At 33.9% G+C, this 71545-nt stretch overlaps 7 protein-coding genes across 12 annotated transcripts; 4 read left to right on the top strand and 3 right to left on the bottom strand.

The window, feature by feature from the left end:
* Positions 1 to 25632: 25632 nt before the first annotated feature.
* LOC129909171 (uncharacterized) lies at positions 25633 to 27079 on the bottom strand. The gene is made up of 2 exons (XM_055986176.1): positions 26801 to 27079; positions 25633 to 26735 (listed from the first exon to the last, which is right to left on the bottom strand). The coding sequence occupies exon 2, from the start codon at positions 26719 to 26721 to the stop codon at positions 25702 to 25704; it is 1020 nt and encodes a 339-aa protein (XP_055842151.1). The 5' UTR covers positions 26722 to 26735; positions 26801 to 27079; the 3' UTR covers positions 25633 to 25701.
* Positions 27080 to 27623: 544 nt separating this feature from the next.
* On the top strand, positions 27624 to 41886 carry LOC129909174 (uncharacterized). 5 transcript variants are annotated; one of them, XM_055986183.1, is made up of 3 exons: positions 27624 to 27766; positions 40231 to 40346; positions 40424 to 41884. In XM_055986183.1, exons 2-3 carry the CDS (start codon positions 40326 to 40328, stop codon positions 41240 to 41242), a joined length of 840 nt encoding a protein of 279 aa, XP_055842158.1. In that variant the 5' UTR covers positions 27624 to 27766; positions 40231 to 40325; the 3' UTR covers positions 41243 to 41884. The 5 variants fall into 5 exon arrangements, with proteins under 5 accessions (XP_055842158.1, XP_055842156.1, XP_055842157.1 ...); XM_055986181.1 differs by lacking the exon at positions 27624 to 27766 and adding an exon at positions 28618 to 28909; XM_055986182.1 differs by lacking the exon at positions 27624 to 27766 and adding an exon at positions 36434 to 37080.
* Positions 41887 to 44426: 2540 nt separating this feature from the next.
* Positions 44427 to 47357, bottom strand: LOC129909172 (uncharacterized). The gene has a single exon (XM_055986177.1). It carries the CDS (start codon positions 46189 to 46191, stop codon positions 45247 to 45249), a length of 945 nt encoding a protein of 314 aa, XP_055842152.1. The 5' UTR covers positions 46192 to 47357; the 3' UTR covers positions 44427 to 45246.
* Positions 47358 to 49926: 2569 nt separating this feature from the next.
* Positions 49927 to 51781, bottom strand: LOC129909169 (uncharacterized). Of its 2 annotated transcripts, none has more exons than XM_055986172.1 (2): positions 51161 to 51781; positions 49927 to 51024 (listed from the first exon to the last, which is right to left on the bottom strand). In XM_055986172.1, exons 1-2 carry the CDS (start codon positions 51347 to 51349, stop codon positions 50155 to 50157), a joined length of 1059 nt encoding a protein of 352 aa, XP_055842147.1. In that variant the 5' UTR covers positions 51350 to 51781; the 3' UTR covers positions 49927 to 50154. The 2 variants fall into 2 exon arrangements, with proteins under 2 accessions (XP_055842147.1, XP_055842148.1); XM_055986173.1 differs by having other exon boundaries at positions 49927 to 51021.
* A 5954-nt stretch (positions 51782 to 57735) lies between these two features.
* LOC129909179 (uncharacterized) lies at positions 57736 to 59090 on the top strand. The gene is made up of 2 exons (XM_055986188.1): positions 57736 to 58001; positions 58698 to 59090. The coding sequence occupies exons 1-2, from the start codon at positions 57940 to 57942 to the stop codon at positions 59002 to 59004; spliced, it is 369 nt and encodes a 122-aa protein (XP_055842163.1). The 5' UTR covers positions 57736 to 57939; the 3' UTR covers positions 59005 to 59090.
* A 2450-nt stretch (positions 59091 to 61540) lies between these two features.
* LOC129909178 (uncharacterized) lies at positions 61541 to 62772 on the top strand. Its single transcript, XM_055986187.1, has 2 exons — positions 61541 to 61856; positions 61924 to 62772. The coding sequence occupies exons 1-2, from the start codon at positions 61788 to 61790 to the stop codon at positions 62635 to 62637; spliced, it is 783 nt and encodes a 260-aa protein (XP_055842162.1). The 5' UTR covers positions 61541 to 61787; the 3' UTR covers positions 62638 to 62772.
* Positions 62773 to 64643: 1871 nt separating this feature from the next.
* Positions 64644 to 67994, top strand: LOC129908162 (uncharacterized). The gene is made up of 4 exons (XM_055984491.1): positions 64644 to 64926; positions 65034 to 65189; positions 66751 to 67341; positions 67421 to 67994. Exons 1-4 carry the CDS (start codon positions 64751 to 64753, stop codon positions 67992 to 67994), a joined length of 1497 nt encoding a protein of 498 aa, XP_055840466.1. The 5' UTR covers positions 64644 to 64750.
* The last annotated feature ends 3551 nt before the right edge of the window (positions 67995 to 71545 follow it).

Below are 71545 nucleotides of genomic sequence, written 5' to 3'. Positions count from 1 at the left end.
ACGATTACAACTAAACTTCAACTTTTTGAATCGTTATACCTAAGAAACGGTGGGTCTTAGGAAAAAAAGTGTCATGACACTTTTTATATATAATAATCTGGTCTACAATTCTTGCTTTGAAAATTTTTTGATAAGACTTACCGTTTTGCTGAAAATCGTGAAAAACCAGTTTTTGTGACCTTTTGACCCATATAACTCTTAACGCGGACACGATATCAATGTCGATTTTTCACATCTTCATAACAAAGCCGTCATTAAGCTGTATACCAAAATTCAGCCCAGTAGGAATTTTTCCGCAGATAAAACCTAAAATTACTGGACTATATATAGATAAACAAAAAAACACACCTATTGTTTCTGTTATAAGAGAATTTGTCTTATGTTTTTTCGTTGGTCATTTGGACCTTTTTTAAAAAATTAATTTCTCGGCTCGTGTGGGTCGTAGAGAGCTAAATTTTTTTTTAAATTGTAGATAATTTAAAGGACTACAATAATATTTTATTTTCTTAGCCAATACTCGCACCATTTGCAAAATAATAAGGCAAGAGTTTGCTAAACAAAAAAACGACTTTGACTTAATATTACTTATTTTTTATTTGTTTCAACAAAAAGATTGTGCACTAAATTGATAGAAAATGTTGTAACGAACAATTCATTGCTTTATTTTTTGCCGTAGGACATTCTGAAGTCGAGTTATTCCCAAAAAACGATATTTTTGGGTGTTTTCGCACCGGTTTTGCATGCGTTCATTTATCAATAGCTCGGCTATCTTTGGTGATAAAGAGCTGATTTTTTCTGAAAAATGCAGGACATGAACAGGGCTACAAAATAGGTTGAAAAAATGTCAATCATGATAAAAGCTTTTTTCGAAATAATGACAAAAATGTGTTTTTTAACAACAAGAATTTGACTTTAAATGGTTGCCATTTTATATTTACTCACTCAAATACAATGAAATTACATACAACGATAGAAAATATTATAAGGAAGAGAATGTATGTTTATTTTTTGGTCTACGATAACCTGGAGCAAAGATATTAGCTTAGAAGTAAAATATCCCAAAAAATGCATTTTTGTGAATAACTCCGCTAAAAAGAATGATCAGGTGGTGAGAAATTGGGTTTAAGCCTTTTAAATATACCCCTATCGATCCATGAAATAAAAACAGACAGTGCCTCTCATCGCAAGGTCAAATGACGCTTTGACTGGAGTATCTGTATCGTTATTCGAGCTGCACTAACAAATCCAAAAAAAACCTCTGAACACATTGGCCCACCCAAAATGGAATTCATATAAAATAAAAAAAAAAAAAAAACTCAGTAGGTATGGTGAAGAGAAGAAAATCAAAGTACAATTTTATTAACTTTTATATCGAGAATTCAATCTTATGAATCTTTCCATTCCCCAAGTCAGGTCTCTCTCTCAAAGTGTTTAACATTAAACAAAGATAAAAATCCCACACTCGACTTTGGTTTATCATTTTTGGTTAGAGATGGACTCGAAGAAGAAGCACCGCCATCAACCATTATTACGACTACACCCAGAAGGTATTTTTAAAAGCAGTTTTGATCCACCACGAACGACCGACCGGCCGGCACCACCGATGGTGGTGGTCAAGCCCTGTGTCGGTTGGTCGTCGTCGCCCAAACCAACCAATCCAGCCGCAAATCCGGTGTGATTCTTAAAGAAAATAAATTCAAAACGAATTAGTCTCAATCAATGATGCGAGGATTTTTTATGACTTTGGTCCTTCCATCGCCCACCTGCATCTTAAAAAAAAACTCTTATAAAAAACGTTGGGGTATGGGGATCTATTTGGAAGATTGCTTTGGGGGGATTCTTAAAGTCAGAGATACTTGATATCTCTTGTCGTATCTAACAAATCTGTCAGAACACATCTTACTATTCAATTAAGTAGAAGCCATAAAATTGCGATTTATCCTGTTCGCCATCGCGTTCTCTTGTCTACTATACAATGCACCTAATAAATAGATAAATAATTTTAAAATAAATCAACCGTTAAAACGTACGTTTCTAGATATGAAAAAAATTATTCAAAACAAGACTCATAATATAATATTTTTTGTTGGTTGTATACTTGTGCATGTAGGTGCTAGGTGGCGTTGCCATACGTGTCAGGTACTCTGATCTCCGAATACACGGAAAAAAATTGACTCCATTGAAGAGGTGTTATAATAAAATTCTTCTGAATTTTACGAAAGTGTTATACAATGTTTTGTATAACAGCTAAATTATTCTGTTTTCTCTCTTTCTTTACACACGAAAGCCCCGTTCTTTAGAGGAGATATACTACTTATAAGTAGATGATTAGTAGGTCTAGTACAAAATATACACATGATATTTTTCTCGTAGATGGAAATGTGTGGGTGATGGTAGTAGATTTGCACTCAAGAATAATCTACCACCTCGAATTAACAGGCAGATGAAAACTAAGAATTCTAGTCCTTTTGTACAAGATTGTACTAGATTTATAAATCATCTACTCATGTGTAGTCTACTGCGTTGAAGATAACGCGGCTACTGTTATACGGTGATACATTTAGTGTGTAGGTACGATAGAGATGAGAGACTAAGATCATTTTCTTATCAAATAAAGCTATGAAATACTGGTGGTATACTACTCAGAAGTAGATGATTAGTAGATCTAGTACAACAAACAACACATGATCTTCTGCTCGAGTAGATAGGAATGTTTAGATGTTGTGCCAGATTTCTACCTGTGCCAGATTTCTACCTGCTTGTATTTTTCTACAGAGTCATAAACCACACATTAATTGTACTAGAATTTTTAATTTGTTTCTTTAAAATGCCGTAGAAATAGATTAAAGTGGCAACGCTACTGGAAACTGCTGGATACTTGGTGTTATTCCAAATAGAAGACAGAAGCAACTTGCAAACACCAATTCGCCGCGTACTTACAAATGTAATAATTTAAGTCCGATCTATTATTTTCACCTGTCAGCCCACAGCCGCCAACACCACCACAAGGAGTGTCTGGTGCAACTTGGCGAAGTTAAAGTTGAAGCCGGACTCTTACAACCAATTGGCGTCGTCGATGATGATGACGACGACTACGATCGTCGCAACTACACAACCGTAAACGAACGTTCGATATGTAGATCCAATCGCACAGATACCGCGATATGAATTATGCACGCATCGCTTTTATGCCGCAGCTAGATACGAGTTATAAGACAGTGTGTATTCAGAAGTGGGCACGCTTCTTCGCATTTTCAGAAAGCTATAGCTACTCGATCGCGAGGCGCGATAGGCCAAACAATCTCGCTGCTACATTGAAGTCTCCATCTCATACACTTGGAGCTTGGACTTCTGCGCGAGAAAAAAAATAACGTTTGCAATATTTTGACGCGTGTGGCGATTTATGAAAATTGCCTACCAATCGAGCTAGGCAAATTCAACTCTGCATTCAACTACTGCACACGGATTTTAGCCCGGGAGGAGTGATCTTTGTGCTCAACCTTAACGTGGGTGGATACAATAATTTGTTTTCGGTTATTATTCGTGGCATGGAGGCAAATAAACGCGCTGGTAATTGCTAGCGCATTTTATTTTTATTATATTATACGATCGATGGATTTACCAAACGTTTATAATAGGCGATCGTCGGTCAGACTACAGCAGTCGAGAGAGTGGGTGCACTGTTTGTCTACGAACAAAGCTAAGTGGCGTTAAATTGAACCGAGAAATTGGTAATAAAATTTGACTGCTTTTAGCCTGGGTTTGGTCAAAATGAGTCAGCAGCTGCCATACATGTGAGCAGACTCTATATGAGCAGATGCACTTTTTTGATTGTTGAAGTTTGTCATTATGCATAATTCTTGTTTGTGGGGAATTTGCAGCAGTGTTTAAGAACGAGTATATTGTTGGTTTTTCTTGTGTGGGTGGTTTACCTTTTAGTAAAGCGGATTTGGTAATGAATTTTAAGAATTTATATTTCGATGTCATTGAGGTCGCAGGTGCAGCTTATAACAACTGTTGGAATTTTATTCATAAGCAATAAAGAATTAAATGTTAAGTTTTATGGGATATGTTTATTGGAAATGAAATCCTACACGAAGCTTCTTATTGCACGATAAATGATGCGGGATCTTAAGTAAAGAATATTGGTGTGTAGTTGGAAGTATAGTTGTTTGCACCTTTTGCTACGATGTTTGCTTTTGATAAGAAAAAGAATCGGTGATAGAATGGAACCCTGCGTCACACCAGTAGTTAACTATATCACCTCTATTGAGTTTTTATAAAACTAGTTTTAGGCCCCGTGCGCACATGGGTTTTTTTTGATGCCATTTGATTCTACAGGAATCACACACAAGTGCGGTGACGGTGCGTCCATGTTAATTGACGCAGCTGTTGCATGGTTTATGACATTTAATTTGCGACAAAATCTTTTATAAGCATAAAATACTAATAAATTCCAACCATCTTTGATCTTTTATGTCACACCCAAGTAATTAAATAACCCTTTGATTTGCTCACAGGATTTCGTTTGAAAATCTTGTTGACGAAGTCTGAGCTGTGTCATGGCAATACCCATGACATACCGATGATGGGATCAGGAAGATTAAAAATCCACTCTGCCAATGTGCCAATTATTATTACTCCTCTCCACGTAAAAAGGTCAAGAAACCCTTATTTTTTAGCCGTAATCACGAAATTAAGATCTTAACACTTTATGCATTTAACAGATCTTTGGATTCCAGTTCATCAAAATTCTTATTCGTTTTTATTTTCCTTTTTTTATATTTTTACTTTGCGGCATTTTTGACAACTTTTGCCAAGAAAAAAAAAACAAAAAAAACTCTTCCTCGAACTACTTAAATGAACATTGAATCATCCCATCCCACTGTCAGGATCAGATTACCCACAAAAAAGATTCAACGACCTCTTTAACTGATCGACCGATTAATTAACACGGACATTTCCCAAATGAGCGGAAAATACTCGTCGCATGCATGCTTGAAGGCATTCAACTTTATATTTTTATAATCTGAAACACTTTTTCTACCTGATTTCATGCGTTAAACCATAACAAGACAACAGCCGTTAACACCGATCGCCATTCATTACAGCGATTTGGTAATTGTCCTTCAAAAATAACAAACAGGATTATCATGATCAAAACATCGTTAAGGACGACACAAACAGGGCGGCATTTTGGCTTTAATCTTTGGATTTTTTCTGCTTTTATTTTTTTGAAACCTAAAAAAAGGGATTCTTCATCAGTCAAGATGCTGAAAACTGGCAACTTTGACCTGAGGACATTCAGAGGGATACATTATATTCCAAACACGTATGGTGTGAAGTGAGCTCATCATCACCCCAGGTATAGGGTCACATCATCGCACAGAAACAAATCTTCATTCAATCGAAAATCTGGGAAGTGTTGTGTATGTTGATGGACTTTCTCACTTGCACTGCGCGCAAAGGTACATCCAAATTCAAGCAAAAAAAGGTATCCATTTTGCGTAGGCCCAGTCAGAGTCAGAGTCAACCCATCCATAACACAACACAACTCTAACAAAGTGCTATTGAGATGGCAAACGGAAGATAAATCGCTGCAAATGGATTCACAGTCCTGTAATAGTGCGCGATGGTGATGGTTGGGGCTGGAACTGCCGCCTGCCGCCTCAGGTACATAACGAGCAGTGAGATAAGCGCTCAGGTGAAGCACCAAAGTATAAAAATTCTCAGGTGTTCGTGACGTGAAAAGAGCTCTGTGTGCTGATTCACTGATTTACTCCCGATTGAGATTCCAAAAGCGTTTCCAAAAGGAGAATGTGGGTAAGTAAGTACCCACGTCTCGTTCTGTCCTCTTTGGAATTGAGTTTCGTTTTGGAACCTACTTCTCCTCCTCCATACTCCATTGATCTCCTCTCTCACTCAGATGTCTTTTAACCGTCTTGATGTCGATGGTAAAAGAGTGAATTCCAGGTATTCAAAGATATGATGAAGTGAAAAGATGAGTTCAGTTGATTTCCAAGAAACTCATGAATGCTGGCTGGCCAAGGGATTGTTACCTATACATTTTTTAGGTGATCGTTTTATTACGCCGTTTCTGCTAAACTCTTTGATGATGGTGTTCTGATGGACTGAAACATTTCCTCAATACGTTCAAAGAATAAGAAAATATCAGAGATAAGAGCAGGACGAATGGAAAATTGGCATAATTCGCAGAGAGTTATTAAACAGGCTTGATTGTATCGTAACTCAAATCTGAGGCTCAGTCTGCAACTCAAATCTCTAACTCAAGTCTGCGTTTCAAGTCTGCGACTCGAACTTGTGACCGAAATCTCGACTCAAATATGCGACTCCAATCTGCGACTCAAATCTGAGACTCAAATCTGCGACTCAAGTCTGTGACTAAAATCTGCGACTAAAATCCAGCCGACTTGAGTCACCGGCTTTAGTCACCGACTTGAGTCGCCGACATTAGTCGCCGACATTAGTCGCCGACATTAGTCGCCCACCTAAGTCGCAGACTTAAGTCGCCGACCTAAGTCGCCAACATTAGTCGCCGACATTAGTCGCCGACCTTAGTCGTCGACTTTTGTCGTCGACTTTAGTCGTCGACTTTAGTCGTCGACTTTAGTCGTCGACTTTTGTCGTCGACTTTAGTCGTCGACTTTTGTCGTCGACTTTAGTCGTCGACTTTTGTACTTTTGTCGTCGACTTTTGTCGTCGACTTTTGTCGTCGACTTTTGTCGTCGACATTTGTCGTCGACTTTTGTCAACGACTTTAGTCGTCGACTTTTGTCGTCGACTTTTGTCGTCGACTTTTGTCGTCGACTTTTGTCATTGACTTTTGTCGTCGACTTTTGTCGTCGACTTTTGTCGTCGACTTTTGTCGTCGACTTTTGTCGTTGACTTTTGTCGTCGACTTTTGTCTTCGACTTTTGTCGTCGACTTTTGTCGTCGACTTTTGTAGTCGACTTTAGTCGTCGACTTTTGTCGTCGACTTTTGTCGTCGACTTTTGTCGTCGACTTTTTTCGTCGACTTTTGTCGTCGACTTTAGTCGTCGACTTTTGTCAACGACTTTAGTCGTCGACTTTTGTCAACGACTTTAGTCGTCGACTTTTGTCGTCGACTTTTGTCGTCGACTTTAGTCGTCGACTTTTGTCGTCGACTTTTGTCTTCGACTTTTGTCGTCGACTTTAGTCGTCGACTTTTGTCAACGACTTTAGTCGTCGACTTTTGTCAACCACTTTAGTCGTCGACTTTTGTCGTCGACTTTTGTCGTCGACTTTTGTCGTCGACTTTAGTCGTCGACTTTAGTCGTCGACTTTTGTCGTCGACTTTAGTCGTCGACTTTTGTCGTCGACTTTAGTCGTCGACTTTTGTCGTCGACTTTAGTCGTCGACTTTTGTCGTCGACTTTTGTCGTCGACTTTAGTCGTCGACTTTTGTCGTCGACTTTAGTCGTCGACTTTTGTCGTCGACTTTTGTCGTCGACTTTTGTCGTCGGCTTTTGTCGTCGACTTAAGTCGTCGACTTAAGTCGTCGACTTTTGTCGTCGACTTTAGTCGTCGACTTTAGTCGTCGACTTTTGTCGTCGGCTTTTGTCGTCGACTTTTGTCGTCGACTTTTGTCGTCGACTTAAGTCGTCGACTTTTGTCAACGACTTTAGTCGTCGACTTTAGTCGTCGACTTTAGTCGTCGACTTTTGTCGTCGACTTTTGTCGTCGACTTTTGTCGTCGACTTTTGTCGTCGACTTTTGTCGTCGACTTTAGTCGTCGACTTTTGTCAACGACTTTAGTCGTCGACTTTTGTCGTCGACTTTTGTCGTCGACTTTTGTCGTCGACTTTAGTCGTCGACTTTAGTCGTCGACTTTTGTCGTCGACTTTTGTCGTCGACTGTTGTCGTTGACTTTTGTCGTCGACTTTTGTCGTCGACTTTTGTCGTCGACTTTTGTCTTCGACTTTTGTCGTCGACTTTTGTCGTCGACTTTTGTCGTCGACTTTTGTCAACGACTTTAGTCGTCGACTTTTGTCGTCGACTTTTGTCGTCGACTTTTGTCGTCGACTTTAGTCGTCGACTTTCGTCGTCGACTTTTGTCATCGACTTTTGTCGTCGACTTTTGTCGTCGACTTTTTTCGTCGACTTTTGTCGTCGACTTTTGTCTTCGACTTTTGTCGTCGACTTTTGTCGTCGACTTTTTACGTCGACTTTAGTCGTCGAATTTAGTCGTCGACTTTTGTCGTCGACTTTTGTCGTCGACTTTTGTCGTCGACTTTTGTCGTCGACTTTTGTCGTCGAATTTTGTCGTCGATTTTTGTCGTCGACTTTTGTCGTCGACTTTTGTCGTCGACTTTTGTCGTCGACTTTTGTCGTCGACTGTTGTCGTCGACTTTTGTCGTCGACTGTTGTCGTCGACTTTTGTCTTCGACTTTTGTCGTCGACTTTTGTCGTCGACTATTGTCGTCGACTTTTGTCGTCGACTTTTGTCGTCGACTTTTGTCGTCGACTTTTGTCGTCGACTTTCGTCGTCGACTTTTGTCGTCGACTTTTGTCGTCGACTTAAGTCGTCGACTTTTGTCGTCGACTTTTGTCGTCGACTTTTGTCGTCGACTTTTGTCGTCGACTTTTGTCGTCGACTTTTGTCGTTGACTTTTGTCGTCGACTTTTGTCGTCGACTTTTGTCGTCGACTTTTGTCATTGACTTTTGTCGTCGACTTTTGTCGTCGACTTTTGTCGTCGACTTTTGTCGTCGACTTTTGTCGTCGACTTTTGTCGTCGACTTTTGTCGTCGACTTTTGTCGTCGACTTTTGTCGTCGACTTTTATCGTTGACTTTTGTCGTCGACTTTTGTCTTCGACTTTTGTCGTCGACTTTTGTCGTCGACTTTTGTAGTCGACTTTTGTCGTCGACTTTTGTCGTCGACTTTAGTCGTCGACTTTTGTCGTCGACTTTTGTCAACGACTTTAGTCGTCGACTTTTGTCAACGACTTTAGTCGTCGACTTTTGTCGTCGACTTTTGTCGTCGACTTTTGTCGTCGACTTTTGTCGTCGACTTTAGTCGTCGACTTTTGTCGTCGACTTTTGTCTTCGACTTTTGTCGTCGACTTTTGTCTTCGACTTAAGTCGTCGACTTTTGTCGTCGACTTTAGTCGTCGACTTTTGTCGTCGACTTTTGTCGTCGACTTTTGTCGTCGACTTTTGTCGTCGACTTTTGTCGTCGACTTTTGTCGTCGACTTTTGTCGTCGACTTTTGTCGTCGACTTTTGTCGTCGACTTTTGTCGTCGACTGTTGTCGTCGACTTTTGTCTTCGACTTTTGTCGTCGACTTTTGTCTTCGACTTTTGTCGTCGACTTTTGTCGTCGACTTTTGTCGTCGACTTTTGTCGTCGACTTTTGTCTTCGACTTTTGTCGTCGACTTTTGTCTTCGACTTTTGTCGTCGACTTTTGTCGTCGACTTTTGTCATCGACTTTTGTCGTCGACTTTTGTCGTCGACTTTTGTCGTCGACTTTTGTCGTCGACTTTTGTCGTCGACTTTAGTCGTCGGCTTTTGTCGTCGACTTAAATCGTCGACTTTAGTCGTCGACTTTTGTCGTCGACTTTTGTCGTCGACTTTAGTCGTCGACTTTTGTCGTCGACTTTTGTCGTCGACTTTTGTCGTCGACTTTTGTCGTCGACTTTTGTCGTCGGCTTTTGTCGTCGACTTAAGTCGTCGACTTTAGTCGTCGACTTTTGTCGTCGACTTTTGTCGTCGACTTTAGTCGTCGACTTTAGTCGTCGACTTTTGTCGTCGACTTTTGTCGTCGACTTTTGTCGTCGACTTTTGTCGTCGACTTCTGTCGTCGACTTTTGTCGTCGACTTTTGTCGTCGACTTTTGTCGTCGACTTTTGTCGTCGACTTTTGTCGTCGACTTTTGTCGTCGACTTTTGTCGTCGACTGTTGTCGTCGACTTTTGTCTTCGACTTTTATCGTCGACTTTTGTCTTCGACTTTTGTCGTCGACTTTTGTCGTCGACTTTTGTCGTCGACTTTAGTCGTCGACTTTAGTCGTCGACTTTTGTCGTCGACTTTTGTCGTCAACTTTTGTCTTCGACTTTTGTCGTCGACTTTTGTCGTCGACTTTTGTCATCGACTTTTGTCGTCGACTTTTGTCGTCGACATTTGTCGTCGACTTTTGTCGTCGACTTTTGTCGTCGACTGTTGTCGTTGACTTTTGTCGTCGACTTTTGTCGTCGACTTTTGTCGTCGACTTTTGTCGTCGACTTTTGTCGTCGACTTTTGTCGTCGACTTTTGTCGTCGACTTTTGTCGTCGACTTTTGTCGTCGACTTTTGCCGTCGACTTTTGTCGTCGACTTTTGCCGTCGACTTTTGTCGTCGACTTTTGTCGTCGACTTTTGTCATCGACTTTTGTCGTCGACTTTTGTCGTCGACATTTGTCGTCGACTTTTGTCGTCGACATTTGTCGTCGACTTTTGTCGTCGACTTTTGTCGTCGACTGTTGTCGTTGACTTTTGTCGTCGACTTTTGTCGTCGACTTTTGTCGTCGACTTTTGTCGTCGACTTTTGCCGTCGACTTTTGTCGTCGACTTTTGTCGTCGACTTTTGTCGTCGACTTTTGTCGTCGACTTTAGTCGTCGACTTTTGTCAACGACTTTAGTCGTCGACTTTTGTCGTCGACTTTTGTCGTCGACTTTTGTCGTCGACATTTGTCGTCGACTTTTGTCGTCGACTTTAGTCGTCGACTTTAGTCGTCGACTTTTGTCAACGACTTTAGTCGTCGACTTTTGTCGTCGACTTTTGTCGTCGACTTTTGTCGTCGACTTTTGTCGTCGACTTTAGTCGTCGACTTTCGTCGTCGACTTTTGTCGTCGACTTTGACGTCGACTTTTGTCGTCGACTTTTGTCGTCGACTTTAGTCGTCGACTTTAGTCGTCGACTTTAGTCGTCGACTTTTGTCAACGACTTTTGTCGTCGACTTTTGTCGTCGACTTTTGTCGTCGACTTTTGTCGTCGACTTTAGTCGTCGACTTTCGTCGTCGACTTTTGTCGTCGACTTTTGTCGTCGACTTTTGCCGTCGACTTTTGTCGTCGACTTTTGTCGTCGACTTTAGTCGTCGACTTTTGTCAACGACTTTAGTCGTCGACTTTTGTCGTCGACTTTTGTCGTCGACTTTTGTCGTCGACTTTTGTCGTCGACTTTTGTCGTCGACTTTTGTCGTCGACTTTAGTCGTCGACTTTTGTCGTCGACTTTTGTCGTCGACTTTAGTCGTCGACTTTCGTCGTCGACTTTTGTCGTCGACTTTTGTCGTCGACTTTTGCCGTCGACTTTTGTCGTCGACTTTTGTCGTCGACCTTAGTCGTCGACTTTAGTCGTCGACTTTTGTCAACGACTTTTGTCGTCGACTTTTGTCGTCGACTTTTGTCGTCGACTTTTGTCGTCGACTTTTGTCGTCGACTTTTGTCGTCGACTTTTGTCGTCGACTTTTGTCGTCGACTTTTGTAGTCGACTTTTGCCGTCGACTTTTGTCGTCGACTTTTGTCGTCGACTTTTGTCGCCGACTTTTGTCGTCGACTTTTGTCGTCGACTTTTGTCGTCGACATTTGTCGTCGACTTTTGTCGTCGACTTTAGTCGTCGACTTTAGTCGTCGACTTTAGTCGTCGACTTTAGTCGTCGACTTTTGTCAACGACTTTAGTCGTCGACTTTTGTCGTCGACTTTTGTCGTCGACTTTTGTCGTCGACTTTTGTCGTCGACTTTAGTCGTCGACTTTCGTCGTCGACTTTTGTCGTCGACTTTTGACGTCGACTTTTGTCGTCGACTTTTGTCGTCGACTTTAGTCGTCGACTTTAGTCGTCGACTTTAGTCGTCGACTTTTGTCAACGACTTTTGTCGTCGACTTTTGTCGTCGACTTTTGTCGTCGACTTTAGTCGTCGACTTTCGTCGTCGACTTTTGTCGTCGACTTTTGTCGTCGACTTTTGCCGTCGACTTTTGTCGTCGACTTTTGTCGTCGACTTTAGTCGTCGACTTTTGTCAACGACTTTAGTCGTCGACTTTTGTCGTCGACTTTTGTCGTCGACTTTTGTCGTCGACTTTTGTCGTCGACTTTTGTCGTCGACTTTAGTCGTCGACTTTTGTCGTCGACTTTTGTCGTCGACTTTAGTCGTCGACTTTCGTCGTCGACTTTTGTCGTCGACTTTTGTCGTCGACTTTTGCCGTCGACTTTTGTCGTCGACTTTTGTCGTCGACCTTAGTCGTCGACTTTAGTCGTCGACTTTTGTCAACGACTTTTGTCGTCGACTTTTGTCGTCGACTTTTGTCGTCGACTTTTGTCGTCGACTTTTGTCGTCGACTTTTGTCGTCGACTTTTGTCGTCGACTTTTGTCGTCGACTTTTGTCGTCGACTTTTGTCGTCGACTTTTGTCGTCGACTTTTGTAGTCGACTTTTGCCGTCGACTTTTGTCGTCGACTTTTGTCGTCGACTTTTGTCGCCGACTTTTGTCGTCGACTTTTGTCGTCGACTTTTGCCGTCGACTTTTGTCGTCGACTTTTGTCGTCAACTTTTGTCGTCGACTTTTGTCGTCGACTTTTGTCGTCGACTTTTGTCGTCGACTTTTGTCGTCGACTTTTGTCGTCGACTTTTGTCGTCGACTTTTGTCGTCGGCTTTAGTCGTCGACTTTAGTCGTCGGCTTGAGTCGCAGACTTGAGGCGCAGACCTTAGTCACCGACTTTTGTCGCAGTTGCCGACTTGAGACGCCGACTTGAGTCGCCGACCTGAGTTGCAGATTCGAGTCACAAATTCGAGTCGCAGATTTGAGTCGCAGATGTGAAATATTATACTCTAGTTGAAGACTATAGTCGCAGTTTTTAGTTAAGAATTTTATCTTTTCAAAACAAAGTAAGAACATCCATGAGGAACTTTTAAACTGGACCTATCTGCAGCAGATGTTGCTTCTTTTCGCACCAATCTACGATTAAGCGCCCACAAAATAAATAATTCAACACGATATGAAGCCCACGTCCATCGTGACACACTCCCGCCTTGTGTTTGTTGTGCCTTGATCACTTCTATTTCCATCTTCCACCCACACAACTCAGACAAACAACACAGAACTTCTGACCAGTTTCTAATTGCAGACAATAAGACCTAGAAGGGTTCCATCAAGGTGATGCCCCACCAGAGTTATCATGCATCTAACCGTCATCCCAGTCGGTTGTCGTTCGTTGTGGACCAGAAGTTTCAGCAAATGAAGCTCACCAAGATGCCATATGCCGATGATATTCATTAATAATTCAATCTCGACGGGCGAGCACAAAGCTCAAGTCGCCTTTGTCTTCGTTGTTGTTTGTCGTTTTATTTTCTGGGCGACCGACGACTACGACGACCACAAAGAGTTTACAGCGAACAAAAGTCGAAGGAAGCGGAGCCACACAGAGGAGCCCCATCTCTTCTGACAAACATTAATAATAGTTAGCTTAGGTGGCTGCATGGCGGACAAGAGCTCAAAATTGGAATGCCGTCTGGCGCCATTGAGTCTGGAGAACACCTGCACGCTTCAGCGGTGTAGTTTGTTCTAGCAACAGCCTCCGCACATGCGATAATTTCTGTGTCATGTTCTATGTGGTTACAGATCGAGTGGAGTGGAGTTCTTGTTGTTTGCTCCTTCGTGCTGCGTTGCGTCGTTGTCTGTTCCTTTATAGTGAGCGTGGAACATTGGAACCGAGTGTTGCATTTGAGACCAACTGCACCGCACTTGGACATATCCTTTGCAAACGACGATGACTACAACGACGACGCGACACCGGCCCTTTGCCTGTTTCCCCCTGCATTGTACTTCTTAGTTTGTTCTGCCCACACATGGCACAATTATTTTAATCGCGATTCTTGCTCGTCGTAGGACGCGTCTGTGTGGAACCACAAGCATACCGCCCGCATGCTGATACGGCACCAGAATCCGCAACATCAAACGTATGTAGGTGTTGTTGCGAATGCTTCATCGTATACTTGGGATAATCCGATTTTGCCATCTACAGACGCCTGCTGACCATATAAAGCACCAATAAGGCTTACCAGCCTGCTGTGCATTTGTTGAACAGTCTCCAAGCTTTGCAACGAGTAGGCACTCTCTACCATCGCGTCGTCGTAGCAGTCAACTGCTCAACTCATGTCCGAAGAAGCAAATGAAAACACCTGCACAACAAGGATGATGGCGACCAAGAGCTGCCCCAGCCGCCATCATCATCTCCACTTTGAAAACAGTAATCTTGTCGAGCGATTCTAGAAGCTATCCCAGCCAATTTAAGGAGGCATATAGGCGGGTATACTCCTCCAGTCAGCAGCAGCAAAAATACCTAATGGACCGAACACGTCTGTATAGTTTTCGACGGTTTTTTCCACTTTTATCACCGACATGGAAATGTAATTACGCGCATTCAGATCCTTTATTGAGAGTGCCGCGTGGCAGGAGGAGAAATTGTTGATCATGTAGCTCCGCTCCAACATTGCTAGAGCGCGAGTATGGATATGGTTTTGTATTTTTTGTTTCATCTTTCTGTGTGCCTTTAGCTTTAACTATTTCACATCGCGTAACATGATTACTGAGTACACACAGTAATGCGGAAGATAATAATTGCTGGGGAAGGCTTTAAACTTTTTGTACTTTGATTGGAAGTTGAGTATACCCGATACATTTTGTACCCTACCTTAATGTCTATAAATTATTTCTACCGTGTTAGATTGCAGAGTGATTTATGAATTTTGTTGCCTTTTCGATTAAATTGCTGCCACTGATCAACAACATTGTGGTGAGTTTAAACACGAAAATTATTGCTTGATGTCTGCTTATTGGATGAATTTGTTAACTCAAATTGCTTTGGTTGCACTCGTCCATAGCCATATAGTTTTAAGATTTCAGTAATATGAGTTACATCTCTAGTCAAGAAGTCTTAGACCAGTTTATACCAATTGACATTTTTCACCTCAGCTTATTACAGACAATTGTCATATCTGACAACATTTTCCGATCTGTCAGCGGATAATATGTATTTGTCTATGAAAGATGTTTTTCTGTAAGAAGTAATTCTGCTAACAAATATGTAAACAAATGTCAGTTTCATCAAAACGCAGTCCAAAAAAGCAAATTATAATTTACCTACAAAATAATAACTGCTAGGCTGTGTGTCAATTGCGTTAAAATTTGGGTTGAAACTTTCACTTTGGTTAAATTTTAACACTTGTGTCGTTAATAAAATAGTATAAATTTTATCCTACTGTATAGCAGGTTGAAAATGGTTACCCCAAATTTTAACCCCTTCATTCAATTTAACACTTTTCCACTAACAACTTTGCTTTCTATAAAGCTTTAGAAATGATAATGTAGCTCCTGTAAAGATTTATGCAAGCCAAATTTGTAGTTGAGTTGGAATTTTACGACTTAAGGCGTGTTTCCGTGAGACTTCGAAATTAAGTTAGCCAAAATAAATACTGGAAATAAATAAATAAATTCATGGAAAAGCCCCGAAGCTTCAAGGCTAATTTATTAGTATGGATCCACAATTTTAAAATTATCCAAAGCATTTATTCCAACTCATTTTTACTGAAAAAAAAAGAAAGTCGAAGTAATTCCTAGTAAGCATTCTTGTTCGACCCAACAACACAGTTGTCTGGCCTATTGGTTTTTAAACAAGGGAGGCCGTCTCACTGAAAGCTGAAACACAATCACGCTTTGCCAGACGCGTCATCACGTTACGTTGAGAAATCCTCAAAGCGCGCTTCTGTCACTTTGATTTCGAACAGCTGACTGAAACATAAAATCTGCTGTCAAATAAAAAAAACACAGTCACTTACAAAATTATTGGTCCAAGTCTTTATCTTGATTTAAATGTGGAAAAATGAAGAAGGATATTATTGTGTTTAAAAAATGCATAGAAATTAGATTATTCTTTAATCCTATAGTAATAAAAACAAAACCAATCAAAATAAATTGTTTTTTAAACAGAACAAACAATAAAACTCAGTCTACAACATCATTAAATTATTGTTGTTTTTAATACGTAAATTGTTTTTATTTAAAATATCTCGATGTCGTTTTTTTGTGCAAAATCTATATGGAGAAACAAAAAAACACACCTAGTTTTGTAATAATTTATTTTTTTTTATTCACATTTGGCCCAATAATTATGGGGGTGACTGTAACTATGTCTGATAAATGTCAGAAAGCGAGCAAAAGTTCAGTCTGGTTGAACTTTTGCTCGCTTTCTTACGTTTCCTTACGTTTGTCAAAAAAAGCGTACGTAGAAAAAACGTCATTGTGTGAGGTTACACAGGTTTCGTATGGTTGAACTTTTGGCAGTTGTCAAAATCGACGGCAAAGCGTGATTGTGTTTCTGCTTTGAATGACTCACTACTAACTCTAGCATCTTCAGGTGCCCAATGGCGCTCAATGTCGAATTTATTTGTTAGTTTTTGTTATTAGACCTTAAAACATAATGGACTAATTTGCTTGTATTTGTCAACAAGGGAGGCAATCTCGCTGAAGGGCTCACTGGTAACTCGAGCATCTTCAGAGGCAAAATGGCGCCCAATGTCGAATATATTTGTAAACGAAATGAGGCTAATTTGCTGAAGGACTCACTGTTAACTATATCATCCTTGGGAGCACAATGGCGCCCAACGTCGAATTCATTTGTACGTTTTTGTTTTAGGCCTTGCAACTTAATGGTCTTTGTTTATTTATCTAATTTATTGTGCTGAGTAGTGAATAATTCCTTTTCATTTGGGTAATCAAAGATTGAATACAAATATATACCTACTTTTCGAGACACGATGTCATTTTTTCACTAGCAAATATTTGTCGTGCACCTGAAACGCTTAGTCACCAGTGTTTGCCCTAAACGAATCCATATTTGCCATACAGTCCCGGTGATTTACAAAGGTTAAAACAGGGGCTTACTATCAAAATTTTGACCTAAGGAGTAGATAGGCACCTTTTTGTGTCAAATTACACAATTGCTGCAAAAATGATTTGATGAAAACCAGACTAAGAAAAGCCTCAAGAAAGTCAGAATATTTGTGGAAATTTTGCCTTTTGGCACTTCCTGTAGCTTCAATTTAGTCTTCATTGCAATAAGATTCGCACAACCAATATTCTCATTATTGCGATTCTCAAGCTTTGAAGGGTTCACAGAATAGTGGCAAACTTTCTTTTCCAATTACAATTGATGTTGACTTTTGAACTTTCATCACGTAGCCTGTATTTTCCCCTGTAAAATCCAAAATCCACAACAACTCTGTAACCTCTTGGTGATCTCATTCAACAAACCTATCCCAAGCATAATGAAATGAAATGAAATTCTGTTGCAATCCACAATGGCAACAGTGATGGTGATGGTGGCGTTTCCAACAAGTATAAAGAGCAGAGCAACCCAAGCTCTAACAATAGAAATATTTTCGTGCAGTGGAAAGCCCATTTAATGCCTCCTCGTGATGTTGGCATCATAACCGCACAATGATGGTGGTGATCTTTTTGACCGATCTTTCCTGCTACTCCACTCCTTACTACAATCCAATCCAAAGCGAACACTCCTGTCTGGTACCAAAGTCAAGACAAGCCAAGTGAATTCCGACGTTTCCACAACAAAGCGCGATCGTAGGTGGCCAGCTCTCTCAGCCATCATAACCATCATAAACAGGAGATTGAGAAGAGAAAAAAAAAAATATATAAATAAATAAGGTCAATTCATTTATTTGAAATAACTCTTTTATGCTGGGTGAAATTAAATGGCGGACCAGTTAATGGGAACCCATTAAATCTATATAAAAACGCTACATGCTCTTTCTTATAAAACACTAAACAGTCTATAATAAAATCACTGACCACTTGGAATGAATGAAATTTTGATTGATTCCATATTTGGGATATCATAATAATTACGAAAACGAAAGAGCATCGAGTTCAGAGAGGCATAGCAATCAAGTGGTCTTGTTCCCAGTCTCACACTTTTAAGTTTGAAGTTTTGTGGGAATCCAAACCAAAAGTGGCCGTGAGAATAAACAATTCAATTGAAATCCAGCTCAGAATCAGAATTCCTCATCAAGGGCCTCTCATACAATCGTTCTTATAGTTCTCACACAGTTTAAGAGTGGAATATAAGTTGAACAAATTGGACCTATATGGGCACACATAATTGCACCCTCATTATAAAAGAATGACGGTTCACACGTTTGGAATGTTTTCAACACTGTCATTTCGTCGTTTTGATACTCTTTCATATTCGTTAAAAAGTTTACTATAGGCTTGCTGATGGCAAAGGAAAACGAGCAGTTTATTTGGCTAGTTAATCGAAAAAAGGGCGTCTGCCGATTTGTTTACGGAGATTAATGGCGTCGCGTATCTGTAATAGTTAAACCGACATTAACCCCTATCTTTTCCGACAAGGGAAGTGCACTATTCTATCGTTACCATTTTCAGTTCAATATAGAGAATAGAGCCATCATAAATCCTTTTTTCGGGCTATGTTGTTTAAGAGTTATATAGAGAAAGAGGGATGATTTATTTTTCTCATTAGGGTGACCGATTATATGGCTCGTGTCTCTGGGTCACGTGTGCGTGGGAAAAATGAGAACGCTTCCGATTACGATTTACATCAATCAGACAACACAAAGCCCTATACGCAGTGAGCACAACAACTGTGTTGTTGTTATCTAGATATAAAAGCATGCATTGTTTGAAATGTAAAGAAGCGTAAATAGATATTTTTTCATTGCATTGTGGATTGAAGTAGCGGTACACATGTGCGCGATTTCACTTCCCACAGGAACAATGTCAGCTGCAAGTTCCGGTGAGAATTCAGACAAATCAAATCGTTAATGAAGGGAAAAAGGAAAATTGTTGTGAGAACAATGTAATACTGTTGTTGAACTTGGATTTGTACTTTGTAGTTTGAATTGGAGAGTTTGTAGAGTTTGAAGGAGGGGAAATTTGAGAGAAAACTTTGTGACTCTCTTATAGCAGTAGAATTTTGTGGGAAATTCCTCCTGTTAGCAATAGTGAAAGTATTTCTTAAAGATTGAATGTTGCTCAACAAAAATGTAATTGAAAATTGAAAAAAAAAGATATCGTGAGACTGCGAGAAAGCAAGGCTCAGAAAGGCCAAAAAGACGACCGTTCTTGGTGCGTACAATCGTCGTTATTGGTTCAAAACTTCAGTGGATCTTAAAACTAATCTGTGTGGAGCTTTGGGAAAAATGAGAGAAAAATAATTTCGTCATGCTCAGTGATGAATTAGCTCAAGCCAGTACTAAAGCCGTTTTTTTTCAAGAAAAATACAAAGAAAAATGATTGCTGGTCTAAAAAGCTTCTTAATTGAACTCAAAACTTGTGGAACAAGAGACATCGAAGTTTAAGTCACATGTTGGAAATAAGGGATTCTTTCTTAAAGAGGACCAATGGAAAGATGGAGCTCTATTATGCATCTTATGAATCCCCCTCAGAACTGAAGGTGGGTTGGTCTGCGGGTACTTTACTGGAGAAACGAAAGATAAAACAGTCTTCATAGAATCGAAAATCACTGCAGATGTTAAATTACGGGTTCTTTGAAATGTAATAGAGCCCTAGCGTAGGGTTCATTCATGTTAAACCGTATGAAAGGTGTTTGTTTACCGACTCACTCGTATTACATTGGAAAACTAATTCCTTATCTTAATCAAAACTAATAAAAACATGAAAAATCGCTCCTATTAAAATAACTTCTGTTTATTTATTTTTTATTTTTCCAATCATAATGCTCTCCATATACTTATTCCAGTTGATAAATACGCCTTCAAACATGTGTCATAAAATTAACGACATGCAATCGTTATTTATTCCAAGTCGATTTAAAAGAAAAATCACATTTCTAGCGAGCGAACAGATGTTAAGCACCCACTGAACCCAGAAGATTCCTTATACTCAGCGCGATAGGTTATCTCACCGAACCGAATTTGACTTATTGCTAGAGTCAAGTGCTGACTTCACTATCTATAGCATGGAGCTCTGCATTTGCAGCGACTGCATCCGCCAGCCAGCCCAAAGCCAAATCACATGTGTGCATGTGCATGCGACGAACGAGTAACGCGATTCACAAAAGACTATACGAATACCGCCACTTCCCAATGACTAATGACCCCATCGGTTATCACGCACAGATATGTCATATGAGCGAATTGAGTTCCATTACCGTAGAGAGGAAGAGGAACCATCGAGTCGCGTCGTTTTGTGGCCATAATGCGTCCCCATGCAAATCTTCACTTCAATCCTATCGGATCGAATTTTTTTCTGTACTCTAATGCAACTTCGACTTCGCCTCATAATAATCTTTGAATACGTTGGGGCAACAAAAAAGTTTCAAATTAATAAACACAAATAAATCTTGAATTTTGCACGGGGGCTGGGTAGTGTATATAGGAAATGATAAAAGGAAGGTATCTCTGCCCACTCTGGCCGCTCCGATACCTTTCGTCATTGCTGTCAAGGAAATTAATTGCTCGTAATTAATTTCTCTATCGCCAATTGATGCAACCGCACTGCAGCTTCGGCAGCAGACACAGTAGATGCATCTGCGAAGCGTTACAAGATATCTGGTTTGGAAGCTGCATTCATATCATCTCTTGTTGGATGTTAGAGCATCTTGCGTCCTTCCCGGTCTCCTTTGTCTCTTGTGGATAGATGGACGTGGTGTTGTGTCGTGTCGATTTGTGAAAATTGATGATTCCAATTATGGAACAGTCACAACGTGCTTAGCAGTGTGTTATTACTTCTTCTTCCAACTACCGAGTCGAACTAGCGACTTCGTCGTCAACAACGACATGGGATTGGTGACGACGATGATGATGATGATGATGATGATGATTGTAATGATGATGATGGAAGTGTTGATGGTGGGTTCCAAGTCAGCGGGACTTTATTAAAAGTTTATAACAGCCACTCTACCATAAGAAAAAAACAAGAGGCTACTTTAGTAGGTACATGTACACCTGGATCCTGGTCTTGACTTGAGATGTGATCGATATTTTTGCATAGCCAAACAGGATGAGGTGTATGAAGATGTTGCAACTATTAGTTGCTGTCCAATCAAATGGTGTTCACATCACTCATGGCCCCGCTCCGTCGATCCGTGGCATTGATCTTCTAATCAGAAGCAGGTGTGTTGCTACTTGTTTTCATATCCAGCTGTGTGTGATAGATTTTTTCAAGACAAAGAAATTGATTACAATTAATAAGTAATTTCTTTTCATTGGCATACTTGTGGTATGGATAAGTTGCTAAACTGACATTTTTTCTTATTGAAAGATGTGATAGGCAGAAGTAAGCAAAAATTAAAAAAGAAATTCATTTAAATTCTAATGCAAATGGAGAACTTTATAAATAAAATTGATGTATCTACCTATGTAATTTAAAAAATGCACTAATATCTGACTTTGTTATCAATTCATACTTGAATGTTATACTTTTTTAACGCTTTCAGGTTTTTTGATTCAGAAAAACTAAATTATAATCTCATTTTTTAAGAAAGGAGATCTAAACTTAAATTAACAAAATTAAACGGAATAATATCAGTCCGATTTTCAAAAATAAATCTGTTATTAATTAACAAGGATTGAATACAAATTCTCTGCAGCATCTCCCCGGTTACACTGGTTTTGACGAAAATAGAGCTTGAATTAAACCATAGTTTTCTAAAGTTTTCTAACGTCACGTTTACAAACATATGTCAAAAACTCCGTTTTTGGGTAATTTTGCTTTAAACAACTGCTAATGCAATCTCAAAAAGCCATAATTTGTCGTCGGAAATACCTACCTACTCTTTTGACAAAAATGTGTAGCTAATGCATACTTTTTCAATCTTCTGCAAATTGCTCAACATTTTTATTATCTTCTTTACAAAAGTATTTCCTCATTTATAACAACTCACATTGTGCAGCAAATAAACCATTTGCGTCATAATTGAAAAACTTTTAATAAAAAAGTGAGATTTCGAAAATTTACAAAAAATTAAAGCTGACGATTTCGTTGTTTTTTTTTTTGGCTTTGGTTTATTGGTTTTTCAGATGCATCCTTCTCGGGCAAAATCATTTTTTGTTTTTATCTTTATTAACACTCACAATACCAATAATACGAACATTTGAACCATTTTTTTAATTTTTGACAAAAAACAAAATGATATTTTTCTAAGCCTCGTTTCGCAAAAAATGTCCCAAGTTCAAAAATCATCATAAATTAATAAGTTACATAGCACGATGTAGAATATTACAGTATTGCTTGTAATAATTTTATTTTTGAGAGGAATTTCGAAAAAAAATATATGTATTTTAATTATCATATCGTGAGTATCTGGGTACCTAAATTTAATAAACAATCAAGATTGCAGTTATATTATTTAATTTGTAGTATTTTATTTGCCATTAAAATAGACATCTCATTACCCAAAAAAAAAAACAAATTAAATATTTAAAACATTTCAGAAGTAACAATTACCTACTTGTAATTAACACCTGTGAATATCGTCACTTTCATATTTTTCGATCAAAGGTGTTCGCTTTTATCAATATTCACCCTTAATAGATGATCTTTTCATCTGGCGCCTATAAACATTCAATTCAAGAGCTACCGTGGGGTGCATTATAAAAATAAAAAGTAATAATATTGCGTTTTAACATGCGCACATGGACATTTGCGGCGCGGTTTGCACTCACTCAATTTGACATCTGCCAAAAAAAATATGGGATTCTAATGGAATAGCATATGTGCGGTGTAATTTCGTGTTTATTTCAACTACATTTAAAAAAAAGGGAGAGTAAACATATGAATGAAGGAATGTCCTTTCTCAATTGTATTCTACGCATTCGGTGAAACGCATTTAATGTCAACACCCCATCTGAAAAAATTGGTGCAGCTGATCAACGAAGGTACAAAATACCGTTGCGTTGTATAATTATAAAGGTGAACCTACTTGCATTTAAAACAAACCCATTTGAAAGTAAAAGTTCGGCGCATAATTGCAAATAAACGTCAAAAACTTCCCTTAATACTTGATTGTTTTTTTTGTGCACGTGAAAATGTACTCGCACATAAAAATAGGGGTAAGATTTTCTTTGAGAACTTGCAACGTAGTTGAATTCCTTTTCTTAAGAATCCATTGTTTTGGAAAAAAAAGAAAATCAGTTGAATAGAAAAATTATTTAAATTCACGCGGTATTTTTGTATATTCTAACGAGTTTTTAAGAATCAACAGAGTAAATGGAAAAGTAAGACCCTAACATCTGCAAATTTTCAAAAAATATCGAACAATGTTTAATGTTGACATTTTGCTAGCTGACAAGTTTTGGGTGGTATGTCTACGAGGCATCGTTGGTTTCATAAAAAAATATCGTCTAACCGACCCCCAAACCCCATATAATAATTTTGCTTCTATTAAACCTTTAATAAGCAAAATAAGCTTATGTAGGCTTCATAGAAGCAAAATTGTTATTCGGCTATTTCATTGCGGTGGAGGCTTGTTGTAAATATTAAAGCTTTTTGCCTAAAATCGCAACTTCATTTAATGATTTTATGGAACTATCGCCGTTCTGTTGAATTTTCCATAAATGTCAAAAAAGTATCTCTTAGTCTGTTTCCATCGGTAAGGTCCCTTCATATAAAATTCAGATTTCTAACCGCAGTTCTTTTTGAATTACCGCAACATTGTACCTCAAGATCGTGATATGCGATCCAGGTGTTACAAAAAATTTAATGTTTAAATACAAGAAATTATCAAAATTTATCCAAGTTCAATATCCAGTTTTGATTTTTTGTTTACCAGCAAAACGGCGGCGATGCCAGTTGTTGTCCCGAAGTTCCCTGCATTTTATGATAAAAAAAAACACCACCCCAAGGACAGATATTTATAGTATTCATAAATTCATATCGAATACGACAATCAATTCAATTGTGAATAATTCTTTCAAGTGATCGTTTATTTTGGCCACACAAGAGATCCCTTCTGTTCCCGATCACAATGACACATTCATAGAAATGGTAAGCAACCAAGACCAAAACCCACGGGAACATCAGCAGCACCATCGGGCAACCAGCAGAACTACCAAATCAATTGCAGAACTTGAACTCTGCTCAGCTGCAAGAAAGCAACCACATGAAAAAGAGTAACAACTGAATTTTTGTTTACAAAAAAAAGATGGATGAATCGTCGGACTTTAAGAAGGTCACAGCTGAGCTTGAGTTGTTGTTTACTTCAAATAAAAGACGCAAGGGGCGTGAAATCGAAAGACAAATTGCACAGAGTGTTCTTTAGAGAGTTTTCCTTTAAACACACGGGTGTTCGTGATTTCAAGATGGATAGAAAACATAAACCATGTAAAAAGGCAGGCAAAGACTCTGTGAGGAGTAAGAATATTTTGTGTGAACACGTGTTCGACAAACTATTAATTCTTGGGACTTTTTTTCTAATTTCAAATTGCAGTCTTGTGGGGTTCAAAAGATTAGGGTACTCTGAATAGTTAATTCAATGGGTAAAAATCAGACGTCAGCTAGGTTTCAGTGCATTATTAAAGAGATGTTTATTCGAAGCATCAATCAGTGCGCCATTTTGAAAAACGTGAAAGTCTCAATATCTCTAAAATGACTTTTCGCACAAGGAAATTTAGGACCTTTACATAGTTCACATTCTTTCCCCAGGAAAGTGTTAAATTTAGTCTACCATAAGATTTCTTTATGATGATCAAAATGTATGATCAACAAAGTAGAGAAGATGTGGACGTGTTGATCAATTAGGCTGCTCAACTTTTGTTAACCCAACCCGATTGAAAGGTAAAGTTCATCGACCGTGTCCCGAAAATGTCTCAAAATCATCCCAAATGATTCCCGAACGTGTCCTGCAGAAGTATCCGAAACATATCCCGAACGTGTCCCAAACGTGTCTCGAACGGGTCCCGAACGTGTCCCAAACGTGTCTCGAACGAGTCCCTAATGCGTCTTGAGAAGTTCCGATCGTGTCTCCAAAAGGTCTCGAACGTGTCCCAAATTGGAAATGACACGACAAGTTGAGTCTGATTTTAAACGTTAACCAAGTAAAATTTCACTGTAAAATTTCCAATTAATTCCGATTCATCAAATCAATTCAATATTTTTCTTAAAAAAGTCGCCAATTATTTAGCAAATAAATTCAATCCAAAAATTAAATTAACTTTACAGAAACTAGAATTTCAATATTAAAATAAACATCAAGTTTGCATGGATCTAAGAAAAAATCGTATTAAAAATCAAACTAATTCATAGAACGACAGCACTGTACACTGAAAGAGAATAAAAATATAAACACATTTTCAATGTCGCTGCCGAAGAGAGCATCATAAATCATAATTATTCTCTTCAAAACGTTTTGAGTGTGTATGCAGATGTGCGTACACGTCTACACGATGCAATTTTGGCTGTATAAAACATCCGCCATGAATGTGAATCTGTTGAATTATTTCTACTGAATCAGAACAGTATTGCCATATTATATTATCTTTTTGAATTTATTAAGATATTCACATGACATGGACTTTTTTTATGAAATAACATTATTTCCAAAATTTAAAAACAAACATTGAAAAATAAAATTAAAAAAATATTACATTTATTTATTAAAAATCTTATTTATTGAGTTAACAAAACAGCTACGACTTAAGATTTATTTTTTAAACAGTGTTCTATTTGACTTATCATCGTAACAGCGTGGAGGTTTCTCACAGATAAAAAGTAATCTTCAACAAGCGACAAACAGTCCAGAGCCTCTTTGTAAGAGTGAATAGGATCATCCAGAACATCATCATCATCAATATTTATAACTTCTTGTGCTGTTAGAGATTTTGGAACAGGAACAGATGTTTGTGCAGGTAAAGGTGCTAGAGAAAGTGAAGATGGTGATATAGCTTCACTTACATCTACTGATCTCAGAATAACCTGCTCTTGGTCTGAAGGTTTGGTAGCTGAAACAGCTTTTGCAACTCTTTTCAATGTCTGCAGTTTTTTTGCCTCAGCTTCTTGTTGCCTCTTCAAATTATCAGCCAACTGCTTTTGTGCTTCTTTTACTTTTTCGATTTGCTGTCTTTGTGCTTCTTTGATCAATTCCAAATGCTTTTTCTGCTCTTCCAACATTTTGGACAGTTGAATTTGTTCTATATTTTCAGTTTCTTTATTTTCTGTCAAATCCACAGACACATTTTCATCCAACGGGGTAGTTTCTTTTGTGGCAATATTGCCAAAGAATTTTGGTCTTTCCTCTTTTATGATATCTTTAATTCTAAAGACTTTACTTTTTCCTATGGGGATTTTTTTTCCATCATTTTGCATTTTTTTGACTCTTTTCTGAAATCGCATTAGCCATTCAGCTTCATGAAATATATCAGATGTGTTTAAAATTGATGCTGCTTCTTTAGCTTTTGACTTTAAAATATTATGAGGCATTTCAAGATTTTTGAAACCTAATCTTACACGACCTAACCAAATTAGGACGACATGATCAATAAAATCGTCAATTTTTCTTCTTTTGGTTTCTATGTATGACATTTGGCAACTCTGGTATGGAGATTTTGTTGTATTAGTTTTAGTGGCAGAAGTGGCGGTGGAAACAGCATTTATTGTCTCTTTGTTTTTGTTGTCTTGTGTTTCATCGTCTGAACTCAAATCGATTATTGTTGCCATTTTATTTGATTTTTCTAGAAAAAAAGTACATAAAGATTGAAGAATAGTTTGAAACTAACTAAGAAAAATAAGTACTTACCGAAAGTATTTGTTTTGTTTTGATAAAATGAGAATTTATTAACTTTTTTTTCTCACTAAACTGAGAACGCACACCGACTTGGACTCTAATCTACTTACTCTCATACGGAGGTTAAAATATTGCAATGAAAATAAACGCTCTTTTTTCTGCTTTATCAGTTTTGTTTTTGTGAGCTATGTAAGGATTCTCTTTTCGAATTTACATATGATGGTTGACAAATTGAAAGAGAAATGAGAAATGAAATTCACACACACCATGGCAATATGTAATTAAAGTGCGCAAGTAGACCAGTGCTGTCGTTTAACAAAGCGTACTATCGAATAATTTGTCAATTTAGCAAATAATTTTTATTAATACAAATATAGAAGTAACCTCAATATTTTGAACCAGATATCTACAATCTTTTTCACCAATGTTTAAGAACTGCCTACCTACATAATCTTACGTTTCGTTTTTTATCTTTTCAAAGTGTTCAAATGGGGAACGCATAGTTGTATTGGACATAAAAATAGTACTAAGTAGTACTCACTTCAGAGCTATAACACGGTAACGCTTCGCTCAAGTGCGAGGGAGATGTACATATGATAAATTGTTCTTCCTCGCACTCAACCAATAGCAATAGCTGATTGTACTCTGAGGTAGAGTATTAAAGCTCAGGGCTGCCGACAGTGAAAAAGTAGAAAGTATGTTATGAAAAAATATTTGCAATTTTTTGTCGTTTGAAAAACTTGATTGTGGTTATAGTTTAACCTCGACGTTCATACTTTAAGCAGAACCATAACTATAAACCACAAAAAAAATTAGAAGAGCTACGAGCTACCAATAAAAGATTCGACAAATTTCTTTGAATGGAATTGAAAATATAAAAATATTTCTTAATTTCTCATTGGCTTTGAGTTAAGTTTTCTCAAAAAATCCAAACAACCATAAAAATGGAGGAGAACAAAGGATGGTGGACTTAATACAGTAAGCTTCAACATCAGACCTAGCTTTAAATCTGGTTGTTTTGAATTTTGGCAGAGTTGTTAAATTTTAGTAAAATGTGTCGAACGCATCATTATCAAAAAATAAATTCATTAAAATTTCAAAAAGAAAAACAATTGAATGTCGTTGTTGATTTTAGTTTTAAAGGACTAGTTTTTGACAAAAATAATGTAAGAAAAAAGAAAGAATATTATACGAAGCGTTTATGTAAGGTTAAGAATGTGGCAACCATATTATTAGTGGAAACAAAAATAAAAACACAGAAAATAATATTTTCACTTATTATTTTCAAAATGTATCAATATGTTTTTAGTATGTATTTACTTACTTCGCCCTTATTTTGAAGGCTTAATATTATACATTTTGGTCTAAACATTTTAATTTTTAATATTAATTTTTTAAATTAATACGTTTATAAAAATACTTAAAAATTTCAAAGACAAGTTCTAAAGTGCTAGATCTTAGAAGTTACATTTTACACCAATCTTAAAATTGTACAGATGAATTGCCCAACAAAATATCGAAACCAAAAATTTTAATAGAAAATTTCCGACAGTGCACTAAAATCGACTATGAAAATGAAACCGAATTTGAGAAGAGTTGTCATGGAAATATTGATTTACAGCAGGGCAATGAAATCCTTTTGTGATCCATTTTTGTGACTGAATAATCGTGCGACCAAAACCGCTTGTCTGCTTACCAAGTGCCTTATACTGCTGATCAAGTTTACATTTTACGAAATGGAGACAATTCTGTGCATTGAAGCATTAGTATTTCAAAGGCAAAAACTAAAAAAAATTGGTGTGATGATCTTTTTGTTGAACTGGTACACCCTTTTGGCTTGTATAAGCAAATGCATATAAAAATAAATTAAAGTCCGACCGTGTTTACATTATCAAGTCAAGGCATCTCTAGTCCGACCTTATTCTATCCCCAACATTGGAGTCTCTCATTCATAAGAAAACCTTCTTCTCTGAAAAGTCTTGAGTGGGGCAACCTGTTCTATTCGTTTAGTTTACTTCAAGTTGTTCTGTGCAACAGGTCGTCCCAGCCCCAATAGTTTTGAGATTTTGTTTTACTTTGCTTGAGTGTTTGTTACTTAAAGTTACGGTCTAGCGCTGACAGGTAAGTTGTTATTATATTAGTTTTGTTTGTGTAAATAAAAAAAGGTATATGGTTAAGACTGTGTATAAATCTTTCTTGATAGTAAACTTGTTTTTTTTTAAGGTATTAGTACTTTTTGTTTGTGACAACAGTGAAATATGATAAGAAGTCACTTTTTGTCTGTATACAATTTAGAGGCGTCAATTAATGTATTCAACTAATTAAGGCAGTTTGAACTTGTTTACTCGAATGATCTTATAATAACAGAGTACATAGCTAAGTAATTTAATTCGATTTTGAAGTAAAACAAAAAAATAAGTGCTTCATTCTCTATTAGGTATGATTGGTATTGCGATGCGAGGGAAGCTATTTTAAGAGAACGCATTCTTTTATGAAAGCCAGGTTATAAAATTAAATGAAGAAAAAAGCATTTGTATGTTTTTCTTTCTGATCAAAAAAAAAAAAAAAATCAAGATCAAAAGAATAAGAACTATTAAATACCATTTTCTTTCTAATAAAGTGTGAGTCAGGTACTCATAGAAAAAATATTTTCCAATTGAAGAAATACTTTTTGAATACGATAGCATACAGTAGTGCATGTTCATATGTTTTGTTTGTTTACTTTTAACACATCTCATAATGGGCATAAATTAGTCAAGAAAATCAACAAAAGCTGTTTTTCGATTATTTCGAGGAAATATATATATACATATTTATTCGTTTGTTATTGATTTATGTAAATGAATTTTGTATTCTAATGTTTAGATTTATATTTATTAATAACAAATAAAGTTTGAGCATAAGCAATTTTTAGCCCAGTATAAGGCTTATTATATATAGGTATGGGTTGGTAGAACTTGTGGATTAATTTACTCAGGACTCAAGAAAATAAAGATTTCACTGGCCAACAATTTTCAACTTTTTAAAATTTTCAAAAAGATTTATATCAAATTTTATGGATTTGGGTTCATGTGGCTCTAGTTTTTAAATTTTTTTTTCAACATGTTCGTACTAAGTTTTAAGATTTGCTTATTTTATAAGGTTTGTCCACCTCGAGAAATTGACACAAACAAAAAATCGTCGTTTGTCCACCCTACGTTTACGAAATAATAAAAATAAAAAATTTGCACTGAACAATTTTAAAGTTCTCAAAATTCCCAACAAAAGTTACGCATACACCACAGTGTATGTACTGAAAATCCCCTCTGTATGAGCCCCACAGTCAAATTTTGACTAATTAAAATAAAATAAAAACAAATAACTTTTACTTCTCTGTAATGCATGTATACATACTTTGATATAAGTTTTTGTGTTAAAATTTTTGATAAACAAAAACAGTGACGGAATTTGTTGGAATTACCACCGTAAATTCAAGAAATGCGTAGAAAGGATAATTTGAAAAATTTTATGCGCTTGAGAAAAAATGTGATGTAATTTGTTGGAAGCATATTTAATTTATGAAAAAGTGGAAAAAGGACAAAATTTTATTTTTAAGAGGTTGGTAATTTGAAATAAGTTTTTTTGTCATAATTTCTGAACTAAGGATGGGCTAGCAAAAAAAAGTGATGTAATTTGTTGGAATTCCCAGGTTAGTTCAGAAAGGTCTAAAAAGTTCTTTTCGTGTACTGAAAATGAAATCACTTCATACCATTTTATATTTATTGTTACTTTTGAAAATCTTTTGGATATATTTAACTAAGCATTTAGCTTTTCTAGGTGCTTATATGGCGAACCGAAAAATGATTCTTACACTTGAAAAAATATTTGTGTGTTGTGGTTTTTAAGTTGAAATGTCAACTTAAGCTTCTAAACAGGAATGTCTTATAGACTTTATTCAATCAAGTAAAAATTCTAAGTCAAATAAATAACATTTGAGGCGCAATGCAAACACCAGTGGATTTAATTGTTCTTAATTATAAATTTTAAAAAGGTCACTGTGGTGTATGTGTACTTTTTTTTTGGTGTGGTGAGTAAAAACTAATTTGTCTATAATTTTTAAGGCCGTGTGTGAATTGCGTTAAATAGTTAACACCGTGTAAAATTTTTGGCACTATTGAGGTGAACAAAAAAATTTAAAAAAAAAAAATGTATTCTTTAAAATTTTTGTTTGCCTTTTTTCTGCCATGATACTCCTTTTTAATAAAAAAAAAAACAAAACCATCTGCAAAAAAAATTTAACTCAAATTTAACCAGGTCCCAGAGCCCAATAAATTTTTAACAGCTGAAAATTTTTTATTCACCTCAATAGTGTCAAAAATTTTACACGGTGTTAACTATTTAACGCAATTCACACACGGCCTAAACTAAGCGTAGGACAACGAAAATAAAAGTTGGGCTATCCTAGGCTAACCTTGGAAACCACAGTATAACGATTTTTCATAGGAAAAAAATCACAATTTTTTCGGTTTCTGCTATGAAAAAAAGTTTTTTTTGTTACCTCTATCTTTTGAAAAAATAGTGGAATAAAGAAAATACAAAGGTGGGCTAACGTTGGGCAAACAAACAATTTTTACACTGAATTAAAAAAAAAATATTTTTTGTGATTTTTGAGGTGAAAAAAATAATTCTGAATACAAATAAGCATAAATAAGCAATTTTTTTCCTGACTTTTTTTTATTTGGCTTCAGCATCGCCTTGAGGACTCCAAGTCCCCCTTTCTCGATCCGACAAGGGTCATAAGACATTTTCGAGCAGCTCTGTTGTACTGTATTTATTACGGATTGCTCTGATAAATATCATAGGTTGGCCCGGTGTACGTATCAAACAGATTAATTTATCACAAAGGTTACCTCAGTTGATATTCTAAATTGCTTAAATTTAAAAAGTTAAAAGCTCTCAAACAATTTATGATTTCGTCATTCAAGCTAAGCTTTGATGACCATTTTGGGGCAACACAACAACGTTTAATTCACTTACAAAATTATCGGCATATTCCAGCTGCTAGGAGATTCTATCTCTTCTATATTTGTAGGAACATAGATTCTCATGCGTCAGCTACTGTATATCACATGTTTGGCTCTAAGGAACTGATCCAAAACTCATGGCTTCCAGTTTCTGTCAGCTGTTTCTGATCGTGCATGGCATCGCCCAGTACATAGTATACCAATGCCAATATAATTGTTCATTGTTCACCCCGCTGCTATATGTCAGTTTGTCTACTATATCTTGTCATGCTAAGCTTAGCTGTCAAAAACAAGATCTCTATTATGAAGATCTCTCATGGATAGACTCGCGCATGCAGCAGCAGCATATAAAGAGTTCTGCCAAAACATATGTTCAGTGTTCACCCCATGTTTGTGTCGCTATGATCAATGACATGGCGCAACCAAGACAAGACATATATATTTTTTGATATACTGCTGTTGTTGCGTTCGTTTAAATTTTTGCTTCTAAACTACTATTACTGTACTGCAATAATATGTAGGTAATTGAAAGTTAACACTCGAGTCTTGTTCAAGTGTCCTTTTTTTTCGATGTACTCGCACACATATAGGCTGACACTACTTGAGCACCCCCTGATAAGTTGTTGTATGAATTTTCGGTGAACGACTCATTAACAAAACTGTCGGATTAGACTCTTGAAAATTGTACTTATTCAGAGCAGGAGCTGTAGATATTGTATAGTTGCAGTAGACTGTGACACGACTAGTGTAATGATATCGGCCTATTTATGACCTAACCATGTGTTTGTCATTTTCAATAGTTTCTGTCACCCATGTTTTTTCTAGGAGCTGTGTGTCGTGTGTGTCATGTGGGTGAATGTCATGTGGGATCGAGTTTTAATTGATATTAATTTGATTAGTTGTATAAAAATGTGTGGGTGCGTTGCGAGTCTATATTGTACTTAATTTTGTATTTTGATATTTTTATTAATTAGAACATGTATGTATATGTAATTTTAAAAGATCCCTGTTGAAGGAAAGAAGCCATGGTACGAAATGACAAACGGCTTATTCAAATTGTAATAAATGTAATACTTTTTAGTGTTAAGGGTTTCTTTTTCATAAAATAGGATTTGCAATTCAAAATTTTAGTTTCCACTACTTTCTTTGTCAGTTTGTCTGACTGAAACGCGGATCCCCATGGATGGTTTGAGTTTTTTCTCTTCAAACCTAATGTCTTAATCTAAAACTAAAGCAATCCACAATATGAACAGAGTTAACATTTACATCTGACCAACCTGTGATACTGAGATACATGGTACTGGTTCAATTTTTGACATTCACTAAAGTAATCCATGATAATACACCTGAACAACCTTTGACACTGAAACTGAGAAAAATTGAAACAACCCATTATAATATTGGTAGTAATCAGTGATATTTTCTGTAGTCATACGTGGCAAACAAAGGTGTATTCTGTGATATTTACTAAAGCAATGTTTGTTCCTGTGATTCTAACTGATATATATCCTGGCAGGTCGTGATACTTACCAGAACACTCTGTGTTATTATAGCGAAGCAATTTTTTACTGAAGCAACCTGTGATAGGTATTTACGAATTGATATATACCTGCCCAGTCTGTGATACTTAATGCATGAATCTGTTATATATTTTGTGGCAGCTCATGATATTTCCCAGAACAGACTTTTTCGTTAAATACACGATACACATAAGTGGTCTATGATAATATACCGGAATTATTCGTTATAGTTATGGGAGTCACTCACCCCAAATCGTGAAACATATAGGAGCAATCTGTTTTATATGCAAGGCTTGTGATTAGATAAATTCATATGATACTTAGAAGATGATACTTATCGGACCAATCTTTTATATAAACTGTGTCAGCCCGTCATATAAACCAGAAAATATGCAATATCATATATACTGGCATAATAATAGCAGCAATCAATGATACATACCAGAGTAGTCTATGATATTCTATTGGAACAATCTGTGATAGTGACCGTTCCTATTTGAGATACTCACAGGATAAAATCGGATACTAAGATACTGAGGTAGCCTGTGATAAAAATTGCATATATTCTTGATGCCTACTATAAACTATATGATAGACACCAGATAAGCCTGTGATACTTATCGGATACTGAAGAAATCCTTGATGAAGAAATCCTTGTTGCTTATCGAGTGATACCTATCGAACCGTGTTATGATATTTAATTTATCAATCTGTTATATGATCTGTTGTAGCCCATGATATTTATCACAACTATTTGTGATACTGATGCTTGCAGGAAGATTCTGTGATATAAACTCGGACAGTACTTTCTACCTTAGAAAAGTTTTTAAATATATCCTTGATATCCTAAAAACTTAACGATAACTCAAGAATCATTCAAAACTTACACTTTTATATTTAAACTATAGAAGAGAAACTTCCTTTATTTCAGCACAATGACACGAGAAATAGAAAACATAAGATAATTCTAGACTTTTTGTTGCAAATCTTTTAATTGCACCATTGTCTGCGCAATACATTGAACATGACAGTGATTAAGGTCTTACCAAGGCAACTTGCTAACAACATCCACTGATTACACACCTTTAGACCTTATACTTATAAAGAAAAGAGTGTGAGCAGTCATTATCCCACCCTTAACTACCTATACGAATGTGCAAATTGGAAGATTCTCTTGTTCAACTAATTCTATATGGATGCGCTATCCTCGGTCCAACCGCATAATGCATTGCAGTCAGTAACTCCGATTATTGTAGAAGTGCAATTGTAGAAAATATATTTTACCTAATCACTCTGTCTTGAGCAAATTGCTTAGCCATTTATCATCACAGGATCAGTGCCAGACAAACATTTGGATGTCTGGTTGCTCGTATATCGTAAATTTATCGACTCATTGTAGAGTCCATACCTTTTTGTAAAATCGCAGCAAGCAACCCACCACAATTGATTATATTATTCGAGCGTCGCATCGCATCATTCGGTCGTTCGCACGATCCTAGTTAACGAAAATCTTTCGTGCGGAGGATCCTCTCTTTTCTATTCGCTCTATACACAAATTCACCTGTGCTGTGAGACGATAGTAAATGAATAACTTCTTGCACCTGCTCATAAAACTAATAACACCAAGTGAGAAAAAAAGGTAAACTTTCAGACAGGATGCGCACTACAGAGACGGCCTCGAAATCGACCGCGACGTTTGTTCGTGGAACGCCACTCTCTACTCCCATCCAGCTTGCGCGCCTTTATCGAGCCTGGCGATTATTTATTCTGGCTTTTCTGCAACTTTGATAATAATGATAATAATTGCCTCGTTGGATGCGCGAACTAGCATTGGGATGGGAATGGGAAGTCGGCTTTCATAGGCAAAGAAAACGACTAACAACGACGACGACGACGGTGACTACTAAGCAGCGACAGCGACACTAGGTGTTCCTAGAGGCAGGTTCGTGTTGTCGGTTTAGCTATATTCACCGGCCGGCCGGGAAGTTGAGACGTTTGATGGCATTCCATTCTAGACAGATGTTCCGTATTTAGTTTCACCCTTTATAGGCTGGCTAAATCACAAATAATCTAGTAGTGATGGGAGAGAGACCATAACACTCTCAATATATGGAGAGGGATAGGAGTCTGGCAATAACTATTTGCAGGTGCATTAAGTTATTTTAGCTTATGGAGTGGATTGTCAGACGATTAAATGTCGATGTGATGAACCCAACTCTTCTAGGATGCTATTGCTCTTATATGGAATTGAGAGGCAGAGGCATAATCAAAGAAATGCGGTTCGCATATAGCCATTGGAATCACGATCTGGCTTTGTCTGCGAGGGAACTCTGTAAACACCACGCATACCAATTGGCAATGTATGCTACAAGCAGATGATATTGAGCTCAGGTTCCAGGTGGTGGGAGCAATTACCATTTAAGGACATAAGGTCATAATAGTAGTTCTATTGAAATAAAAAGAACGAAATCAAAAAAATTCTTCTTCTAGGGTTAAGAGCTGAAAGGGTTTATGTATTCTGTCTTCGTGACTATAGAAGGGGTTCCAAGTGGGGTGTTATGTAATCTTTGCAGACAGAACCTATAAAGTTATATTCTTCCAAGCCATTTTCGCTGTAGATCACTGTTAACTGTTAGATCCTTTAGAAAAATATCTTCGTTCAATATAGCTTCTGAAACCCGCTGTGAGACAGTCCTTATTACCCGCTGATGTCATTCTTTGAACTTTCGCTTCCAAATCAACTTAGATCTGGATCACTATTAGATATCTGCTAATTTGTATACAAAACTGAAAGATCAATATAGCTTCCAAAACCGGCTGTGTGGGTGGTCCTTATTTCCCTCTGGTGCCATTCTTTGAACTTTGGTTATTGTTTTAAGAATAGTAACTTTATCCCAAATTTGTTTCTAGAATTTAGAGTAGTTTCATTTTGTGCAATTTACAGTAGTGACACTTGTTCTACTTTATTTTAATTTTCAAAAAACTTTTTCCAGTCAAAACAATTTCGTATAGAAAAACTTAAGGTCACTCAAAAAAAAAAAAAAACTTCACTCAAAAAAGCTTCAAAAGCAAAATTAAAAACGATCCATCATAAAAAATATTGACGATTGATGTATCTATCTAATTTGCTTACATTTGATCATTTTTGAAATATCTAAACAAATATATCATTGCAATGATTCGATACCTGCTGATCACAAAATCATCAATAAATTAATTTGATCTTTTGATGGTCAAATTTGTATCTCCTATAATAAGAGATTTGTAAAAACGCTTTAAATGTACAGCCTCAATGTATCCATGTATTTCAATATACTATAAACAACTGCACCAAGATAAGTCTTTATATTTCGAATAGCTGACTGGGTCGTATAAAGAAAAAATAAATTGCAGTAATAGGCTGCCACCATCATCATCACAATCATCAGCATAATAATAATAATTTGTCTTTGGAAATGCTATTCCTATATGTGGGGTTGCTTTTTATAGCTTTTCATCATGAAATGGTTGTATGAATGTATGTTTGTGCCCCTACACTATACAATGAACATCTTTCATAGCTTGGATTATTTTCCCTTGGCCGACCATTTCTACTCAATTTATTAATTAAAAAAAAAAATTGAGAACAACCGTTTGGATTCAGTAAAATTTTGTATATGAAGTAATTCAGTTCAACGTTAACTTTTATGATTTGTGGACGGGCAAGTTTTGAAAAAAAATACGTATAGTTACAAAAAACGAAGTTTTGAAGACGGTAACGAAGATTTGGGTAAGTGATTTTTTGTTTTAATTTAGTAAAAAGATCTTATATTGCATAGATATTTACTGAAAACCTTTACATTATAAAAAGAGGAGAGGGGGCACCTTAGGACACTTGTTCCAAAATCTTTCTGGAACGCTCAAATAACCAAATATTTTTTTTTGAATATCTTTGATCTTTGGATATTTTTACTTGTAAATAGATGTATTTTCGGGTAATACATTTTATTTCTTAAAATTCAGTAAATGGTGTCAATTAAACACCCCTGGTGCAGTTTTTGACATGGAAACTATTTTCAATCAAAACCCAATAAATTATGTTCGTACGCTTTACATGAACCTAAATTTGGTAAAAAAAAAGTTCAAAATCAAAATTAGAGACCAAAATACGAAAAATCACAATTTTTATAAACAAATTGTTAAAAAACAATATTTACTGTAAATATTATATTAAACTCTTACACCGAAAAAAAAAACCAATATCAATTTAACATTTTTTAAATATCAAATTAACATTTTTTAAATATCAGCCAAAAATGCTCTATAAAATGTGTTTTATGATATTTAAAATGTTAAAACAACATTTTTATTATCAGGATGATATTTAAATGTCACATTTTGGAAATTTTTTTTTTTTTTTGATATTTTACTATCATTTTTTCATATAAATTTCTCATTCCAAATTATTGAATATTAAATAAAAACTTCTTAATGTGTACTAATTTAAAGGCGCTTTGTGTTTTTTCGAAGTTAAATGTATGATTTACTGAGAAAATTTGATCGGCACTAAGATTTTACTTCACATAGTTTGGGATAAAATAACAAAACAATTAGGGTAGAGTTGCCTATTTTCGGCCGTCTCCAGTTTCCGGCCACCTTTCAGAAAATTGTTATAACTATGAATTTCATTGGGTTTATTCCAAAATTTTACTCTTATGCTGTTCTCTTATTTGTTAGAACAGCATACGAGCGAAAATTTGGAATAAACCCCTTCGAAATCACTAGTTATAAGGATTTTTCGAAAGGTGGCCGGAAACTGGAGACGGCCGAAAATAGGCAACTCTACCCTATATCACCTATAATAGAAAAAATAATATCACCAGTATTTTGTAAAGAATATTCCCTTTCAGTAATGTTTCGAAAAAAGAAAGAAAATTCTTAAAATAATAAAAATAATATAAAATGAAAAGGAAAGAAATAGGTTTCATTATAATAAACTAAAACGTAAAACAACATTGATATTTTTATTGACAAAGTGAAATTTTTACTACCCACTTAAACTTAAAAAAATGTCAAAATGATATTTTAATTGTCAAAGTGAAATTTTCACTATCCCACCTGAAATTAAAAAAATGTCAAAATGATATGATAAAATATCAAAATTGATATTTTAATTGTTGGACGACTTTTGTCACTGAAAAATGTTAATTTGATAGCTGTTATTATCAAATTTTTTTTTCGGTGTAGGTTTATGCAATGGCCAATGAGTTAACGAGTTCATAATTTGCACTAAATTTTCAACGCGTTTCGAGAAAAATGAGTTTAAAGTTATCGCGTCTAATTTTGTGAAGAAATGTTATATTTTTCTATCTCACGGAATTCTTAATATTAAGAGGAACAGTGTTTGTTTTACCCCTGTTCAAAAATATTCATTGAATAATTCAGCATTATAAAATACTTTAAAATAATACGCCAGATTGCTTGAACCCTAATATTTTAGCATGAACCTAAAAAATAGTACGTATACACCACAGTGTATATGAGCAATTTGCAAATAAAGTAATTTACAATTATAGCCAATAAAAACATTTCTTGACCATATTTAACGGTACTTGCCAAATGACAAAAAGGGAAAATATTGTTGGATTTTAAAAAATAAATAGAGTGGCACTTTTGATATAAATTTTTTTTTTAACCTTCAATAAGGTACTGTTTTGTTAATTTCTCACGACTTCGAAAATTTTTGTACAAACGTTAATATGTATTCAGAAAAATGTTCAGTTCAACTTTTCTCGAAAATGGACTGACGAATATTTTTGAAGTTTTGTTTTTATAGGTCGATTTTTATTTCCTTTATAATTCCAAACTTTGTTCAACTAAAATTCGTAAAATATCGTTTCAATGGTTCCAGACTTTCAAAAAAAAAAAAAGTTTAAGTTTTTCTGAAAAGCTTGGCTGGTATTATAATCTCCTTAATCCTCTTAATCTTAATTTGTGTGTATGTAACCATTTAACTTTTTCGTCAATACTTTCCACAAAAAAAAATATCCACACATTTAGGTTTATCAAAGAATACTACTACTCCTTCTTTATTAACTATAGCTTAATGTCATATACCGCCTCTCGATATATCGATTTATTTATGGCCGCAAGTCATGAAGAAAAAGGAAAAACAAAAAAACCACTATACCAAGTTTTTCAAAGGCCTCTGCTTTGCCACTCAAGTCTATAAAGTATCCATATCTAAGATATCTCAAGCATGTAAAGTGCACTCGTTTGTCATATTATTGAGTGACGATACTCTTGAAATGCATAAAAGAAAAATGATTCCTGATTGTTTTCAAAAGATTACAAGACGACGAAAATATTATGGAACTTTATATCTATGTCGATTTTTCTTTTTGGTAAAACATAGAGAATCAATAAACTGGGTGTAAAGTGTAAGTAACTATAGGAATTATGTTACTTTACGGGTTTCTTCCGTATTTTTTTTTGTTTTTTTTTTTTTTTGTTTGTAACTTTATCAGTTTTAAGGGTAAACATAAACATTGGCAGCTGGGTCTGCCTCGTATATTGGAAAAATCAATAATCCTCTCTATGGTTGTGTCTACCCACCTACATTTACTTCTGGCTGGCTGACTTTCGGGGGGTTTGTTTAGAACGCACACGCAAAGAGCACTGGAATCTCTTTTTCTGGGTATAGAATCGCGATATTATATACAAATTATCCACTATCCACCTGGTCGTACTCCAATAACGGAGAGAGTGGTTCAAGGGTTGTCCTTCTTGGCAGTCGAAAGTGTTCGCGGGTTGTTATACGAATATCGGCAGACAACAGAAATAGTTTAACATAAAATGTAATAAAAATCAAATAAAATAATATTTTTGTTTTGAGTTTTTTGAATAAGTTTGTTTAATTTGAAAAATATATGTTTTGCAGAGGGTGCAACCTTTTTTGTGACAAAGAACAAGTCGAATTTTTCTTTGAGGACAACCTGCCTCCCCCTGGAAACAAACCACAACCACTAGACAAAAATGGGGGAAAACATGCAAAGAGTAAGTTCGTATTTTTCTTCAGCAAGTGAATTTGTTTGTAAATTTTGTCTTTTTGTTTTTTAAATTGTGTATTTCAGCAGACTTCTCGAAAACGCAGAGCACTGCTTTTACGAGAACGCGTTACTGTTATCGAAATGTACAGTACCAGACCTCGGCCGAACTATGAAACCTTAGCTAAAATGTTCAACTGTGGTCGTAGCCAAATCAAAAATATTCTCCGCCAAAAGGGGCAAATTCTCCAGGAATACCATAAAGACCCAGAATCGGAGAGAGTACGCCGAAAAGTACCTCCAATCCTTTTGGCCCTTAATCGTATTGTAGATGAATGGCTAAAACGGGCCTTGGGCCATAAAATTCGAGTAAGTGGAGAAATGATTCTACAAAAATCAGTTCAAGTTCAGCGTTTCCTTGACTACGAAGAATTCGAACCTACAAAAGCTTGGCTTCGATCTTTCAGACGTCGACATGGATACTACAGAATTGACCTGCGCTCTCTCGAAGTTCCAGTAGATACTAGTAAATCCCTCAAAATCGCAGACATATTTGAAGATGTAAAAAATATGCTCGATTATAATGTCAAACGTGCCACTGAACTTAAATTGATCCGAGAACAAGGCTGTAATAACATTCCTGAACCGGATGAAGAAATTATCGAGACGAAACCTCTTGTCCCAATTATGCAGGATCAAAGTTGGGATATGTCATCAGAAGAATTTCCATCATCCGAGAATAATGATGAAATGGTTGTTATAAAGGACAACACCGATGCCCTGGATTACTTGAGACCCCTGGAGGAGTTTGCAATGTTAACTGATAATTTTCGTGCAATAGGCCTTATATCACAACTTGAAGCGATATTTCGGGCGAAGATCAGAACTTCCGGAGATGTTTGTTAAAAAAAGAAAAATTACTGATTGAAGTCGTCAAATGTCTCCAACAAAAAAAAGTATGCTTCCATAGTTTGTTTTTGAAATTCTTCCGTTTTAATTCACTTCCATAGAGTTGTTTGTGTGTATAAACCAATAAGTATAATAATGTAGACATAAATTCATTACCATAATTATTTTTTTAAATATACATTTGTGTTATTTTTTTTAGTTGATTAGTAAATATGAATATTAAACTTAATATTTTAGAGAAATGCACTTTTATATGAATACAAAAAAAAAAAATAATTTTGTTTATTTATTTTTTTCAAACAAAAATGGAACAAAAGAGTGATGTTTTGTGTGGATAGATAGCAAAGCAATTTCAAGAAGAGTGAACATTTTTTGCTTTTGTATCAAAAGGGTGTTTTTTCATCAACTTAACTTCGATTTTTGAACTTCAAACTTTTCAATTTTCGAACTATTTTTTAATAAAGAAAAATTTAAGTTAAAGAAAAAACACCTTCGTCAAATAAATAAGCAAATAGATTATCTTCTCACAGCTTATATTAGTAAATCACGTGTTATCTCACAAGTTACATAAACATATAGAATAAATATAGCCATTTTTGATAGAAAATAGTGACAAGAACTACCGAAACCTTTAAGTAGTTTCCCCCTGTTGACGCGGGAATAAAATCATTGAATAATTGAATAATTGAATAATTGAAATCATTAATAACAATTTTGAGTCAATTTTAAACTGGTTTCGAGGTAGTTTCACAAACTAGTTTCAAAAAGGTAACAAACTAGTTTACATTGTGTTGTAAGGTTTTTCTTAGTTCTTTTTTTTTTTAGATCTAGAATCAAGCTCATAATATTCCAATTAATCTTCAAATTTAGCGAATCTTAGACATATCTAAAAGTTTAGTTTTCAGCGTGAAATTGCAGAATTCTTTTTTTTTGTATTGTCCAAAATCATCGTAATGTCGCTTTAAATTTTTAAGGAATATTAAAATTATTTTAAAAAAATCGAATTTAAGGGTTTTGACTGTATTTCAATTTTAACCAAAATTAAGAAGTTACCGTAAAATGTTTGATATAGGTTTAAAGTTGTGGTTTGTTTGCTTGTCTAATAAAAATAAATTCCAGCACAAACGCAAAAGGTTTTGAACGCATACTGTCTTAAAATAGATTTTGAAGTGGTAAGATTGTTTTTGCAAAGAGTGAACTATGCAACACTGCTGTTCTTAGTTATATGGCACAAAATTTATAAAGAGTAAATGTCTTATTATAAAGTCTTTTCAGAATTTACATCGACAGGAGGTGAGAAAGTTCGAATGAAAACAAAAGAGGTTCTAAGGCCAAACATATACTTAAGTGATATACCTCTACGTGCATCGCCTTTAAAGAATTTATAGTTTAAATTTATGAGACTTCAAGCAAACATTTTTTGTTTTGTTTTTGATATAAGGTTATATTAATAAAGAAATTTAAAATAAAAGAAACAACACGGCTTCAAAAATAAAAATGATGATAAGTTTTTTGAAACTTTGATTTTGTATGAAAAAATATGTATGTTACATTAAGTTATATTACTTTACATTACCTTACGTTACGTCACGTTAGAAAAATTCTGCAAAACATCAGGAACAATCATTCGTCACATACTCTATGTGTAAGGAAAATTAAAACATTTTTAGTCGAAACTTTGTACTAAGCTCAAAAATAAACTATTGCGTAATGATACGCCCGATAGTACTTACTTTTACATCGATATAAGGGTCTATACAAGGTGGCTTTAAAAGAATTTGTAGAAATTAAAAAAAAAAATTTGACTAACGGGGTCGTGCAGCATATGAACTTATTTTCTAAAAAAAAAAGTCTACAGTTAAATCACTAACGCCCGATTCCTCGAGGGAGTTCTATAAATTCTTCGAAATTTCAAAAGAAATTCATTTAATCAAGAGTCTTAAGGGTACGGAATGAACCAGTAACCTAATTCTGCGAGCCCTTAAATAGGGTTTTCAACATTTGGACCACTACTTTTGGATTTAACTTATCAGGATTTGAAAAAAAAACCTTTAGAGTAATTTTGTAAAGGAAAAACTCAAAACAATATGGGGCATATAAAATTTATTGATTGCTGAGGACAACCAAGAACAAGTACTTACACACCGTTTCACTTCATTACCCCATTATCATTTTTGTAAACAAAAAAAATTCTAAAACCCTTCGGTATTCTCAAATAAAAAAAATTAAATAGTTAAAAAAAGAGTAGTTAAAAAAAGTTTGGGATCAAGTTGATAGATTTAACATTTTCAAAAAAAAAAATCAATTCTATGCTTTTTTCCATTTGCCACGAATATCTCCATACATTACATACGTACCTACCTGCTACCATATTTTATTATACAAAAAGGTTTTTAATAGTATTGAAATTTGACTAAAAGAAAGTTATTGACTATTACCAGGAATACAAAAAAATACCTCATTATACATTATCAGATAAATTGGAAAAGTCCCCCCAAATTGTTGAGATGCTAACATATTTATTAAGAGCACTGATATGAACAATAAAGGCACAGGAGATGAGATAGTGAAAAGCACAAGGTCAAAAACTACTATGGATTTTCAGGATTGAACTGCAGTCCCTATTTTAATTTTTATTATTTCTCCGGAAAAAAAAATATTCGTCCGGTAAAGTAAAGTACTTTCGAAAATATGTATTGTAATACTTTCATTTTAAAACTACTGGAAAGGTTTTCGGGAAATAATATCTCTTTAAACTCAAATTTACATAGTCAAGCTTATTAAAATACCTACCTCTTAGAATTTAAAAAAAATATCTTTCATTGGGTTGTTGAAAATTGAAAATAATAATTTATTATTCCTAATTACCCGAGCAATAAATACAATGAATCACATCACCTAGATTTACTGGAGGTAATTAAAATTCATTGGATTTTTGATGAAAAGTCGTGATGAAATGTTCTTCGAAAATTAAACTTTTCTCTCTAAAAAAAAAATACTACATTGTATCTATATTCCAAAATTCTTACATACATAATGTATATTAGTCATTATCCAACTTGAAAAAGACCGCCTTAGGAGTTGATTCTTCTCCATTTTAGTAATTAAAGTCCGGTTACTACGAACTTATCATAAAGAGTGTCATAAAACACCAATTGAAAATATTGTCGATACTTCAACAACCTACATACACATACACACACACCCTCGAAGCTGTGAAAAAACTTCAGATTATAATCGAATTGTCCCCTAATAATGACCTGAAATCATAATCCACAAGCAATTCGACAGATAAAACCTTTGGCAATCTGCCTTTTTCCAATGTCATAAAGTTTTCCAAGTATCTATACCTAACCCACACCAATCCACAATGCATTTGGTAATCCCTTATAAAAGGTTATTTCTTTGAACTACCTACTACCTGTCTAAAACTGTTCAAATCTCAAGACTATGTGATGCCATAATAACTTTTTCCTTCGAAATATTGAATTTCTGGAAATCCCAGTTTACGTATACTACATACATTATGTACCTAAATAAAAAAAATTCTAGAAATATCCTGGTAGATTTCTTCTATGAATAGGAATACATACAACGACCCAATGCTCACATAGCACATAGAAACGAAAAAAAAACAACCCCTGGTCGATAAATCTCAAGCTCTACGAACTACGAACATAACACAAATGCCTTGAAAAGTGCTCGAGGAAAGATTCCCACTAAAACTCTGTAGCTGGGAGAGAGCCCCAAATCTATTCTGCGCAAGACCTGAATCGAGGGAAAATCTCTGCCAGAAAAAAATTCGACTCTTGAAAACACATAAAAGGAAATACAAAGACAAGACAATTTCAGATAATATGTTTTCTATAAATAGCTTCTTATTATTTTTTGGTAAAACTTACAAACTATTTTACATTTAAGGACTTAACTTTAAAAAAATTATTTACATAAATGTTTTTTTCTTTGTTATAAACAAAATTATAAGAACAAATATATTTCTTCTACTCTTGTTGCTTAAAAATAGCTTCAAGCTGCGTCAGTAAGCCTATAGCTCTGAAATCTTCTTTTTGCAGGGCGAAATCTTCAAGGGGCTTCAAATATTTCAAGGCTTCTCGGTATGTGGCGATGCTTTTCTTTTTCTCCGAAGCTTCTTCTTCGTCAAGATCCAAAAGTATCGATTGGAGTTTTGGCATTTTCGCCCCAGGTTCATAATAATCGCTGCTTTCTTCGTCAACCGTTACAGAAACCTCAAGCTTTGAAGATAAGTCGGCATAGCTATCACTAAAGTCACCATCATCGTAATCATCGTCATCGCTGATTTCGATTGAATTTTCCGCCGCCAAATGATCCTGTACGGCCTTTTGGTCTTGTTCAAGCTGTCTCAAGTCTCTAATAACGTCGGCCATTTGTAATGATAAACCGCAAGGTGCAACTTTTCCCAGTAGTTTTGAGCCAGGTGCAGCAATTTCTTCGTTGAAATCTTGCAACCAAAGTTTGTTGGGATTAAAGCTTGGAATGTCCAAAAGGTCTGCCGCCTCCTTAGCCTTTGAAAGAAGGACCCTTCCGTAGATATCACGGTAAGGCCGGTTCCGTAAGAGCCATTCTTCCATCACTTTGTTTAAAAACTGCATTTTTTGTTTTTCGCCCTGAATTGTCACGTACTCTTCGGATGGGACAAGCCTCAATTTGGGATAGGCCCTCGGATTAAGTCGACGACCTCCAACATCCCGAGTTTCAAAGTGTAGCGAACAAACAAGAGGCTTCTTTAAAATCCTTATCTGATTGTAAGAATCTTTGCAAGCTGACAGCCATATTTGATAATCCGGAGATTCCGGTAACGGAAAACGAAAGAACTTCAAATCGGGGTTAGTGACCGATGATGAACTGCAGCCATAGATGATGCATCTTCTGTTATTGCGCATCGGCATCTTGTGTCCTTTCTCCATTTTGTTTGTATACAATTTTTCAAAAATTCTCTCTCAAAAACGTTGTCTCCTTACTCACGTGCTGTTCTCGTCTCGTCAATATCAAAACTAACTGAACCAAAAGACTCCAAAACACTGAAAACCGTTCGAAGACGAACCAAAAACCAAAACCGAGTCCGACGCAACGCAAAGTGTTGTTGTTATAATATTCTCCTTGATATATCTCACACAGTTGAAGAGCAGCAGCTGGCTGACAACAACGACGACGACGGGCTTCAGGCTGGCGTGACTCTCGGTCGATGGCGTACTTGAAAATGGTTTCACACAGCCTTTCCTTTTTGCGCTTGTGTTTGGTTTGGTATGGATTCTTTCCTACGTAGTAGAGGTATCGGTGCTGTTGCTGTACTATTGCTATCTGCTACTGCTATGCTATTGTTGTTGCCTCATCCGGTTTTGCTCTCTGTAGAGTCTCTCGTCTCGAATTCGTTTCGAATCTCGATGAAAAGTTATTCTTGGGGTGGTTCTAGAGTAGTTGTTCGTCGTTGTATTTCACAGACCTGAAAATGTTCAACTAACGGCCGTGACTGGATGGTTGTTTCTTCTGCCTGACGACTGATACCGACGAACGACGGGCTGAAGTGACGGCTGCTTGAGTTTTGAGTTGTTGTTGTTCGTTACATGGAATGCTATGTGTAGTAGAGAGGTTATATATGTACGTAGAGAGATGATACCTGGAGTTTTGCTGGAGGATTTCAGTGAGATTTCCGATGAACTGAACTGACACAGTGTCTTGTCCTCTGTCCTCCTGTCATCCATCCCCACACACAGCTGTTTCCAATGGAAAGGGAAGACGGATGGATGATTCAAGATTAGTTTGTTGAATTGGCAAAAGGGAAACACACAAGTAAGGGATAACTTCTTCGTATACTATACAGCTCCTTCATCGGTTCGGAGTATTTAGTTGCCTTGAATTTGTTGAAAATTATGTTCGTTCATTTGTTGGCAGCAGTAGAAGCATATTTTCGTTTCATAGCATCTCTTCAATAATAGAATAGGGGTTGGTCGAATGAATGTCCTGAGGTATTTTAGTATATAATGAACTTTTTTTGCCTTTTGAGAATTACAAAGGATTCATAGAAGAAATGGGGAAGGAAGTATGGTATGATTCTTGAGAGTTAAAAACAAATGTCCATGGGCTATTGCTATTGAGAAAGGAATTTCTTTTGTAGAAAGGATGTTTTTGTGTGCAAGTGAACTTTGATGTCCTGAGTTGTTCTTGTTAGTATTGGTGAGCTTCTTAAAGGAAATCTGGAAGACAACTTGACTGGTTATGCAGGTTGTAGGTATGTGAATAATATGATAATTGTCACTCTTATCTCGAACAAGAAGGAGAAAGGATAACAAAAAGTAAATAAATTGATATCCGATGTCGCTGATTTTTATTCGCAAATCAGATCAATAAATATTGTATTGATGAAAGTAGGTCAAGGTGGTGCCTTCCTTAGCACCTACTTGAGTGAAGTACCTAGGTGCAATTAGGAACAAATTTGAACTTTGTTGAAATGAAAAATAGATTACGGTGAAAAATGAATAATGTTTTGATGTAAAATCAGAAAAAGAGTTGTCATTCATCAAAATTTAAGTCGATTGTTGAAGAAGGGTTGACTCTCAGCATATTTGATTGCTTGTGTCATGTTTGATATTTTGAAAAATACATCATTTACCAGGCTATTTTTCACATATGTGAAAAGTCCTGAAAATGACTGAAAAACAAATTAACTCGTCTTTAGTATTGCATTAAAAACATTATTTTTTAATGGCATATGGTTGAAATTCTGAGAACGTAATAAGTTGCCATCCAATTTTCTGGCATACTTATCTGTTTTAATTAATTGTTACAAAATCAATTTTTCGAAATTTTTCGTTTGAAAATGTATTTTTTAAGAACTTTTAGTTCTTTAGTTCAATTTTGATTAAAATTTTTATGTGTAATAGCATAATAAGTCGGTACAGTTGTCATACAAAAAAATATTTTTTGACTGTTATTAACGGTACGTGCCATAGAACCTATTTTTTCTTTCAAAAACGATTTAGCGAAAATTTGTGTACCGAAGCCTTTGCGTATCCTTAATATTAAGTCTTTACAAAAATAAAAAAAAAAAATCATTTTTGGATTATATTAAAAAAAAGTATAAATTTTTTTTATGAAAACGGTTCGATGATTTTTAAAATTTCGTTTTTAAATGTCCATTAAAATTTTCTTAAAAATGGCATTCCTACGTGTAGTAAAAGACTCTGCTAGTTTCACCATTAATTTAGTGATTAAATTATAAGGAATTTAATAGGGACACTGTGGCGTATGCGTAACCTTTTTTATAGACAAATCTTAATAACAATTGTTCCTATTCTTGATTTAGACGAGATAACATTTTTTTAAATTTTGTGAACTTTCACATGGTTTTATAATTATTGCTCATTTCAAGATTTTCAAATGGGATGAAGAACTAAAGAAAAAGTGAGCTCTGCTTGTTTAATTTACAATTTGTTCGATTACGGTGGGTGGGCTAACTTTAGTTCTTAAAAATAAAAGTATGGTGGTGTCAAATAAAAGATCAATAGCTTCTGAAAAAAAAAAACAAATGTACCTGATTACCCTTTGCAACAAAATTGGTTACGTTTTTATATTTCTTTTTCATAACTTTTTTCAATAAGTAAAAAAAAAATTTTTTAATTTGCTAAATTTTTAAATTAAACTATGGTAGCCCTGTTCAGATGAAAAAAATACAACCGCCTCAAATTTTTAGATAGAAGAGAGTCACCATTTTACTACACATTTGATGTTTTTTTATGTCTTCAACTCTTCTCATACACTTTGGGTGAAAAATATGTATTTTTGTTCGAACAGGGTAACCATGATGCTATAATAATCTATAATTATTACTGTTTTTTTTTTTCTTTATGAAGCACCAATTGCTTCGTTCGCACTCAAGGCTCAAATAGAAAGATGGAAACTCTTAATTTAAGTAAAAAACGAAAATAAATCTATTGTGTCTTATTTTTTAGAATCTACAGTCTAATTTCAAAATATGTAATTTTTGTTAATATGTTTTCATTCTATTTTCCTTACACAGAGAAAACAGACCACATAGAATTAAGCGGATCGCACTTTCATTTAAGCGGATTTCTGTACCTATGGCTTTTTGCTAAGATGACTTTCACCTTAAATTAAGGTGACATCACTTTAAATTAAGGTGACAAGTCACATTAATTTCTTGAATGCGCAAATTAAAAGAAAAAAAAACTTGCAGCCACCGGGGATCGAACCTACAACTGTTGGGTTACTAGGCCAGTGCCTTACCACTGTGCTATCTCACTGTTTAAAATGAGTATGATAAACTGCAAGTAAAGCTAAAGTGTGACTATAATTTTAAAAATTTTATTCTTGGTCGGTTTTTTTTTAAGATGAACATTCACATAGACATAAATAAGATGAATTTCACATTAAATTTAACTGTGTTTAAGTGGAATCACCTTATTTTAAGGTATGAAATTTAATGTGCTCATCATCTTATTTTAAGGTGACACTTTTTTCTCCGTGTATGTATTCGAAATTTTTCAAGTTCTTATTGGTTTTTTTTTTTTTTAATATTTTCTAACCAAAAAAAAAAAAAATTAATTCAAAGTCGATTTTTCTTTTAAATAAAGTTAAAAATATTTTTTATTTCAATAAAATTCTTAAAAATATTTATACATTCATGAAACACACGCATTTGGTTTAAAAAAAATAAATTAAAATTTGAAAAATTAAAAATAAAAGTTAAATAGATCGGTCTTCTTTAAAAATTCATATAACAATATTTTCTCCAAGTTTTGTAAAAGACGATTCTGTTTATAAATTCTAGTGGACAAAAGGTTTTTAAGTAAAAGTTTTAACAATAATTTTGTTTGTACTCATTGACCATTTTCGAGCCAACTATATTATATCTAAGACTCTATCTCTCCCTTATAGATCTTTTCCAACTGTACAATATAGCCAATAGCTCTGAAATCATCCTTCAACATTGAGTATTCTTCCAATTTCTTCAGGCAAGCCAAAGCCTGCTCATTATTAGCTATCGGTTTGTCATCATCCTCTACCACCTTACTTTTGCTAGAATCTTTTCCTCTGGACGAAAATTCGGTCTCACAAAAGTTTTGTGGTGAATAATTTTGTTCATCATCTTCACTATCTTCAATCTCGCAAATATCATTCGAACTGCTCATTGTTTGATCATAGTTCATCATACTCTCATAGCTAACACATTGCCGCTGATCATCCAAACTAGGTAACTCGATCGGTTGATCATCACTTGTATTGAGTTCAATAGTATCCTTTATGTCCTCATAAATATCTCTCAGCTCGAGTGATCTTTCAACTCCATCGAAGAAAGTCGGATCTGGCGAAATCAGTTCATCCGGTTGGATACGGAATCTTTTCTTGAACCGATCCAACCATCTTCGGTTCGGTCTAAATTCGCTGTATTTGAATAAATGCTTGGCTTCGTAAGCCTTCTCCAAGATATCAATATCAGTTAACGGTAATTGAGCACATTTGCATCTATACAGCCATTCGTATATAACTTTGTTGGTAGTCAACGACATCGCAGAAGGCCTCCTCCGAAGCCTGTTCGGGTCGCCATCGTTGGCCCATTCCTTCAAAAGTCGCTCTTTTTGCGACAGAATCGACAGTATCTGCGTTCGACCGCACTCGAATTTCAATGCAAGTTCCCTTGTGTCACGTCGAGTTTCAGCAATTTTTATAACTTCAATTCGTTCTTTCAGCGACAGAACTCGTCTGCTTCGCTTTTTGTTCTGCTGAAAATGAAACAAAGAAAAAAATGATTATCTAATCAAATATTCTAAAAACGGGTAAAAAACTTTTCATTTGAAAAAAACTTTAAATGGAAGCGTCAAACATGAGTAAACAAAGAAACAAAAAATCGAAACTTACTTTTTCCATGTGCTCGTAATCAACTTCAGTACTGCTGTTCATGTTGGTGCTGGGAGTATACTGATAAAAATTCTGCCCGAACTGGTTTAGTGTCTGTAACTGTTGGGGTGACGTCATCTTTGTCGACAGAGCGTCGCCGTCGGACAAGCAATTCTTGTCCGTGAGCTGGGAAATTGTAGACTGATGCATGCGCACTGAAGCGCTCTCTGTCGGTCGGTACAAGTACGTTTACTTGGAACAAAAAAAAAACTTTCGAATATGTGTCTATATCTGAGAAACTTGGCAGCGATGCGACCGGCTATGGCAACGGGAAGGTTGTGTGTCGGACAAAGCCAAATGCCAAACTGCAATATGGTGGCTTTCGGTTTGCGGTCGAGCAGAGGCGGGTGAGGGTTAGGGTGCGGATGCGGGTAGGCAGGTTTGTCCGCTACCTAAACCGACTTGAACGTTATTCACAAAAGTATGGTGGTTATAGATAGCTTAAAGCTACACAGACACTTTTTGTGTATAGTTAACCAAACCAACGGTATCTATATAGAAATGGTAGATATATACCTACATTTGTATTGTAGTTGGCTTCGTGCTGAAAAAGAAAATAATATTTGATATCGGTATAGAAGCACAACGTGCCAGATAAGTAAACATATATTTTTTGTATATGAAGATTGCAGGGGGGTTGTTTGGGTTTTTATCGAAATGTGCATGCAATGTTCCGAGTATTTTTTAGCTGATGATGCTTTATAGTAATCACTTTTTTTTTGTATAGAAGATACATTTTTTCTGAGAGAGAAATATTCGAGTTTTAGTTTTTTTTTTTTTGTGAAAATGTTTCAACTTAAAATGTTTGTAAGTTTGAAAAAACTTTAAGGGTGAATGTTATAGGAAAGTAGGTTTACAAGAAGTATGGGGCTGATGGATAGTTTCCTAGACGACGACGTCTTGATGGGGTTTCTTTAACTTCTTAACATCTTGTACTTTTTTTGTGTTGGTTTTTAAGCTTTAAATGGAAATAAATTTGGGGAGTGGTCAGAAGGTGTTTATCAATAGCAGTTTTTTTTTACACAACAGTTTTGTAACTTAGTAGAATTAATTAATTTACATAACAAATGTAGGTTTTTAATAAGATTCATAATAGCAGTCATCAAGATCATGATTTATAATGAGAAGTGTAATGGTAATTTTTTATCGAATGTTAGAGGTTGTTAGATTTTTTTTGGACAACTTGTGTCTGGAAATGTAAGGGTATCGGTATGGGTAACTATGTACTATGTGATTAAAAAAAAAATTTAACTTTTTTTTTTAAATAGAATTTTTTTTTTTTATTTTAATACCTATGTAAGTATATCTTTTCACAAAATGTTTGGCTGCTATCGGTCGTGTCATTTACGAGAAAGTCAGACATCAAGAAACCAATTCGGTGACAAATAATAACAAAATTTTATAGTTTGAATTCTAAGAGCAAGTACGTGCTACCCAATCATGCATTTTATTTTCAAAGACTTTACGACATTTATGGATCTAGTTATAAATGTTTGACTAAAAATTGGTTACAATATTGACTCAATGAATATTAAATAATTATAATACATAAAAATTAATAATTATAATAATAACACTAGTCAACAAAATTGATATTTTTTTTTTGCCACAAGAACCAAGATATACTTTTCTAGAGGTTTTTGATGTGCTGATTCTGAAGTCAGAAAAATTAGATTGGCCTTCGTTTTTGAGATATTACCGTTATAAAATGCTAAAAAACGTCATTTTGGCTGTTTTCGAGCTTCTGTTTTTATGTGGGTTAATTCATTATAAAAAAAATTTGTAACGGTGATTAAGAACTTTCCAAAACTATTTAAATTTTCCTGATATCTCTTTTTTGGTAGAATAAAACCAGAACTTATAGATACCGTTACAAATTTATTCATAATAAATTACGCCACATAAAAACATAAACTCGAAAACAGCCAAAATGACGTTTTTTGGCATTTTCTAACGGTAATATTTCAAAAACGGAGGCCAATACAAATTTTCTGACTTCGGATTCGAGTTCATCACATCTAAAACCTATAGAAAAGTATATTTTGATTTTTGTGGCGAAAACCTTGTTGACCAGTGTAATTAATTTTTTGTTATTTGTTATTATTATAATTAAATTATTCAATGATTGAATATTAAAATAAACACAAAAACGTAAACACGTTTTGAGTTTTGAAAACAATTTTAAAAACTGTTTATCTTTACAATTTGATTTAGGGCCAATTTTTCAATAGTCAGTTAAACATTCAGTTAGTACTTACTCCTCAGATAGAGAAAAAATCAATTTTTCAACAGGCAGATATAGCTTTTTCATAGGAATAAAACTATCTGCTTCTTTCAGAGACGAATAAAAATTATTCTAAGGAATAACTTCAACAAAAATATTCTGTCATTGTCAAAGCTGCTTTGAAAGAATTTTGACAAAAAATACAGGGGAACACAATAAAACCAAAACAATTATGAATAAAAATGACGTTTAATTTTGAATATTTTTGAATTTGATAATTTTTTTTTTGTTATTCTGTAGAATAAATTATTCTTAAATGAAAAATTCAATGTTGTTATCTGATTGTTTATGAGTTTAATAACTTTATTCATCGAACAGTTAACTGACTGTTTATTAGAAGATTGAAAAATCGGCTCTTATTAATAAATAATAAATTATTTAAGGATTGTATTTTTATTTCTATACAAAATGCCCAGGACAGTATTTTTTGTATTCTTATTTCTCGACCCAATCTAAATCCACTATAGCTAGATACTAACGAAACATAGTTTAGAAAACTAATCCACCATCAATTCAATGAGAACACCAGTAACACCAGCATTCCATCAAAACTATCACGTACCAGACGACAGAGAAAATGTAGTGTTATGTGAAAATGTACATAATTATTTGGAACGAAATAGATCCATCCAACGACATCACTGTTTTTTCTCTCTCTCTGAATTCGATTCAGAATCAGCTGAAGTTCTCTTGAAATAAAAATTCTCTTTAAGTACCTACACAAAAAAAAACAACAAATGCTGCTTCACAACAACTGCATGCATTTGTTTACTGTCAAACTGTGCGGCGGGTGTCGGAAACGAAAGTAGAGTAGTGAATACAGTGAAACGCGAAAAAAAAAATAAACAAACCGAGTGTTTATTTCTGTTGAAAGTGATGCCACTCATTTATCTGCTACTTAAGAATTAAGTTTAATAGATTAAAACATTGCAATAATTAAAACAATACTAAACTCGTCCAGTTAACACCAAATATTCAATACAAAATTCATGGTACATACTATAAAAAAAACTACCCACACAGACACACATACACATGCACGCATCTTGAACATAACTACAATTTTATAAAATGTCTACAACAACAAAAAAACGAGTATGCTGTGTACGGGGTTGTTCTGCGATACTTGACAACGTACGCGAGGCCTTGTTCGTATTTCCATCCAACAAAGATGCGCGTGGTAGAAGATGGTTGGAAATGTTTCCTCATAGCTTCATCAGGCATCCAACTGCAGAAAATTACATATGCGGTCGTCACTTTACCGCCGAATGTTTCAACAAAGACGGCGCACTCTATCATAGAGCAGATCCAACCGTGAACATTGACACAAGCTATGCTCAAGATCCGATGAAGAAAACGTTCCTTTTTAAAGTTATTTACGAATTGGCACTAAGAAATTCAATTGATTTCGACTCTGGCACAAATTTACTCCTTAAAAAAGCTACGGCAGCTAAAAGTTATCTTGGCATACCCAATCTTACTATAGGTTTCGCTTGGTATGCCAAGTTTATGACATTTAAAGATGATCTGCAATATAAAGGGACTCGTTTTGGGTGTGGTCAGAAGGGGCCCAAACAAATGTTGGGCATCATTAAAGATATTCGTTCTCAAATGCCGAGTAACATATCACTGCCTGCCGATTATATGGAAACAACTATCGAAGATGATCCTCTCAAAATTAAAGAAGAAGATAAAGAGGATTCGATATCAGGCCCCACAGGAATTCCACTTAACTCGATTTTTGAAAATGAAGAATCAGTAGATGAACCGATTCAAAGTAAAGATGTTGTACCACTTAAAAGCCTGGACACTTATCAAGAGGCCCTCGATTTGTTGCAACCTTTGAGAGATTATATCAGGCGTACGGGAAATGATAGTGCTTCATCACGATTACGTGAAATCGAAACTGTTGTCAAACAGGCCATTAAAAATGAAACAAAACCAAGAAGAGCTCCCAAGAGAAGACGATAAAATTGTAGACAAAAATTTAACTTATAGTATTTTAATAAAAAAAATTAAAACTAGTCAAAAAAAGTTTCGAATTTTGTTTTATTTATTAAAGGAAACAATGATTGGTAATGGTAAGGATTTTCTGTTCTCATCGATGAAGTTTCTTTTTTTTTGTTATTTTTATCATAAAACAACATATTTCTAAATTTTCTCTTAGATAAAAAAAAAGTTGGCAAAATCTAAAATACAAAAACAAAAAATTTAGAAAGTTATAAAAAAGTTCGAATGATTGTTTTTTTTAATTAATTGAAAGTGAAATAAAGATCAGGCGCATTTCGAGTTAGAGACGCCATTGTACTGTTCCAACGTCTATTAATTTTTCTCTTTTCTTAAATTACTACTACTAAATAAAGTACTAAGCACGGCTGTCGGAGGGATTGTACCTAAGTAGTACCTTACTGCTAAAGAAAATGAAATAAAAAGCAGAAAATTTAACATTTGGGCTCAAGAATTTTGATATGAAATTGAATGTTTAAGTCTAGTATACAGATTTAGAAAAGTTTTAGCCGAAATCCAACTTAAAAGTAACATTTTTGTATTGTTTTCTTTTTTTTTAACTTTTCATTAAATAATACAGTCAAATAAGGTGAAATAAGGGGTAAACCTCGGAATGAATGCTAATAGAATTTTTTTGCTCAATACCTTCGTTTTGGCATTCTGTAACATACCTCAGAAGTCTACAAAAATCTCATGTCCGCGAAATGGAGATTTTCAAAATTAGCATAAATAGACGGACTTGCGGACATGAGATTTTTTAGATTTTTGACATAAGTTATAGAATATTCAATCAAAGATAGAAACAAAAAAATTAGCCTATTAGCACTAATTCCAAGATTGTACCAGGATGTTTTTTAGTGCAGTTTGCAACTGTTATAATAATATGGGGCGACAGATGAAAAACAGGTATAACTTCTTTCAGAGACGTCAGATTGCCTTGAGTTTAGATTTGGAACCAGCATAAAAAAATACCTTGAAATCATGTGTAATAATACCATCGTCTATTTTTGCTAATTTTGAAAATCTCATTTCGCGCTTGGACCTTGAAAATCGCGACTTGCGGTCATGAGATTTTTGTAGACTTCTGAGGTATGTTATAGAATGCCAAAACGAGATATTGAGCAAAAAAAATTCTATTAGCATTCATTCCGAGGTTAAAACCTTATTTGACTGGATTAAAAATTTGTAAAGCAATTTGTAGAAATTTTAAATCAACGCCTAAAAACAAATGATTTTTGATTTTTCAAAAAAAAAACAACAAAATAAATAAATATGTATTTTTTTTTTTTTTTGAAAATTTGATTTTTGTTTTTTTTTATTACTACGTTAGTATTTTTGTTCTTAACCCTCTGTAGGCACGCCTCTTTTTTGCGAATTTGGTTTATACTATTTTATTTCGCTATAACTTTTTTCGATCTCACTATTTTATAGAGAATCATATATGAAATTCATGTAGAATTTTCCGAGGAATTCGAATATTGTACTCACAATTCCAAAAAAAATATATTTTCACCCTTATATAGGCACTTTTTTGTGACCACTTTTTATTTTTGTGCTGCCAAATTCGCACCCGTGTGCCGACAGAGGGTTAAAAAACGTTGAAATTAGACCTTTTTTAGAAAAAATTAAAGTTTGACGAATTGAGTTTCGTTCGAGGCACCGCTTTTTCCTCGCGTGAGTGACAGCACTTACTTAGAAGCAGAAATAATGTATAATTTTTTTCACTTTTGAGTTGTAAATGGTGGTTCATGAATATCATTTCTCTTTCTTGGATTGTTGCACTGTTTATCGTTTTTCCTTTTTTCTAGAATTTTATAAAATATTGTCGGTAGAGTTACAACTTAAAAATTGGTAGATGGTAAGATTGGTAAACTTTTGCAAAAAAGCATACAATAATAATGTGTAAACTCGCGATTTTGCTTTGTTATCCCCTAAAATTAAATCTAAACTACAATAATTCAATTTTAAGTTTTAACCCCCAATTTGTCCTTATCATTCTTTACATTAATTACTATTTTTTCTAAAAGGTATCTTTGAACTGAAGTATACTCTTCCGACGGTAACACTGCTAAAAACTAAAGAGAACCCAAGATGAAATGAACAAAACCTTCTTGCTTGCTCATACTCTTTGCTCATACACTCATGCTTAGCTCAGCACGATTAAATAGAATGATATACATAAGAGTAAACCACGAGTAATGTTTTTTTTCCCGCATATCAAAACAGAGAACAAAGTATGGTAGTGTAATTTGTAATTTTTGCGTTGTTTCTTCTATTTTGTATTACCTATTGAAAAGTGATAATTTTTCATTGTTTCACACTTCTAGTTGAGTAAATACCTAACATCATTTTTTGACTTTGAAATAACAAAGTTTTAGATTGTCTTATAAAGGATTGTGTTTATAATTTAATAAATTCAAATTAATAATATATATATATAAGCTCTAGAATGTCGAAAGTTACCCGCCAAAAACAGAACCCAAATAAACGTCTAAAAAGAGATAACAACAAGTAAGATACAAACCCAAAACAAAGGCAACTGCAAATTATTAGACTATTGTGGTAGATCAGAAAATTAGTTAATCAATAGCTACATGAATTGTTTTTGTTTGATAAATTAATAAAACAAAAAAAAAACACTGCTATTTGTGTGAACATGATCATCAATTCAAAGTCTATGAAGAGCGGTTGCTCTTACGCATGATAGTGAAGTGATTTAATGTACAGGGTGATTCCACATTAATTCCTTATTTTCAAATAAATTTTCAACAACTAGGTTAGACATGCATACTTTTTTTTTTAAGTGTCGTTTTAAAAGAAATTAAAGTTAAACATTTTTGAACGTCTCTAAAGTACAATTTCTTCCATAAACTTCTTTCCAATTTGTTATATATTATATATATTTGATTGGGACACCTTTATATGATCTTAAATCAAGTTATTTTAAAAAATAATAAGCTCCCAATAGTTAGTTTGTTACGATGTACTGCTGATTTTGCACATGTCTTTTAGAAAAACCGACTAAATTAGGCTTAACAATTTTAATTTTGTGTATCAATTTTGTTTTTCAAGACTAAAGATTTCAGTTTATAGTTTTATAAGGACATACATATAATATTTTAGTACTGATTTTGATATCTGCCTGTAGTTTCCATATACTACATTTATACTTACAAAACTATTTGCTACTATTTAATATATTTTAAGGGCAATCGAAGATGATTTCCTGAATAAAGAAACCGTTACTAAAGAGAGATCTTCTACAACAGCCTGTCAAAAAGAAAACCTTGAAATGGACACTAAGAAATCAATCGAAAATGAAAATCCTGAGCAGAAAGATGTCATACCACAAAATAGTTTGGAGAATTATCGTGATGCACGTAAACTTCTGCGATCCTTAAGGACATACATTCATCGAATCGGAAATAATGAAGCCTTGTTACGAGTTCACGAAATCGATACTGTTCTTGTTTATGTTATTAAAAATGCAAGAAGATATGGTCGGGAGGTGTAACAGTTTATCGCTATTGTATAATAGAACAAATCTCGTTTTTTTTATAAATTGGATGAAAAATAAAAATATTTTAAAAAATTGTTAAAGCCATTATTTTTATTTTTGAAAATAAACTTGGAAAGTTTCGATATTGAAGCTAATTTTAGTAAATACTTGAAGGCATAGGTATAAAGTGTATGAAGCCACTGAACTTTGAATGACTTTGACATAACTTGGCGATTTAAAGAATTACTTGAATCTATGTAGAATCAAATTTTGTATCGATATGGATAGGATAGATAAGAAATTAAAAACAAAGATGAAAGGCATTTCATAAATGCCTAATGGAAACAGATTTCATATATGTAGAAAGGTGTAAAGTTTTCAAAGTTATTTCAATTTCTTAGCACATTTATCTTCTAATGTCGAATTCCTTTCAATTGAAAAATCGAATTTTCGGCGATCTCGAAGCGAATTTTTTCTGAAAATCATGTTCCATAGAAAAAAAATTCGCCTCAAACGAAGCAGAATTCGAATTTTTTTTAATCCCTCTTTTTTGAGAGATTTACACGGATTTGCACACACACTTGGAACATTTGACATTTCTCAAACGTCAAGCTGAAAGTTTTCTTCGTGTTGTTTGTTTATTTGAGAACTCCAACTTCAAATAAAAAGTAAATTTTAATTGAATATCCTATTTTTATTGCGGAAAAATATGAAATAAATAAAAAAAAACAATGTGCGATCAAAATATATTTTTTCCTGGCATAGTTCTTGTGAAAAAGTTAAATTACTGTGACTTTTCTTCTCGTAATTGTCGTCAGAAAATTTTTTCTCTGTAAAACCACAGCATACGGCCAAAATAATAACCTTCTACTTCATCTTCACTCAGATCTTAATAATAACTGCAATTTCCCTTTGATTCTGATTAAAATAAATCTATATTACCGAAGAAATAAACAAAATTATTGATCAAAGGAATCTCTGGTTTTATTTTGCAGAAATTGTTTTGGTTTCAGCTTGACGTTCGTGTAAAAATTGTTGTCAAATGACACACATACAATCGCAAAAAGAATTCGGTCTGTTTTCATGTTCCTTTTTAAGACCAAAAATTCGATTTTTTTGAGGCGATTCAAAAAATTGAAAGGAATTCGACATAAGTATGCATCAAAAACAAACAAAATTTTGTCTTATGAAGCTACCCGTCCTTTTTATTCCTGAACATTTGATGCAAAATTAGCTGATAATGTTTTTTTTTTTCTAATGACTTATAAGTAACACAGACGCGGAAAATCTTTTTTATGTGTTCGTAATAATTAAAAAGAAAATGGACGATATCAGAATGAGGAAGAAGATGCAGGTTTAACAATGATTTAAAAATATTGCAAACAAAAAATAAATAGCATTAAAAAAAATATCTATCGCAACTGAAAAATATTTTCATGAAAAAAAATTTTGTATTATACCTAAAAAATATTTGAATTGAAAAAAAATTAATTGCAAATAAAAATATTTTGCATTGAAAAAAAAAAATTTTTAATGCAAATAAAAAATTTTTTTGCATTGAAAAATAATATTCAATGTGTGCATTAAATATTTTTTCTTACAATTTTAACTATTTGACCATATATTAGCTTTTTCAACTATATCATTGAACCTAATGTAGATATGGTCAAATATTCAAAATTGTAGGAAATTCGACGAATATTTAAAAAAAGTATTTGCATTCAATTTTTTTTTCAATGCAGAAAATTTTTTATTTGCAATAAAATTTTGTTTTCAATTCAAAATATTTTTATTTGCAATACATTTTTTTTTTCAATGCAATTTTTTTTTCATTTGCGATAAAATTTTTTTTAATTCAAAATATTTTTAGTTGCAATAAATATTTTTTTTTCAATGCAAATATTTTTCAGTTGCAATAAATATTTTAATTTTTCAATGGAAATTTTTTATTTGCAATAATTTTTTTTTTTAATTTGTATATTAATTTGCAAATGCATTAATAATAAAATGATTTTTACAACCCTGGTTTGGATAACTAGTGTACTACTATTTTTTTCAATATAGGTACTTCTAAGTTTTGTCTGCTGTACTCCCCTCTAGAATTTCTTTCCGGCAACACTGATCGCAATTTCGCAATCATACAACAATAAGAATCAAGAAGAGAAAAACTCTTTAGCTAACTTAACCTATATACTACATTTCCAAACGAGTATGTAGTTCAAAACAATATGACAGATTAAGAGTAAGTATGCTTTGATTAGTTATCCATTTTATAAGCTGCCAATAACTGCTTTGCTCCTGATTGCAGGTGAAAGTTTGTCAAAAAAATAAAAACAAATAATTTAGCATAATTCTCTTAAAACTACCCCCCCCCCCCCCACACGCAGCTAACAAAGATCAATCAATGCATGTACATTCTCATAACAATACTTAAACATTTACTACTACAGTTGCTCGTCTTCTCTTTTTTCTGAACTCAAAACAAAACAATGAAATTTTACATTCTCAATTTCTCATCACATCATTCTTTCTCATCTACAGTTATAACTTGTTGAGTGTTGTTATTGTTTTAACTGCATGAATATGTATAAATGTACATATGTACCTACCTACATACTTGTCTCTCAAAATCGTCATCTTTCATTTCATAAAACCAGTTCTCCGGCTTAACAAAAGAGAACACTTTCTTAAAATAATATGAGAAAGAGCAGAGATCGCACTCATCGAGACGATCTCACAATATCAGTTTCTCAATCGGAGTCCAAATAGGCCACACGTAACACGTATAACAATTTTCAATGCAGATCTCTTGTGTCGTCATGGAGAACAATAAGAATAACCCATTTACAGTTCATCGACAAAAACAGGTATAATAATTTTTGATTACAAATTTAATTTTAAACAAACTAAAATTTTTATAAAAATTTCATTCAGCTTACCAAAAAAACAAAATGTTGTATCAAAGGCTGCCCATCAATGACAAGTAATTTTTTTCGTTTCCCACCAAGACACACCAAAGAGTATGATACCTGGCTAAGCTCATGCGAAGAGTCTAAAGCAAATATTATTTCTATAGAAAATCCAATGGTATGTGTGCTGCACTTTCGCAATAATCTTCCACCGCCAAAAAGATATTTGACAGCAAAGGATATTGAAGTATTAAAAGAAGATCTCGATCGTGTTAACCACTGTGTTGCAGAGTGGGTTCTTCATGCACGTAAACACATGCTAGATATAGATATAAATGACGAAGATGTGTATCTAAAAGCGGTAGAAATTGGAAAAGTCTATCAACTGCCACACTTTGAATTTGATGTTGATTTTGGGTGGTTAGATATTTTTGAGAATTATCTTCAAAAAAGAGGAATTGAAAGTTGGAACAGACCATTGATTAAAGATGAAACAGATGTAGTAAATGATGATCATAACGGATGTAAAAGTGAAGAAGAAGAAGGAGAGTTAGCGGGGTCTACGGGATCTACGACGGATGGAGGAGAAATTGTTGAAGATTCAATTAGAACTTATGAGGATGCACTGAAAAGAGTGGAAATTTTGAAAAAATATTGTAAGAGAGCGAAAAACAAGAGAGCTTTAGAAATAGTTAAGCGACTCAATGAAGTTTTAAATAAAAGGGTGTGTACTGTGTAGTTAAGTTACTATTTTCATTAATTTTTAAGATACTTTAATAAATTTGTTTGTTCAAATAGGTATTTAAGAATTTTAAGCAAAGTTAAATATTACGTAAATATTGTTTAATTTTTTATAATAAATAGGTATTTTATAAGAGAAAAAATAAATTGAAAAAATAAACTTTATGTTTTGTATTATTTTAATACCTACTATCAACAATTTGCTCAAAAATCTAAATTTATTAGCTAAATGGATTGCATTTATTGGACAATTAATTGGAGCAAAATATTTTTATCCGACAAGGAAATGTTCAATCTAAAAAGTCCAGATGGTTTTGTCTGTGTCTGTTATTAGTAGTGTTGAAAAAGCCGGCTATTTATGGCCAAACAAGCTCCTTGAAAATTTAACTCGCTCCTTAAAATGTTGTTCTTTAAATTTTGAACTTGGCGATAAGGATTAAATTGAAGCATTTTTACTTGCGATATAGGTATGTCGTAAAAAAAATCGAACTCGAGATAACAATTTTACATGACTTTTCGATGATGGAGAATGCCAAAAAAGTGGGTCCGGCAATTCTGTCTGTCTGTCTGTCTGTGTGTACCTCGAGCTACCGCCTAAACTAATGGAGCGATTTCCTTCAAACTTGGTAATTAACAGTTTTGGGTGATTCCCTAGAGGACAAATTGAAATTTTTTTTAGGACCAAAACTAACGGTACCTGTCACGGCTCTAACGATTTTGATTAAAATTTGTGTTCACATAAAAGCTTCCTTGGAAATAAAAAAAAATATTTTTTGAACCGTTATTAACGGTTTTTTTGATTTATGAATTTTTCGTAAACGACAAACCATATTTCGAATTTTTGTACAGAAACTTTTAAACTATAGTTATTTTAAAAAATTTTAAATTTTTCAAAAAACACATTTATGAATTTTCAAAAAATATTTCAAAATTTTTTTTTTAAAAATCAATTTTTTTGGAAACGGGTTGGTAAAAAATTTTGAAGTCCCGTTTTTATATGTAAACTAATTATTTCTTCAAAATGGCATGCCAACTTTTTTTTTGAAAAATGTTAGAAATTTTTTATATATAAAAAATTATTTTTTTAAAAAACGGCTCTAACGATTTTCGAAAATTTTTTTCTAAAAATTCCTTTTTGTACAAGAAATAAAATGGCATACTTAGGTTTTTTTTTCAAAAGAGCATTTAAAACGGTATTTAATTATTTATAAGAAAAGATTTTATTTTTTTTGTACCACTTATGAAATTCCGTGAAAATATCAAATTTGGAATTTTCCCTTATTTTGTTCAATGAAAAGCCTTAACATTTGAGTAACTTTTACCATAAGAGCAAGTTAGTGCGACCCCAGTCGTGCAATTTATTTTTTTTTTTTTTCATTTTCGTACCTATAGATTGGATATTTCCACCTGTTTAATTTAAGAACTTTTCGGAAATGTGGCACATTTTTGTGTGACCAACATTAGGTTCCTTACATTCAGCTCTTATTTGTAGGAGGTCATAAAAGTAGTCCAGTCATGCATTTTATTTATACCTATCTTACCTTACTACCCTGCCTTATAATTTCTTATAAATTTATCTAATAGAAAATAGATTAAAATCAACCTTCAACCTTAAATTTAAATTTAAAAAAAATTTCGGTACCTAGGTACCTCTATTAATCATTTTTTGTTTATTTAAATCGAAAACCCTTAACATAATAAACGTTAATAGGTAGCAAAATACTTTTTTACCACACAAAATTCAACCAAATTAAAAATTGAGTAAGTTGTATACGAAAGAACACGACAAACATATTTCTGCTCTTTATATTCTCTTTCTTCCTGTGCGCATTAAATACAAACTTTGAACACATCGACAAAAATCTAAAATTACATACAAAATCAAAAAAAGCAATAAAAAAAACAACCAAACAACACAGATTTGAATACACATTTTCTCTTCAACAGAAATGAGCAAGCAAGACAACAATAAAAACATACCCATCGGAATAATATTGCCGATGTTTTTAACATGTTAGTCATAGTTTCAGTTGGTTTTGTGCTGTGTGCTCTTTTGTAATCAGTAGTTGATTGTGAAACATTACAAAAATCTTAAATAATTTAAATAAAGTATGTCGGCATTAAAAGGAAGAAGAAAAACAATAAAACCACATCCTGATGCTGGTTGTTGTGTCGTTGGATGTGTTAATCATAATTTCATTTCAGAAAATGAACTTTTCTATTACTTTCCCAACCCCGGGGTACCACACCAACGAAGAGAATGGATTGCTGCAGTTAGAAAGATAAAGTAAGCAATAGCCATCATGATGAGAGACATGAGTGGAAATTTATCTTTATTTCTAACTCCTTTCGTACAAAAATAAGTACTTTATCACTACTATTTTTGTATTCCAGTGGTGTCGATGCCGATGGAAATCGATGGACACCGAATAGTGATTCAATAATATGTTGCCATCATTTCGATAAAAAACGCAAATCGACGGATCCAATGAAAGTAAATTACGTACCAACTCTTTTCCCGCCAGAGGCATACAAAAAAGAGCCTGAAAGGTAGGTGGATTTAAGTTTAACCGATATTGATGTTATAATTAAAAGTTTCTCGTGTATCGTGTTAAAAATCTGTTTTGTTAATGTGGCATAATTATCTATGTATGCAGGTAGGTACAATATTCAAGATCATTTGCAAGAGAATTTGTAGGTTAGGTAAAAAAGCAAATTCTAGGTAGGTACGTATACGTACTTCCTCTTTTGGTAAAAGTTGGTAAAGATGAGATATTAAGGACCTATTTGAAAAAATATCCGTTATTTAATTTTTTTGTTGAAAATTAAGCTGTTGCGTATTTCCAAAGTATCTTTGCTCTTATATTAAATGTTGCTTGAAAAACTTAAGATTAAAAAAAAAAATTAATAAAAAATAACAAAAACTTAAAAATAACATAAAATTTTGTCCGCTAAATTCTGACAAAAAAATATTGAAAATGTATGAATTTCTAGCTGATTCTTTAGGTTGCCTAATTTTTTTTTATTCAAAGAGGGGTTTCAAAAAAAAAATTACATAAAAACAAGGTTTAAAATAAATTCAACGATTCATTTCCTAAAATTGATTTTTCAAAAAAAACTACGAAGTTTGAAGTTGATCGCTTCATTGGTTTAGGCTGCAGCTCGATATTTTTTTTTTTGAAAATCATTATTAAAGGTACCTGTTTTTTTATATTCTGAATTTCTCCTTAACAACTAACTATTGGCGTTTTCGATTGGCAGTCCGGAAGCGTCCGGAATCATTCTGAAAAAATTTTATTCACACAAAACTGTCAGTTTTGTACGAATAAAACGAAAAATGATTTGTATTATTATAAATCAAAAATAAAATTTTGACAAACTAAATTTTTTGATTTTTAGAAAAAATTTGATTTTGAAATTTTTGTTTTTGGTGTTGATTACCAATTTCTAAAAAATTGCATCTCAAACTTATTTTAGTTTTCAATTTAAAAAAAATTATTTATAAAAAAATATTTTTTTTAAACGATTTTGCATTTTTATTTTTTGAAAATGCATTTTAATAATAAAAAAATTAATTATACATATGTACTTGTTTTTAAGTTCAATTTGATTTAAGATGTTTGTTTTAGTTTTTTCCTTTAAGGAACGATTTTTTTTTTGTAAACATTTTCTTATCAAAAACATACATTTACAAAATTTGTATATGTCTAAAAAATTTTTGCAACTTGATTTCACCTAAGGTTCTGGATGCGGTTTTAATAACATTTAAAAAAAAAAGTTTTTTCAAGTGAAATCGCATTGAATTGATTTTAATTTATGTAATTCTATTTAGCGTAGCGAACAAACATTTCAGCTTGCCAAAACATTTTTATTTATTCTTATTGTATATGAAACATTTCTACCAAGTTTCTTATTGGTACTTATATTAATTAAATAATTATATTTTTATTTTAATCTTAAAAAATATTTTTTTTAATATTGAACAATTACAGGTGTTTCGTAAGCTGATTTGGTAGGGAAAAAGTAGTCTGGTAGGAGAAGAAGATACAAATTGATCCTTTCAACCTTTTTTTTTAATATCTTATCATATTTGTTTTTTATAATTTTCTAGACCAATCGATTCATTTTTTATCCTTGTCGATGATGAAGAAGAAAACCAAACTGCCTCTTCTGTCCAGCAACTTTTTGAAAAGAACCCACAAAACGTATCAATATATCCGTACAGTAGCAAAACTGAAGTTCAACAAGAATTTATCGATCATGTGGTAATTGCTTACTTTAACCGATGTCGATCACGCGCTGGTCGACCCAATGTTGGTATGCCCCATTACATTCTAAAAAACAAAGCTGAAGAAGCTGCTGTTTTATTGAGCACATCCATTGGAAGTCGATATTTGTGGTATGAAAGATTTGAAAAAGTATTAGCTGAGAGTGATGCAAAAGGAATTGTTTTAACGCCGGAACCTCAATCACTTGTTATTGCTGATATTATGATCGATGAATGGCCTAAATTTGTCAAGGAAAGAGGTTTGGACATCAATGATGAATCAGATAATGTATCAATTATTTCAATGGATGAAATTGAAGATTTGGAGACTGAAGAAGTCATTACGGTGATCGATGATGATAATGAAGATGATGACGATGATGTTGAACATCAAATACAAATACCTGATAATGACGTGGCATTGAATCGCTTGGGGTAAGATTTTTTTATTTTTACTTTAACTAAATTGAAGAATACGGATTTTAACTTGACATTTTTTATCTTTAATTTTTAGATCCGACACTCCAGCATTGGAAGAAAATCCGGAGAAAGAAACTATTTCACAAGAAGAATTTCTAAGACATGTTTTGATGACTTTTGTTTCACGTTATAATGCCGCATGGCCTCGAGCTGAACTTCCCGATTATATTCTAAGTGCAAAATACAAGGAAGCAGCTTTAATTTTAGGTTCTGAAATCGCAAACAAAGATGTATGGGTTTACACAAAGCAACGTAGTCTCGAAAATTGTAATCAACCAATTTCAGTAAAGAATAATAAATCTCTGGAAATGCGTGATATTATCGAAGAATTACGACAAAAATTTTCTATTGAAAATGATAATTTGATATCACAAGAAGATAACAGATTAGAAGAAGTTGTACCGAGTGAAGAAATAAATAGTACTGTTATTAAATCAGAACCGGTAAACCCGGAAAATTTTGATGAAACACAGATACAAACTTGTGAAGAGGCACGAGATTGTTTGGATTTGTTGAAAAATTATGCAATAGAATTAGGAGATTCTACTGCTTTCATACTTATAAGGGAAATAGATACAGTCTTAAAAAGTAACAATTGTGTAGATTGATCAAATTATTTTTATTAAAAAAAACTATAAAAAAACAAGTGTTTTTTATTTTTTTTTAAGTTTCTTTTGCAGCCTTATATTTGTGTTACTTCATAATACTCCAGTCAAAGCGTCGGAAAAAAAGGCCTCACCTTGTACAGAGAGGCACTGTCAGTTTTTATTTCATGAATCGATAGGGGTATATTTAAAAGGCTTAAACCCAATTTCTCACCACCTGATCATTCTTTTTAGCGGAGTTATTCACAAAAATGCATTTTTTGGGATATTTTACTTCTAAGCTAATATCTTTGCTCCAGATTGTTGCAGACCAAAAAATAAACATACATTCTCTTCTTTATAATATTTTCTATCGTTATATGTAATTTCATTGTATTTGAGTGAGTAAATATAAAATGGCAGCCATTTAAAGTCAAATTCTTGTTGTTAAAAAACACATTTTTGTCATTATTTCGAAAAAAGCTTATTTCATGATTGACATTTTTCTAACCAATTTTGTAGCCCTGTTCATGTCCTGCATTTTAAAGAAAAAATGAGCTCTTTATCACCAAAGATGGCCGAGCAATTGATAAATGAACGCATGCAAAACCGGTGCGAAAACACCCAAAAATATCGTTTTTTGGGAATAACTCGACTTCAGAATGTCCTACGGCAAAAAATAAAGCAATAAATTGTTTGTTTCAACATTTTCTATCAATTTAGTGTACATTCTTTTTGTTGAAACAAATAAAAAATAAGTAGTATTAAGTCAAAGTCGTTTTTTTGTTTAGCAAACTTTTGCCTTATTATTTTGCAAACGGTGCAAGTATTGGCTATTAAAATAAAATATTATTGTAGTCCTTTAAATTATCTACAATTTAAAAAAAAAATTAGCACTCTACGACCCACACGAGCCGAGAAATTAATTTTTTAAAAAAGGTCCAAATGACCAACGAAAAAACATAAGACAAATTCTCTTATAACAAGAAACAATGAAAACAACCCCTCTCACTGAGAACTAGTATTCGAATCATAAACAAGGGAAATTTTTTTGAATTTTCTTACGGATTAATGCTTTCTTAAAATTATAATAACTCGGCTCCCGTGGGTCGTAGAAAGCTAAATTTTTTTTTGAATTGTAGAAAAACCAAAACTCTTGCACTTCAGATGGAATATCTAGTAACTTACTTAAAAAAATTGCATTTTATGTCTCTGATGTTTTAAGTTACATATTTAACTTAAGTGTTGAACAAGGTTGTTTTCCAACTCAGTTTAAGTGTGCGGAAGTTATTCCCCTCTTTAAAAAGGGTGATCGAAAAAATATGCTTAACTACCGACCTATCTCTATTCTTCCAACTTTTTCAAAAATATTTGAAAAATTAATGATCAAAAGAATTACTTCTTACCTAGATAAAAACAAATTTTTCAACGAAAATCAATTTGGTTTCCGCTCTGGTAAATCAACTGAAGATGCCATTCTTAGGCTATGTAGTCAACTTTATAGCAGCTTAAATAAAAATAAATCTACAATGGCTATTTTCATCGATATGACGAAAGCATTCGATATGGTTGACCATGAGTTATTATTAAATAAGTTGTATAATGCAGGATTTAGAGGAGTAATTTTTCAATGGTTAAAATCCTACTTGAATGAAAGAGTTCAAAAAGTTGTTGTTAACGGTACACATAGTGAAGCCCGATTTTTAAAAAGTGGAGTTCCACAGGGATCTGTACTCGGTCCTTTGTTTTTCCTTGTGTATATAAACTCAATTTTTGAGCTGCGATTGAATGGCCTTTCGACGGCATTTGCAGACGATATATCATTTACCTACCAGTCAAATTCGGAATTAAATTGTGTTTTGCAAATTGAAGAGGATCTTGAAGTACTAAGAACTTGGTTTTTTAACCACAAGTTAATTATAAGTGAAAAAACGAAGTTCATGAATTTTAAAACAACTGGTCATCGTGTTTGTAACTATAATTTATTTTTTCATGCTCCAAGCTGTAGACAATTCACATTTCCAATTCACGATTGTGGTAAACCTAATTTCCAACATAAATATTCTTGTTCCGATTCTTGTTTCAAAGTTGATTCAGTGAATAGTTTCAAATATCTGGGTGTTACAATTGATTCTAACCTTAATTGGAAAGACCATAGTAACAACATCAAAAATCATATGATGCTCATAACGAGAAAAATGTATCTTTTAAAACCATTCTGCTCTAGAAAGGTTCTAACTTCAATTTATTATGGTCTTGCACATTCTAAACTACAGTACGGGTTATCTAGCTGGGGTGGTTCCTATGCAAATACTTTTAGACCTTTATTGATTGCTCAAAAACATCTTGTTCGAATTATTTGCAACAAAAATCGTTTAACAGAAAGTTGGCCCTTATACAAGGAATTGCGAATTCTACCTATGAGACATCTTTATATTTTTAAAGTGCTAAAAGAATTTTTCAAACAAAGTGGTAATATTCCTAGTCGGAACTCGCAGTTATACAATCTTAGAATAAACAACATGCATCTTGTAAATGAACCTACTGCCCACAAAACTCATTTCTCTAACTTTTATACTGCCACAGCACCAAAATCGTTTAATAAATTACCTCTGGTTATCAGAAAAACTCAAAACTTAAACTCTTTCTTGAAAAAATTGAAAGACTGGCTTTTCACTATTGACTTAATTTCTATTGAAAACTATTGTTAAAAATTGTATAAAATTGTATCATAATATTAATATAAGTACATATGTATCATTTTGCTTCTTTTTTACGAATTATTTTGATGAATTGTTTATTTTTCTATATAATTTGTATCATTTTGCTTCTTTTTTACGAATTATTTTGATGAATTGTTTATTTTTCTACATAATTTGAATTATCACTAAAATATTTATTGAATACCTTAACTTATTGAATTATTGTTTATTATCATATTACTGATTGTCACCCCACAACAGTTTCCTATTATTGTAAAATTTAATTAAAAAATGTATCATTCAACACTAACTTTAAGTTAAAGAATGATAGCTATTATTTATTCTTTTTAACACTATTTTGTTTTGCACTATAAGTTTAAATTGTAAATGGAAAAAGAATGAATAAAAATGTTTTCTAATTTCTAATTTCTAGATAATTTAAAGGACTGCAATAATATTTTATTTTCTTAGCCAATACTTAAACCGTTTGCAAAATAATAAGGCAAGAGTTTGCTAAACAAAAAAAACGACTTTGACTTAATATTACTTATTTTTTATTTGTTTCAACAAAAAGAATGTGCACTAAATTGATAGAAAATGTTGAAACGAACAATTCATTGCTTTATTTTTTGCCGTAGGACATTCTGAAGTCGAGTTATTCCCAAAAAACGATATTTTTGGGTGTTTTCGCACCGGTTTTGCATGCGTTCATTTATCAATTGCTCGGCCATCTTTGGTGATTAAGAGCTCATTTTTTCTTTAAAATGCAGGACATGGACAGAGCTACAAAATTGGTTAGAAAAATGTCAATCATGAAATAAGCTTTTTTCGAAATAATGACAAAAATGTGTTTTTTAACAATAAGAATTTGAC

This window comes from Episyrphus balteatus, chromosome 2 (genome assembly GCF_945859705.1).
Source record: "Episyrphus balteatus chromosome 2, idEpiBalt1.1, whole genome shotgun sequence".
Lineage (NCBI taxonomy): Eukaryota > Metazoa > Arthropoda > Insecta > Diptera > Syrphidae > Episyrphus > Episyrphus balteatus.
Note: the sequence above shows the minus strand (reverse complement) of the source record. Positions and strands in the feature narration are given on the sequence as shown.

Coding starts and splice junctions, on each gene's coding strand:
- LOC129909169 (XM_055986172.1), bottom strand. CDS start 51,349: ATGCATCAGTCTACAATTTCCCAGCTCACGGACAAGAATTGCTTGTCC. Junction 51,025..51,160: donor ATTACGAGCACATGGAAAAA/GTAAGTTTCGAT, acceptor TTTCATTTTCAG/CAGAACAAAAAGCGAAGCAG.
- LOC129909172 (XM_055986177.1), bottom strand. CDS start 46,191: ATGGAGAAAGGACACAAGATGCCGATGCGCAATAACAGAAGATGCATC.
- LOC129909174 (XM_055986183.1), top strand. CDS start 40,326: ATGGGGGAAAACATGCAAAGA. Junction 40,347..40,423: donor TGGGGGAAAACATGCAAAGA/GTAAGTTCGTAT, acceptor TGTGTATTTCAG/CAGACTTCTCGAAAACGCAG.
- LOC129909179 (XM_055986188.1), top strand. CDS start 57,940: ATGTCGAAAGTTACCCGCCAAAAACAGAACCCAAATAAACGTCTAAAA. Junction 58,002..58,697: donor CTAAAAAGAGATAACAACAA/GTAAGATACAAA, acceptor ATATATTTTAAG/GGCAATCGAAGATGATTTCC.
- LOC129909178 (XM_055986187.1), top strand. CDS start 61,788: ATGCAGATCTCTTGTGTCGTCATGGAGAACAATAAGAATAACCCATTT. Junction 61,857..61,923: donor CAGTTCATCGACAAAAACAG/GTATAATAATTT, acceptor AATTTCATTCAG/CTTACCAAAAAAACAAAATG.
- LOC129908162 (XM_055984491.1), top strand. CDS start 64,751: ATGTCGGCATTAAAAGGAAGAAGAAAAACAATAAAACCACATCCTGAT. Junction 64,927..65,033: donor GCTGCAGTTAGAAAGATAAA/GTAAGCAATAGC, acceptor TTTGTATTCCAG/TGGTGTCGATGCCGATGGAA. Junction 65,190..66,750: donor TACAAAAAAGAGCCTGAAAG/GTAGGTGGATTT, acceptor ATAATTTTCTAG/ACCAATCGATTCATTTTTTA.
- LOC129909171 (XM_055986176.1), bottom strand. CDS start 26,721: ATGGCAACAATAATCGATTTGAGTTCAGACGATGAAACACAAGACAAC.